The sequence below is a fragment of the Euprymna scolopes genome, chromosome 6, assembly GCF_053919585.1.
Source record: "Euprymna scolopes isolate OS-2025 chromosome 6, ASM5391958v1, whole genome shotgun sequence".
Taxonomy (NCBI): Eukaryota; Metazoa; Mollusca; class Cephalopoda; order Sepiida; family Sepiolidae; genus Euprymna; species Euprymna scolopes.
Window position 1 is genome coordinate 86,917,539 of NC_136487.1, and position 60,948 is coordinate 86,978,486.

At 34.1% G+C, this 60,948-nt stretch overlaps 1 long non-coding RNA gene across 1 annotated transcript; it reads left to right on the forward strand.

Moving 5' to 3' along the window:
* Positions 1-43,538: 43,538 nt before the first annotated feature.
* On the forward strand, positions 43,539-54,652 carry LOC145278321 (uncharacterized). The gene is made up of 2 exons (XR_013868358.1): positions 43,539-43,887; positions 54,232-54,652. It is a non-coding gene; the product is annotated as an uncharacterized LOC145278321 (long non-coding RNA).
* The last annotated feature ends 6,296 nt before the right edge of the window (positions 54,653-60,948 follow it).

Genomic DNA, 60,948 nt, shown 5'->3' on the forward strand with positions numbered 1-60,948 from the left:
GGTCTTATTTAATATTGTGAAAATGCTTGCGCAGTATAGGTCCGATTTGACAATTTTGAAAGTGCTTGTGCAGTATAGGTCTAATTTTACAATTGTGAAGGTGCTTTTTCAGTATGGGTCTGACTTGACAATTTTTAAGGTACTTCTGCACTACAGGTCCAATTTAACAATTTTGAAGAATGTTTAATACTTGGAAATACCAAATGCTTCATGTAGATCACCAAAGTTAAGCAACATTGTTTTGGTTAATATCAGATGGGTGACTACTTGGGAATATCAAATGTTTTATGTAGATCACTAAAGTTAAGCAACATTGTCTTGGTCATTAACAAATAGGTGACTACTTGGAAATACAAAATGCTTTATGTAGATCACCAAAGTAAAGAAACATTGTATTGGTCCTTATAAGATGGGTGACTATTTGGCAATAAAAAATGCTTTATGTAGATCACCAAAGTTAAGCAACGTTGTCTTGGTCATTATCAGATGGGTGACAACTTAGGAATACCAAATTCATTATGTATATCACCAAAGTTAAGCAACATTGTCTGTGTCATTATCAGATGGGTGACTACTTGGAAATACAAAATGCTTATTGTAGATCACCAAAATTAAGCAACAGGTCATTATCAGATGTGTGACTACTTGGGAGTACCAAATGCATTACGTATATCACTAAAGTTAAGCAACATGTAGCCTGGTCAATATCAGATAGGTTACTACTTGGAAATAAAAAATGCTTTATGTAGATCACCAAAGTTAAGCAACATGGAGTCTGGTCATTATCAGATAAGTTTCTACTTGGGAATACCAAATGCTTACGAAGATCATCAAAGTTAAGCAACATGTAACCTGGTCATTATCAGGTGGGTGACTACTTGGGAATACCAAATGCTTTATGTAGATCAGAAAAGTTAAGCAACATTGTCTTGGTCATTATCGGATGGGTGACTACTTGGGAATACCAAATGATTTATGTAGATCACCAAAGTTAAGCCACATTGTCTTGGTCATTATCAGATTGGTGACTACTGCTTTCGTAGCTCTTCGGTTAAAAATGGGTAGCTTTAGTTTTGGAACAGCCCTCATATAATGAACATTCGGAGTTGCATGCGACGATACGAAAAAGACGAGAACAAAGGAATTAGTGTGCGCGAAAGATGCATGAAAGGGAGTGAGAAGTGAATATTCACATTTGCCTAAAACAAAGTTAAAAGAATTTCTAACAACTAAAACGTTTCAAAATTAATATTAGTAAAACAAGAGTCGATTTGTTTTCTATTTTTTTTTTATTTAAACGCTAATAGATTTCACTAAAAGACCTAATACAATCCGTTTATATTTCGTAGCAGCATCGTAGATTCGTTGAAGATAAAATGATCACTAAATAATACTGAAATGCACGTATTCGCTTTTTTTATGTCTTTCTGCATGACAATGAAAACGACAAATGATGGGAGGAGGGGAATAGAGGAACGCAAAAGCCTCACAATCTGAAGGCTGCGAGTTCAATCCCTGTACATAGCAGTATATTTTCACTTTTCACCTCATATATCGGTAGCTGAATACTTGATGCTTCACCAGGGCTATCAAAGGTATTTTTATCGTGACACCATCACTAGACGGTGTGCCTATCACGACTTAAGAAAGTCCCATCTACCCTCAAGAGAAGGATAGACTGTGACAGTTGGTCAACCTGGTATTTTACCTTGCAGAACATACAGCACCTCGCCTTTCCAAATGAACAATCATCTGGTACAGGACAGGCTCAACGTTACTTAACTTCAGTAATCTAGCGAGAATCGGTGTGTCAACGTGATTGTGTCGTATCTTAAATTACTGGTAACATAACACTAAATTTAACAAGAAATAGAAATCATACACGAAGGATGGTTTATAACGATTAAAATCTTTGTTTGGATGGATGTATAACACATACAGAAATAGCAACTTGCCGACATATTTCTATTACTTTTGTGTATGCACATATTCATTCATAGTTCGAAGTGGTTTAATTTTAAATCTTTCTCATGTATCTGTCGGTAGTTGAAATGGTAGGAAACGCGGCTGGAACGCTAAATGTTTTTGTTTTAATTCTAGCTAATGGCACCAAAGTCATTTTTTTTATCGGTATTATATATTAATCCAACAATGATCTTTAAGCCACGTGTAGTGATAGGTGTATCAGAATCGGCCATTAAAAATGCGTATTATTCAAATAAATCAACTTAGTATCTTTCAAAGCTTATAACTACTTGAAAAATGTAATTCAAACCCTAATATTTTTTTCAATTAAAGAAGCAAAGGCCAAAATTTAAAAAAATAACAGGTTTAATAGCAAATGTTGCAATATTTGTTTTTTGAATCGGTTTTCTTTAAAAAAAAAAGATTTAAAAAAAATACTATTGAATGTTTAGTTCCATTCTTCATTGTTCAGAATTTATCCATATTTATATTTTAAATTTCATTTATTTTTTAAATAAAAGAAATTTTTAAACGACTATATGAAAAAAGCGTGATTACGCAAACATTAGCGAAAAACCGGAAGGCAGTAAAAACCACATGTTCGCGTTAGCCGTCTAGCCTTGTGCCTGGAGAAATATGTGTTCCCATTGTTTAAAAATAGTCAAATTTTACTTATAAGATTTTGCCTTTAAAAAAAAAAAACACTCGAGGACAAAAAATGACACATTGAAATTTAGACGAGCTTTCCCCCCCCCTGCAAGTAATGATTCAATAACGTAAAAACTCCACCTTCTGACCTTGTGTTACATCTTCTCTCGGTGGGATGATAGTACTTAGCTTCAGAGATACATTCTGCACGTGAGTATTTACCCTTGCTCCTAAACGAAATCCTTCTTCTTTCCTCATGTGATCTCATGATTCCATTTTTCAAACATTTCTATTTCTATTTTTTTTTACCTTTATTTTAGTTATTTTCTATCACCAAAGGCGAATTAAAGGCGAATTAAAATATTAGGGCTCACATGTCCCAACATTACATCGGCTTTTATGACTTTAAGCGATGTTGCTTCTGCTGTGATTACAATAAGAACTAAACTATAGCATCTTTGATGCCTATTACCATCATCATTGATGACAAGTGACAATTGTTAGTTATTTGATAATTGTAAAGTTTACTGCTCAAAGACATCTACTTTCCTTACAAGGTCCTGGATATTATCTTAAACTATATCCGATGGTGAGGCCCCAGCTTGCGGGCTTTGGGGAGTGTGGAGCCATCCTTTAATTGCCATTGCTCCCAGGTCCACTCTGACCCGGAGTGGTAGTACCTGTTAGGGTCCCAACCATGGGTTAAATAGAAACCGATTTAAAAAAACAAACAAAAAACAAATATATTCTATTAAAAAAATTTTCTTCAAAATCACTGGATTCGGCATTAAATAACCTGAAAAGGTTTGATATGCCGTAAAACTAAAAATGTCCTTACAATACCAGAATTTATCCAATATTTCCCCCTCGAACCTAATAATCGATCCAATTCCAATCTTTAGAACCAAACACTCTTACACTACTACTACTACTATTATTATTATTATTGTTGTTGTTGTTGTTGTTGTTGTTGTTGTTGTTGATAATGATGATGATGATGATGATGATGATAGAATCACAAATTAGTTGCAAACAAATTAGTTACAAACACCTGATGAACATTCAAATTAATTTTGCTGCTCTTTACCCCTCTAGTCTTTGAATATCCAAGTGAAATTATCAGGAATAATTCTCTGATTATTGTAAATGCATCAGTAATTCTTGGCTTCTCTGCCTGTGGGAACAGATATTCAATCGGATAATGGCAACACGGATTCCTCTTATCTGCCAAAGACAGCAAAATAACAATGATGGAACCTTCCACATCTTATTAGCTTATGCGAATTGGTCCAATCTGCAAATCTGGATGTTATGTGGAAATCCGTTGATGGAAATTACTGATGGCAATGTTAATAGAAAATCTCAAACAAGGGAACATAAATATCTATTTCTGTCTTACCGGATTATTTTCTTTATCTATAATATAAAGGAAAATAGTGTGTTTGGGGAGGGGGGATTCGGGGTATGTGTTCAGTTAAAAATCAAAAACTACACAAGACACACCCACAAAGCTGATATATCCTCAGACCAAATATGGACACATCTATTTTTAATATTCATACTTTTGAAACATCAACCCTCTGGGGTAGAATTAATACCAAAATCAGACCAGTAGAAACTATGCCATTTGTTGAAGGATGGCTTGCTCTCTGTCGGTCTGAAGTATGATCTTGGTCAGCTCTAGATAATTCATCTTTCAAGGCTTTAATTTTACACATTGAGAAGTGGCTAGTTTATTGTTAACTGCATAAATTTTTTTTTTTCTGTTTTTACATAGGCGTCACCACTTATCAAGGCCGATAGGCCACTCAAGGATAAGGGTTAAAGAGTGTGCAGTAGTCAAAAGGACAATAAAGTAATCGATAGTAATGGAAGTTCGGTAAATTTGTTAGCCATGACTATTAGTGGTTGAGGAGATTGTTTGTAATTATTAAACGAAAGCAGGTTAGTCTTGGCAGTATTGAATCTACGCATCCGTACATGTTTCAATAAAGCTCCCCTATTGGGGAATGCCGACAGGCCCCCACTCCAAGCAATTTTTGTTCGGTTGGAGTGCTCTTTCTCTAGGTTACTTGTTTCAAAATTCAACTCACTGACCTTTTATCACATCTTTCCGCTGTGAAAGGAAGATAAATAATGTACATATGACATGATGATGATGATGATCATCATCATCATCATCATCATTATCATCAGTTTAACGTCCGTTTTTCATGTTGACATACATTAAATGGCTTTAAGAAATTGACTTCCAAAATTATGTATCTCTGGTTTAATCTTTAATTATCCTTTCTTTGGATTAATTCGTATAACTTCCTTCCATGTTTTCCTTGGCCTTTCCCTGTGAACTAAACTCGCTACCTCAACTGGTCTACATCTCCTAATGCGAGGACTTCCATCCATCAGTTGGTTTTCCGTGTAAAAAAAAGGTGAAGTGCGACAATCAACATGACAATGCCATCAAAGTCTACGCTTCTATGCACTTCTATCTATACTGTCCAGATTTAACATTCCTCTGAGGTTATTTTCTTTAAAACAAAAAACGTCCCAGTCAATTATAAAATAGATTTGCATATAAATATATAATATGTATCAGGCCTGTTTCCTACTTTTGTTGATACTTAGGTATGTGTGGGTAAATGATTCATTTAGTTGACGGGGCTAGGAATAAACAAAGAAAACCACAAAGTAATAAATGAGATTTGTACAGGATTCATACCTTTGACTCCAAAAGAGGGTCCACCTAATGCAAGTGTCGCAATTGACTGCTTGACTAATGGACCATAGGTAGTAAAAATTCAGGTTTCTATAGTGGTGTAGTTTGGTAGTCAAGAGGTGGAACACAACATCCGCATTCGGTTGCCCCTGTTTTAGATGAACAGGTCCGAATTCTGTATGATTCTTTTTCTCATTTTTTTTATTTTTTTATATCTAGCCCCGTGAACTAAAATAATCGGTTATTTAATGAAATTACTTATGCAAACATGAATATGAAAAAAAGAAAGCAATATGACACAATATATTGCCAAAAATAAATTCCTTGTTCCTTTAAATTCCAGCTCGTTTTACATCCTGGTCTCGCGGTCTTCATCAATTCGCTGTTTAGATACGGTCCTATAATAGATCTTTCTCTTCAAATAACTTCCTTCTAAGATCTGCTTGTGCAACCCTTTCTGCTGACTGTTTTCCCCCTGCCTATATCATTGCTTTTTTTTCTCTTTTTTTCAAGATTAAGATCAATAGGCATCTCTTGTCTTTGCATTAATTATCTTTCGCCCCTTTTTTTTAGCTCCTTACATCAAGTGGCGTCATACTTTGTCTGGAGCGATTTCCATAAAAAAAAAACAATAAAAAGATAAGAATATATATAAAAAGAGATATATGGATACTCAGTGAAAACTTAGAAAATAACAAATAGATAATATGGTTGCATGCTTTTGCGTGTCATTATATAAAAATGTTTTTTTTACTACATAAATATCTATGTCTTAATCTGTTTTCAGTTTGTTTTTGTTGTATCGTTTTTTTCTGCTATCTGTGAGAAAACAAAGAAAAGAGTAGGAGTAGAGTTACAGAAAGGGTTGGAGGAGCTTCAAGAAGAAACTGAGAATGATGGTTGGAAAAATTCTGTGTTGTGTTTACTCATATTTGTTGAAGAACTAAACATGGATACTTTGCTGTTGATATATGCATTGTCAACAAACGTGACGCCCACTCTCCCACCCTCGGGCAGGTTCTTGTTCTTTCTACATATTTCAGTTATTATTTTTCCCCTCTTTTTTTTTTTTTTTTTTTTTTGCTCATCATCTTTTCTTTACTTTTTGTTTTGTTTTCTTTATTTTAACTTATTCCTTTCGATTCTTCGAGTCTTTTACTTCTTCTAGTTCTACCTTTCTTTTCTTGATGTCTGATTGCAGTAATGTTGGCCCGACACACATAATTTCATCCAAAAGATGACATGGTGATATGTGTAATATCTCAAACATGGTATTGTTTAAAGATCATAACATGTCTTTATTTATAAGTCCTTCTTTATTTCTATTCTTCCTTACTTTGTTTATTTTCACTTTTCGTATTTTTTTTTTTAGATATAAAAGCATAAAGAATTGCAACTTTCGGCTAAAAAAAATGTGCTTGGCAGATTCCAGCTGTATTACCTTCTCAGCCGGGGTTCTGTTAACTATTCTTCTTCTTTTTTTTTTTTTTTTTTTTTTGAAAAAAAAAACATATTTTCTTTCGTTTATGAAATTGTTAGGTTAAACCACAGGATGGTTAAGAATGCCCCTATGTTAAGAATGGGTTTCTAAATAAGACCCGAAAGCCACTCGAAGGTAAGCGTTAATTTTCAAGTCCAATGTAAACAAGTTCTTATGGAGCCCCCGCCTGAATAATCTATTTTACCCCATTTCCACCACTGACTATTAATACACTGTTATTTCAGTGACTATCATACATTCATTGAACCTTATCCTCGATTGGTATTCGAGCCTTGATAAGTGGTGACTCCCATGTAAAAAAAAGAAGTTTATTATTAAGAAAGCTATTCTTAATATGGGAGAAGGGCTTTGATAAAAACATTTTCTTTGGGTAATTGTAAACAAAACAACAACAAAAAACAGTTCAATTATAATAAATCTATATATCTATAAAAGTGAAATTTTCTGTCTGCCTGTCTGTCTGTCTGTGTACATTTCCCTACCAAATTACTCTGTCAATTTTCAGTCTACAGACCAGAGATTTGACATAAGATGTATTGAGATTTGGGAAAATCTTTTTAATCGGCTTTTGGTCAGAAATTTGGCTGTCAAGGGGTTTAAAGTTCAATGATTTGATCTTTTAAAACTCTACCAAACTCCTCCGCCAATTTTGGGTCTAAACACTTGAAATTTTAGATGTAGGTTACTTGGACATGAATCAAACATTTTAATTTGATTTGAGCCCAAAACAATAAATGTTAAGGGGTCAAAATTGGGGTCAAAGTTTTAAAAAATTTGACCTCTTCGGTATCTACCAAATTACCCAGCCAATTTTTTATCTAAACATTTGAAATTTTACATAAAGTGTATTCAGGCATGGGGCAAGCTTTTTAATCGGTTTTTTGGCTGACAATTTAGCTGCCAAAAGCTCAAAGTTCAAAAGAGTTTACGTTTGCGGTCCCTAGCAAACTATTAAGCCAATTTTTGGTCTAAAAATTTGAAATTTTACATAAACGGTATTCAGACATGCAGCAAGCTTTTTAATCTGTTTTGGGGCAAAAATTTGGCTGCTAAAAGGTCAAAGTTGAAAGAGTTTACCTTTGCAGACTCTACCAAACTTCTCCGCCAATTTGGGTCTAAACATTTGAAATTTTAGATGTAGGTTTCCTGGACATGAGTCAAACTTTTTAATATATGCACATAAAGTTATGAACAGTACATAGGGCCCGAGCAAAGCCGGGTTGAACTGCTAGTATCTATTAATAATAAAATCACTTATCTTATGAGTTGACCTAGATTTTCGTATAGGGAACTAACTTTCACACTTTCTCATTTTCTGCTGAACATATTGTTAGCCGGAAGTGGCGATTCTCGAACGCTATGGCGTTATGTTTTTTTGTTTTTTTTTTAATTTTTAGCTCCATCGTCTTTTTATTTTCTTTCTTGTCTTCTACCCCTTCATTTTTATCTTCCTACTTTTATTCATTTCCATTCTCCATTTTTTCTTACATTTCTTATGCTTCTTGTTTATTTTTATTTTTACTTCATTTTTTTTTTGTACTTCATTCTTCTTTTTATTTCTATTATTCTGTCTTCTTTCGTATTTCTATTCCCGCTTTCCTTTCCTTTTTTCTTTCTCTTCTTCTTCCTTTTTAATTTTTCCTTGCCTTATACCCATTCTTTCTTTCCTTTCATCATTTCTTTCTACCCTGTACTCATTCCTTCCTTTTGCTTTACACCCCCCTTGTCAATAACTGCAGATGCACACTCGTGCACAAACATTAACACGCGTTGAATCAACATGAAAAAACATGTTGCATAAACATGCACGAAGGTGCATCTACAAATGTTTATGCATGGCACAATAAATCCATACGTTACTCGATCAGAAATGAAAAAGAGCCAGGGAACAAATGCACGGCCGTGATTGGAGGAGAAGATTATGCGATAGCTTAGAGTAGTGGTTCTCAACGACTGCGCTGCAGCACATTAGCATACCGCAGAATGATTACTGGTGTGCCGCAAAGAGATAATAGCAAGAAGCTATTTAATTTCATTTTGTTTAATAACGACATTTAATTTCTTAATCATGGTGACACCGCTCAATTGAAAATCGACTAAAATTTCTGGATTCTAAACATTTTGTGCGCACCAATTGGCAAGCTTATTTTATTAGTGACCAATTTTACTGTTGCGAAATAGTAATGAAAGCGTCTGAAAGTCGTTTTTAAGAATTCTATGAATCTCATGGACAGAAAGAAAGACAAACGAAAAAGTCATGCGTAAGGTAGAGTACAGCAGATCACTAGTCAATATCGTCCATGTCAGACAATTAAAGTTTTTCGGCCATTTAATGCAGGCGGACCGCTTGGAAAAAAGGTTGATGTTAGGAAAAATTGTCGGAAAAATTGTCAGAGGAAAACAACGAAGGGTTACTGGAAACATGACTATATATCTCATCAGAAAGACCGAATGCAATGGAGACTGGAGAGCCATGATTATCGATGTCTGCAATAACAGACTTGATACCTGAAGAAGAAGAAGAAGAAGAAGAAGAAGAAGAAGAAGAAGAAGAAGAAGAAGAAGAAGAAGAAGAAGAAGAAGTGATTAAACGAATAATCTGAATACCAGAAGTTTTTCAAAATATCGAGAATCGGTGTCGGAGCTAAATACTTAAGACACGATTTCGATACCAAAACGATCCCAGATATTAGATACAAAATATATTGAGTTAAGTGAATAAAAATTCTCCTTATATAATCTTATTTGTTTATTATTATTATTATTATTATTATTATTATTATTATTATTATTATTATTATTATTATTTTATTTCAGAAAGGTCTTAAGAATAGAAAATATTTATTTTTTATGAGAGGTGTGTCGCAAAAATTTAAAACCTCAATAGTGTGCAACCATATAAAAAAAAAAGTTGGAAACCACTGGCAGTAAAGGGATTTTTAAGTAGTGAGTCAGTTTTACTAAAACAGCTGATTCATTTTGAAGCCAGGTTACAGGTGACCGCGTTGAACTCTGTTCTCCATAACCGCCAAGAAAGCAGCAATCATGACTATAATCAATACATTTTTCAAAGGGTACAAGAGTGTTGAAACTTGAGGAGGCTTCTCGTTATTCAAATGTTAGAGAAGACCAATCTTTGTTTCTAGCGAGAGAGCAACGGTAAATGGTTGTTGCAATAACACAAAATGATTTGCAAAGGCTATCGAAAGATGAGAATTGATTATTCGTATTATTTGGATTCGTAAGACTACTCTTCTCATTTTTAGTGTTATTTTCACAACGTTTCGGTTGATGTAATCATCAAGACTCCTAAAGGGTATTTTGTCGAACTCGGGAATCTTTTTGTCGAACTCGGAAATCTTTCTGTCGAACTCGGGAATCTGCATTAAATTGGAAATTTTTCTGTTGAACTCGGGAATTGCATGGAATTTCGTGACGTGGTGGATAAAGTACGTGGTACGATTCAGTTATAAATTTACATTCTTATGGATGTTGAAAGTTCATCCTCAGTGCATGCGATCCTCAAAACACAATTGCGAATTACTTAGAACTTCTACCCAATCATGGCTGATGGAACGAGAGCATGCTACCTTTGTTGATTAAGTAAAGGGTTTTGTTCGAAATTCCGAGCAGATTTCCGAGTTTAATAGAAAAATTCTCAAGTTCGACATAAAGATTCCCGAGTTCAACAGGATACACTTGAAGAAGGTCTTAGGTTACATTGACTGAAACGTTGTGAAAATAACACTAAAGATGAGAACAGTAGTCCGATGAATCCAAATGATACGAGTTATTGAAAGAGTTGGAGAATGGTTCGCACTCAGACTCTAGAACACCAACTGTTATTGTCATTGAGCAATGTCAATGACTTGTGTGAATAACTACTACTACTACTACTACTACTCGGGATGATGATGATGATGATGATGATGATGAGTAAAATAATAATCCAGTAAAAATTCAGAAATCCCCCAAATGTCATACATTTTTCCTTAAAAAGAGTACGCTTATGCTCTTAAAATACTATTTTCCTATTTATTTCTGCTATGCATTAAACAATTTATTTCTTAAAATTCACTGTATATACAGGGTGACCCCCCAAAAACGGGCCCCAACTCTAATTAGGCCCCGTTTCTTAGTGTTTTGTTTGAATGAAATGAAACTTTGGTCATAATTACTTTATTATATTCAAAACATCACATCAAAACACTAAGGTCTTAGGCCTTTTTTTTCTCCGTTCTACAGCATATGTTCTGGATGTCCTCCATTTAGCTTTTGTTTCTGTTTTTTTAGGGGGGGGGTCACCCTGTAATAATTGCAGGTAAATTATTCTTCTTTCTCGTTTTCACTTCACATGTTACAGAGAGTAGATTATTCTTAAAGCTACAAGGGCTTTATTGATTTTTGCCAATCTGATCGCTGCCGCCATCTTGGATTTTTACAAATACAAAACGACCATTTTAATTATTTTTTTCATAGATTTACAACCTTTCACGTTGTGTATTTGCTTTGACATTTCTTACTATTTTTCTTTCTGTTGTTGTTAATATTTTTCAAACACAGGAATATGAAAGGCAAGCGAAATATCCGACAGAAAACATGTAATAACAAACCATTTTCATTGACTAAAAATAAACTAAGAACGTTATTTAATAAAAATGGTTGCAATAGATTCGCACGCTCCATTATGCTTCCATGTCGATATACCTGAGTAAAATCATAAATACATTTTTTTTTTTCATTTCTGTTTTTACTTTCTTTGTACCATAGGTGAATATTATCCAGTGAAACTGTGGCATGGTTCCTGCAGAAAGTTGCGTGTTCAAATCATGTCGGATGGTCCGTGGCCTTGGTAGAAACTGTCTTTTGACGACGGTTGCGTTCAGGGTGCAGCCAAGAATCGCATCAACATTTAATACAAAATGGGTATAAAAGACATCTTTTAGCTAATGAAGGAAATGAAGAATATGTGTGTGTGTGTGGTGGGAGTGTTATATTTCTCTTGTTGCAATTATCCTTGGTAATCTCCAAAAATACCGTTAGGGCTTACAACATGGCCGCCAGAAGAGTCACGTGATCCGGTTGATCCAAAACATGAATCGTGCAAATGGAAAACGCAGCCTTGAAAGCAAACTTTGACAAACAATCACAATTTGTTTGTATTTAATTTTTTGTTGATATAATGTTGTTATAAAAATAGGCAAACTTTGAGAAACAATCTTAGGTTGTTTTTAGTTAAAACAGTGTTTATAAAAAGTATTTTATTCAGAACAAACAAGTGGTCGACTAGGTGTATCAGAATTTTAGGCGGAATTTTTGACACCCCCAACAAAAAACTGCGAATAAAATATATAAAACTCGTAATTTCTGTTTTTAAAGTGGGTTGTCAATTTTCTTTATGAAATATACTTCCAAAATAAACTATTACAGTCGTTTAAAACATAATAGAAGTATTATTTTTTATTTTTTAAAAACAATGTTTACAAAATGTCTACGCACGTTCGTTTAAATATAAACTGTTTTTTTTTTTACATCATATTTTTATAACATTACATCTTTAAAAAAATGAACACCTTGTTTTAAATACCATTTTTATGAAAAACTCTGAATAAAATATTTTTTATAAACACTGTTTTAAAAAACAAACGAACTGTGATTGTTTCTCAACAAAAAATTAAATGACCGTTCTAAATAAATTATTTATTATTATGATATTGAAAAACTGTTTTTGTACTTAATTATAATGCTTGTTTGTCAAAGTTTGCTTTAAATTTGCGTTTTTCGGTTTCGTAATACGGCGATCATGTTTTGGATCAACCGGATCACGTGACTCTTCTGGCGGCCATGTTGTAAGCCCTAACGGTATTTTTGGAGATTCCCTTATCCTTGTGGTCGCATTAACAAGAATAACAAAGCTGCCCTTTTAATAACTTTGTTTTACTGTAAACATTTTGTCTACAAACAACCTTTAACGAGAAGACTTTTCTTTTACTGACTACCAGCTAGCCAGTGTTGGGAAGAGAAAGAGAAAGAGAGATAGAGAAGGAGAGAGAGAGACAGAGACAGGGAGACAGAGAGAGAGACAGAGATAGAGAGAGAGAAAGCTAATCAAATGCAAAGCAGTTTTTAGTTTGCATACGAAAACATCTTTACTAGGCACGGCCAAAAATGGCCGAAAAATCAAGTTGTTGTTGTTTTTTAAAACGAAATTACATTTATTAAAATCCATTATTTCTGAGTAAGTTTTTTTCCAGAAAGATAAAACCCTGAATTTTATTATATAGAAAGCAGAATAATGTAAAACTTTTTCTACTATTTTTAATCAAATTTTAAATGTTAAATTTTCCCCAAAAGTTAACGATTGGCGTTTTTTGTTTTGCACAAAAAAACGTATAGAAATAGTTTTAAAAAAAAGTTTTTGAAAGAATTAATTTGTTTATTTCTTGTCTAACTAAGATTTAGGGTGATTTTCTATGAGAATATGCAAAAATATTATAATATAAGTACCTGGATTTCAAATAATTCCACTTATTCATATAGGCAACCAGTTACTTCGAGTCGATTTGATTACTGTTTACATTTGTGCTTGATAAAAAGCAAACTACGGAAGACCAAAAAGCCAAAAAAAAACTTATTTTTCAGTGACGAAAATTTCAATGTATTATTAACGCTGAGGCTGTCCAGTACCAGATGGGTGACCATTTGTATGAGTTTGGTTTTTAATGTGTATGTGTGTGGGGGCCAGGCTCTCCAAAATGGGGAGGGGGGCAATTTAAAGAAGAACAAAAAAAATTATTTCAGCGCGTTTGGTCCACCGTAGTCGAAAGGCGGCAAACGTTTCCAAACTTGATCGAAAAAATAATGATATTTTTGGCACAAAGGGCACAATATTTATCGATTTTTTTTTTGTATCGATTCTTCAAAGCATGCCCTGTTTAATAATGGTCATGCATTATTCAGCTCGCTAAAAAGAAATTGTTAATTTATTTATCAAAAATTTTAAAATGGCTTTTTTCGTATAAATATTAAAAAAAATTTTTTTTCTGTTTTGCTGAACTTAAATTAATTATTTTACTTAACATATTCACCGAATTTCACACTTCAAAACTCAAAAGCGGGATAATTAAACACAATCGAAGTTTTGATATTCAGACATCAAAATAAGGTATGCAAACAAGTTTTTTTTTGTTTTTTGTTTTTTTTTTATCTATAATCCCGTCCCTTACAACAACATAATATGTTTTGTTCAGTTCAGATGATTATTTTAAGCATATTTGGAACCCCCTTAAAACAAGGGGGGTTTTGTAAGTAATATATATATATATATAAATATTGTTTATGAAAAATAAGTACACTGTTATAAAGTTCATTCTTCTTTTAATAATCGCTAAAAATTTCGTATTGATTGGATAATTACCTGATTTTTGGTAGATTTTTAAAAAGACGGTCTGTCAGAAAGTACTTACCTGCCCCCCCCCCCAGTTTTGGCGGTGCCTAATCTTTACGTATAAATCATAAAATAGGTCTCATATTTGGACTTTTGTGACTGTTACACACACACACACACACACACACACACACTATTCTGTGTATAATATTTTGATTGCAGAAATTCCCCTCTGGACCAAATTATGGTAGGTTTGCAATAACAGATGTCATATACAAATTTATTAGATCTAAACTTTTATCCACCATCTTATGTAACTTTTTAACACCGTTACAGGCACATTATGATAAAATCCTATCTTATTTCCTACGAGCGACATCACCACGATCGCCAAGATCTATAGACGAAGTAGTTTGTATTTTCTCCTCTATCTGAAAAGTTCTCCCACTCCTCCAGGCAAGACCGGGTAAATACATGACCATTATAACTATATTGACCAGACTCCCTTATTAACAGGATTAAACACTCATACTCATACAACTACCATTATGCTTCACTATTCGAAAATAATGATTTCTTCCCAGTAACATTACGTCTATCCTCATTGGCTGTGACCATGACATTCTATTATTCCAGATTATACACAATCATACAAAAAAATGAATACGTCAGTCCTTATGGCTGCTCAATCGCCACGCATTGTTTTAAATCATTTACACTTTCTTATTGTCGCTTTTCCTCTACTTTACAAACTACTGTTTACGAAAATTAACCATAACATTTAGCTTACACAAACAAAATAGTCGAAACTTTCATATAAACAAGTTATTGCAGCTGGTTCAGGTGATGTTTACATCTACTGCAAATGCATGGTGTTGTAAATTATGCTAATTCGCATTATTTGGATTAATATTATTTACATATTTTTACACTAAAAAAAACTTATGTCGCAGCTTTCTTTTTATCATGTCCTGCTTCAGCGTCCTAAATTATGTGATGCTAAAATGAACTGATCTCTTAGTAAACGATTAGAAACTGTTCTGTGTAACCGAGTATTAACAGAAAAACAATGAACCACCGATACTTGCATTACATGAAAAACAGTTACCCAAAACGGGCGATTCTGCGGCAACTATTTAATTTTTTTTATTTTTTCTTTATAACATTACATGTTATGGTAACGTTCCTAAAACATTCGTCTTCTACATTAAAAAAATAAAACACAAAATCATCCCAGCTTTCTTCCTTTAATGATTTGATTTAATTAAAAAAATATCTTTCGATTGAGCGTCAAAACTTATGAGATGATAATATGAACGAATCTCTGGCGGACTTTAGGAAATTGATAAGCCCCCCCCCCCTCTAAATTCCATAATTTACACTTTATTCACGTTAATCACATCGATTACAAACTTATCTTTCAGATTAAAAAAATTTCTTATGACTTTTATCGTCAGGGATCAGTTTTCAATTATAATGTTCTACTAAATTGAGCACATACTTTGTGACCATCACCGAGCAATATATTGCAACAATATTTTACTCAACTTTATAATTGAAAAATGATTCTGACGATAAGTCATAATTTTTTGTTTTCAATTTCATTTTTTTAGTCTGAAACTGAAGTTTGTACTCGATGAGATTAACATGAAAAAAGAGGGGGGCAATTTCATATATGTCCGCCGATTCTCTTAACAAAAAAAAAGTTGCAGTAGTCCCCTAAATCAAAGTGGTATCGAGCCTACATTGGAATGATTAGGCAAAAAGTAGAAATTATTTTTCACTTTCGAAATCATAAAAACTATTTCTTTTTATATAAGTTATATAAGCACATTTTCACGCTCTAAGCCTGAATTACGTCCAAATAAATTATCATTCTCATTACTTTTCATTCAGTTTGTATTTGACTACATTTACATCAGTTTTTTTTTTCATTTATTTTTTTTACTTTCTTTATATGCCAAATAATTTACACCGCTAAAGTACAAATTTCTTCTTTATTACATTGCCTACGAATATACTTATTTGTCTTTTTTTTTGTCTTTTTAGGTACTTTTTTACCTTAGCACCAACTGCACCATTTCCTTTAAACTGACGACTTCTATAGGTTTTAGACTCTGCATACGTCCATGTAAAAATGGAGAATAAATAAAACATTACGAGCATAGAAGGGTTACCAGTTAACAACTGCCACCTAAAACATAAACAGAGCTTTTTAAATGAAAAAATTGAAAAAGAAATTTTATGACAAAACACAAGAGATAAGAATATAAAAGTTACTTCCAGTCATTTATGCAAACGCATGTTTGGTGAAGAAAGTTGAGTTAGCAGTCACAAGACTTAAAAATGTGTAAGTCAATATGTTCAGAGTGTGAATATGCATGTGTAAGTAATATATGCATGCGAGTGTTTGGTAGTGTGGCATTGGGTATGTGTGTGCGTTTATTTACCTTTTTGTTAGTGCATGTAAGTGGGTAGTAATTTTTTTCTGTTCACCTGACTCTTTCCAGGGTATAGGAATATGGAGATGGATACGCAAGTCATTGAGTCCTTTTCGCCTCCCTAGACCCAAAGGCACATGGGGTAGGTGTTGAGCAAACGTTCTTAGGTTCCTCTGTGCAGCTGCATATGGTGACGTCTCTGTCTCTCTAACTTTTGGCCGTTTGTTTTATTAGAGTTTCTCACTTCTCGTTGGCTTACTATTTTCACATAGATATATTATTTTTGGAGCTTGAATCGCTTTTCATTGGTTGGAAAAAATTTGAGTTAACACGTTCCTCTGAAACTCACTTGTTTAGGAAGTGAGAAAAAAAGCGAATCCAAACAAAGAGGAGAAAGAAAAGGGTGTAAGCAATTAGAACCATTTCCTTTTTAGCATTCGTAGAAAACAAGCACAACCAGTCCATGTTTACAGAATGAGCCGTGGATGGTGAAAGCACGTTATTAGAAACCAATAAATAGGTATTGTTAACGTAATGTCCTTTCAAAAAATTCGATTTTTTTTATACATTAACACTAGGGGGGGACTTTGCCTGGACGTAAAATATGCTTAAATATGATATTTTAATTTGTCCAGATTTCGTATATATTATTATAGAGTCGTAATTTCAAAAGTGAAAAAAAAAAAACGTATTTGGGTGGCATCAGCTAGAATCGAAACCGTAGCATTTAAAGCTGGTGATGTTACCACTGTACCAATGTAACACGCATATGAACTGATTAAAAATTTAAAATCAAAATAAACTAAGATGAATGTACAAAATGTATAACGATTTTTTCAATTTTGACCGATTTTTGACTCCTTAAAAACTATTTTAATCGGCCAAAGGACCATAAAAGAACTGTGCATAAAAAATTCAATCATTTGAGGCCCCTAGTGCCGCCCTGCGACTTTTAGTTTTGAAGGAGATAGAGTTTGAAAATATGGAGGCAGACAGACAGACATATAGCCTTTTATATATTAGATTTCTCTTTATTAAAAATTAGTGCGATTTTTTTTTTTTTTTTTTTTTTTTTAGGTGGCGTGAGAGTACGTTAGTGGAAAGTTAAATTTGCGACCCTTGAAGATAATTTGATTTTGAGCTCTACGACGTTTAAAATGTTTTCCGCTATTGTGCATTATTGTTCGCATATTTGTAACTGACCCCATTGCACAATACAATCACACATACATATACGATTTTTAATTTCACAAACAGTGATGAACTGGGTCTGAAAATATTAGGTACCAGCAGAGAAAAGGGGGCCTACCTGCACATATAATACCGTTACTTTATTTCGAAAACCAATTTTGAAAAATCTTACTTCTTAACTCCCCTGCACCTTTATATTTTGTGTATTGTTTATTTATGCCCTGTTCTTTCATATTTCTTTTTTTTTTTAACTAGCAGAGTGTTCCGACGTTGCCTGGGATTGAATGATGATAAACGAATGTTTCACACTCCCACATTTTTATTGTCATTGAAATCGATGAAATAGCCCATTTTTTTATTTAAATTGATTGATTGTCTGCTCTAATGTGATGTGATGCACCTGGAAGAAGAAGCTTCACATGCCTCTTGCATTGACAAAGTTCACAACACATTGTGGTCTACATTGCACTGTAGAGAACCTATTGTTGATTTTAAAAAAGCATTTCTTTTATATATAATGGCTTGCATTAAAGTTTATAATGCAACAATCAAGTATCATGTTTCAATTGTGCTCCAGACAGAAACATTCATTTCGAACGCGCCCTTGTCATATCAAAGAATCTACTATTGATTTTATATGACTGACATTACTGCTTGTGCAGTGATAATGGCTTGAATTAAAGTTTAAAACGAAAAAGTCAAGTATCATTGTGAAATTGTATGTTAAGCAGAAACATTCATTTCGCAAACGCTTCTGTCATATTAAAGAACCTACTGTTGATTTTATATGTTGGGTCTTTCGGCTTGTGTGGTAATAAAACTTCTCAAAGGCACTTGTGATGTTAGGCTGGACAAGATATTAATTTTATTGGATTATTTCGATTATTAATTCTCGATACTTATCAAAGACATTCTGGCACAAAACCTATATAAGAACACTGCCGAGCATATAAAGTACCTTTATGTGAGGTCCTGGATATGACCTTAAACTATATCCGATGGTGAGGGCCCCAGCTTGCAGGCTTTGGTGAGTGTGGAGCCACCCTTTAATTGCCATTGCTCCCAGGTCCACTCTGACCCGGAGTGGTAGCACCTGTTAGGGTCCCAACTATGGGTTAAATAGAATACGACTTAAAAAACAAATATACTATATTAAAAAATGGTTCTTCAAAATAGATTCGGCATTAAATAACCTGAAAAGGGCTGATATGCTGTAAAAGAAAACAACCAACCAACCTTTGTGTGAAATTTCCTAAAAATCGACCCAGCCATTTTCGAGTCGATAAGGAATGAACTCATAGACACACAGACAAAGTTTCTTTTATATAATAGTGGATAGATGGATAGATAGACAGAGATTATTAAAATAGTTGTCTTTGTTTTTGTTTTATGAAACTTTTATTTGCTATAAGAGCCCACTTGACATCAGACAAAGTTAACACCCTTGCCAGTACTTCACTAATCACAGGGTTAAACCACTTCCTGTCAGGCATGAGAATAATGACTGAAAGAATCAGTTGGCCTAAAGTCATCAGAATCAAGGCCATTTTTGAGGTGGCTTATTCTCTGTCGATTTAAGGTGTATGGCCCGATGCAGTTTCATTAGGTCTACTTTCCCAAGCTTTGCTTTTTCACTCTTTGAGAAAGGGGTCAGTTCGTTTTTAATTATCTGAGAATGCTGATGGGGCTTCCCAAGCATTTCTTTTGCAGACCAGAGTACTCTTCCTTGAGGACGCTTGTTCTTCAAGTCCCATTTTCCAACGCCTGTGTCACATCACCCCACCATGAGAGGCTTTTTTATGAAAATCGCTTGAAACAAGGTATACTTGGTGTAAGGAGCTAACAAGAACGAAAGATAACTATTGTAAAGACAAGAGATGCTTATTGACCTTAGTCTTGAAAATACTAAGGCTGTAGGTAGAAGGAAAACAGTGAGCAGGAAGAGAGTTCCACAACCTTGCAGTCCTTGGAAAGAAGCTACTGGAATAATAAACTGTATTACAATGAGGTATTAAAGCAGCGAATTGATGAATACCTAGAACGAGTCATAATATAAATTACAAATATTGAGTCTACAACAACTTCAGGTCAAATTGGACCTGGGAACTAATTGGTGATTCCACACTTACAGAACCTCCCAAATTGGGCCTTTACAATCCTATACAGTTTCAGGTCACATTCAAGATATGTCTCATAGATACCCCCAACCCACACACACACGTCACTTAGTTTAGGAGGAAGAATAAGACCCTGGCGCCATCACAGTCTTCATAGTGGCTTGAGTTGCCTTTGAGTACAATGGTTGACAAATTGATCTGAACAGCTTGTTATGGTGAATCCACAAAGCACAATCTCTTGTTGCAACTGTCTTGCAAGAGATAACGAACATATTGATTGAATAGAAGAATTTGATTCAGTTTGGACCATGTCAGTATGTGTTAAGTGCAAAAAAAGAACCAGATATTTTCTATGTGCTTCGTTCAAGGAAGATGTTACTCGTCATTACTGTTCATTTGATCAACGTTGAACTGGGTTTACTTTTTTTATTTTTATTCAAATGGATAAATATGACGCAATATTGAAAATCAATATGAGGCAGTATTAAAGATCAATCAATATGACACAATATTGAAAATCTATATGAGGCAGTATTAAAAATCAATCAATATGACACAATATTGAAAATTAATAAATATGAGTATTGAAAATCAATAAATTTGATACATTATTGAAAATCAATAAATATGAGAAAGTATTAAAAATCAATAAATATGAGACAATATTGAAAATCCATAAATATGAGAAATTATTGAAAACCAATAAATATGAGACAGTATTGAAAATCAATAAATATGACACAGTATTGAAAATCAATAAATATGAGACAGTATTGAAAATCAATAAATAGGAGACAGTATTGAAAACCAATAAATATGAGACAGTATTGAAAATCAATAAATATGACACAGTATTGAAAATCAATAAATATGAGACAGTATTGAAAATCAATAAATAGGAGACAGTATTGAAAACCAATAAATATGAGACAGTATTGAAAATCAATAAATATGACACAGTATTGAAAATCAATAAATATGAGACAGTATTGAAAATCAATAAATATGAGACAGTATTGAAAATCAATAAATATGAGACAGTATTGAAAATCAATAAATATGAGACAGTATTGAAAATCAATAAATATGACACAGTATTGAAAATCAATAAATATGAGACAGTATTGAAAATCAATAAATATGAGACAATATTGAAAATCAATAAATATGAGACAGTATTAAAAATCAATAAATATGAGACAATATTGAAAACCAATAAATATGAGACAGTATTGAAAACCAATAAATATGAGACAATATTGAAAATCAATAAATATGAGACAATATTGAAAATCAATAAATATGAGACAGTATTGAAAATCAATAAATATGAGACAATATTGAAAATCAATAAATATGAGACAGTATTGAAAACCAATAAATATGAGACAGTATTGAAAATCAATAAATATGAGACAGTATTGAAAATCAATAAATATGAGACAATATTGAAAACCAATAAATATGAGACAGTATTGAAAATCAATAAATATGAGACAGTATTGAAAATCAATAAATATGAGACAATATTGAAAATCAATAAATATGACACAGTATTGAAAATCAATAAATATAAGACAATATTGAAAATCCATAAATATGAGACAGTATTGAAAATCAATACCACTAATTGCTGCACTAATTACTGAGAACGGATTTTCAGCTAGTATCTTCTAGGCAACAGAAGCTGTTCTGAGTTCGCATCGTTTCCAGTCTTACTGAATCTCACTTTGCTTTATAAGATTGAACGGCATTCGCCTATTTTGCTTATATGAACACCAATTGCTGTGAAAGAGTTCAGTTTAACTGACCTGGATACATACGTCAATAAAGTGACAACTCAGTAGGCGGATGGGCACTTTGATTTCTATACAATTAATTGATATTGCTTATAAGTGATTCGTCATACACTATTTAGATTAAACGTCTTGCATCATCATCATCATCATCATCATCGGTTTTATGTTTGTTTTTCATGCTGGAATGCATTGGAAGACTTAAAGAAATTGATTTCCAAACAAACCTAATTCCAGCCATGTTTTTTTCTCCTTCTCAAGTTCATTTTTTTCTTCACTTTCTTCCATATTATCCTTGGCTTTCCCCTGTGAACTGGACCTACTAACTCAACTGTTCTACATCTACTTACCCAAGAATGCATCCATTCTTTTGATCTGGCCATATCACCGAAATCTCCTGTTCTTCACACATCTCCCCAAGTAGTTACTGATTTCGGAAAATGAATGCCCTATTTATTTTTCTTTTTTTTTTTTCTTTTTTGGAAACAAGAAAAGTTTTTTTTGGAAAAGAGTATCTATAATGAGAAAATTTGAAATAAAAAAATTGTTTGTTTTGAACAAGATATATATTGCCATTGAAGTGTAAAGAGTTACTGTGATAGAGGCCAATTTTATAGGGGTGGGGGTCAATCCCAGTAGATAGTTGGGCAACAAGAAATTTGTTTCTGTATGTTGGTACAGCTGGAAAAACAGGAAGCAAGATAGAAAAGGAACTCCAAAGGCAACAAGTCTGAGGGAAGAAGCTATCAGAGTAGAAAATCTTCCTAACCCGACGGACTTCTATAGTGGAGGGGGTGGGATTTTGTTGGGTGAGTCGGGAGTATTTTTTTGCTTAGAAGATACAAGTGCAGTAAGTTCATCAGTGCACATTCTGTGGAAGTACTTGTAAAACAAGAACAGGGGGGCAGCACTGTGTTGATGCGACAGGAGCTGAAGCTTGGCAGACAGTGCGAGGCTTATTAGGTTAGAAATTTGCTTTTGCCCTCTGCCTAAGGAGATAAGGCTAGCAGTTGGTGCACCAACACAGATGTGACAATGATATTCCATGCATGGGCGAATGGTGACTTCTATGATTTTCTAGCCAGGTAGAAGGCTATCTTCTTTGTGCCAAACTTTTTTTCTTATCCTTATTAATCCCAAAGAAGGTATATTGCTCTTTGGACATAAGGAGCTGTTATTTGGGACTATATTTACGGGGACACTATATAGGGAGTTGAGCAAAAAAATGTGTGTTCATGTTAAATTTAAATTTCTGCATTTTAGTACAGTCAGGAGGAAGCCAGGAGGAAATTCTAAAGTTTAGCAGTTTGAAGGAAGAAATATTAGAGCAAAGTGCTTTCTAACATCTAGGGATCTCTACAGTGAAAGTGTGGGATTTTGTTGTTTGTCAGGTTAGTGGGAGGGGGTATTTACATTATGGGGGCACAAGTTCTATGAGCTCATCAGAACACATTCTATTAAAAAACTTGTAAAACAGGCACAAGAATTTGGTTGATAGTGCGAAATCTATTAGATTGGAAACTTTTTTGAACCTTTCTAATAGGGAAAGACTAGTGATAGATACACCAGCCCAAATATAGCAACAATATTCCATGCATGGATGAATGGTGGCTTTGTAGACATCATAGATACTATCTGGTGTAAGTAATTTTCTAGCACAGTAGACCACTTTTTTGCAGCAGTCTTGGCAATGTTTTCAATGTATTTGTTCAAATTCATGTTGCCTATGAATGTTAAGCCGGGGGGTTATAACAAAGAGCTTTTAGGTACTGTATTATTAGTCATGGCAATCGGTGCTTGAGAAAGTTTGTTGTAATTGTTAAAGGAAAGAAGCTTAGTCTTAGTAGTATCAAATATTACCATCTATTTACGTCCCCAATTCCACTACAGATTAAAAAAAAAACTGATTAGATTATAAACTGATTGCATTTGACAAGACACTTTTACACAAGAGTTAACAAAAACAGCTCAAGAAATGGCTTCACAACCCGGTTTACTAGTTTTGTCTTTTTAAACATAAAAATAGATTTTAACTTTTTAATGAAAACCTGTCAGTGTATCTCTATTTTGTTTTCATAAGTTGCAACCTAGTTCTGCAAACAACTTCATGTGTTCATTTGACGTTTCCAGCCTATTAACCAATGTCCCACTATAAGAGACCATTGGTATTTGTGCCGACTCACTTTATAATAGCAATCTAACTCCCCCACCTTTCCCTAGGAATATATTTGTTGAACTTATGTTGATCTGTACTAAATCAGTAGAATTCATCTTTGATAACGTTATGTACAGTCAGATCGACTGCTTTCAGGTGAGAAGCCACCTAAGTCCTGCATTAGCGGATATTTTTGTAGGATTCTATGAGTCAACATTGTTTAGTAATAAATTTAAGCCCTCAATATATTTTAGATACATCGATGACACTTTTGCAGGATTTGCTTCTGAGAGTGAAGCAACAATTTTCTTCGATAATCTCACTTCTCTTCACACAGCATTAACATTTACTATGGAGAAAAAAAATGAGGGTTGCTTATCTTTCCTAGATGTCTTGATTGAACTGACTTCTTTTCCTACTACAGTTTCTCACAAACCGACTTTCACCGGTCTTTATATGGATTCATGCTCATTTCTGCCTACATCTAGAAAAATAGGGCTTATTAAGACATTAGTATATAGAGCCCTTAGAGTTTGTTCTTCCAACAAACTCGAACACGAATCGAACACTGTCAAAGACAGTTTCATGCATATATGGGCACTGTCTATTGCCTAGCTTCCATACTCCTTCTTTGCCGATTAGCTAGGCATAGAGGTCGAATCACAGGGAAAAGACAGACCTTCAGTGGTCAATCTTGTTTCCTGACTAGGGCAATGAACGCCGTTTTCCCCACTCCCGACACATCCCATCCCTTAAACTGGGCACTTGGGAGTGCTTGAATGCCATAATGCCAGTACAAGTAGATTGGGTTGACCATCGTCTGATGGGTTGAGGGTATCAGATAGACAGTTCCTGGCTGCTGTTCCCGACTGATAATACAGGTGCCCTAACTCTTTGGTAGCGCTTAGAGCAGCTGCTCCATCAACGGTTGTATAATAATTGTTTGTAGTGCCATGTCGCACATGGAAAGGGACCCTGCACTCATCCCCGGTGGGCTATCCCGAGGCCGCAATCCTAGTAGATGGCAGGATAACTGATGGTCTGCTTGTGTTGCATGTCTGGTATTCTGTATAACCACTTGTTCAGCATCCCTTACCTAAACTGAAACTCTTAAAAAAAAATGACAGTACAATAAAATATTACGCTAAAACCAGGCCCAAACTCAAACAAAACCAATCTGCCTTCTCCCTTAAGGCTTGCATTTATGAACATCCGTAGGCTTAGAATTAATTTAAATGATATCGAAGCATTTCTCCTAACAAACACCCCAGATATCTTAGCACTAAGTGAGACTAACCCCTCTAACTACTTTAACATGCCTGGATATCTCCCACTCTGCCGTAAGGACTCTGACAGACATATGCACGGGCTTGGAGTATATATTTGGAACACCCTCCCCTTGACTAGAGAAACTAAATCAGAATCAGACGATCAAGCCTTTATGTGCTTTAGACTTAACATGCAACATAACATTAGCTGCTTTTATTTTCTCTACCGCTCTCCCTCGACCCTGGACTGTACCCTAATAAACAAAGTCTCTGACAGCATAGATACAGCACTTTCCCTCAACACTAGTGCACAAGTGCATGTGTTTGGTGACTTCAATGTCCACCAAAGCAACTGGCTTGGTTTTTCTACTCACACAGACGCAGCTAGTATGACTACATATAACTTCTCTATATCTCATTCCCTATCACAGATGGTTACGTTTCCAACCTGTTTCCCAGACCTGCAAGAACAACACGCATCACTTCTAGATCTGTTTCTGACCACAGTTCCCGATGACTGTGTAACTAATGCCCACAGCCCACTTGGGAACGCTGATCATGCAGTGGTAATAGTTGAAATAGCCCTAAACTTTAGAACCAAAGCTGAAAAGCCACTACTCAAAACAATGAGATATTATAAAAAGGCTGACTGAGAAGCTATCAGGGATCTCATCAGGGACGCCCCATGGCAAAATATCTTTTCACTTTCTGCTGAACAGTACGCAAATGAGACCACTGAATGGTTCAAAACAGCAATTGAAGCACATGTTCCCACACGTAAATTTATAGCAAGCCCCACTCTCCCCAATGGTTTACTTCTACTTGTGCAGCCGCCATCGCACAAAGGCAGCATCCGTACCACAGATTTAACCAACATAAGTCCAGTTCGAACAGGCAGAAGTATATAGAAGCCAGAAGTAACTGTAAGAAAGAAATAGCGACAGCTAAGAGAGAATTTACTGAAACCACCCAAAAACGCATCGAAGCACAGAAATTAGGAACCCGCAACTTCTGGAAAATCTACAACAGTGTAGTAAATAATGGGCAATCAACAATCCCCCCACTATCCAACAATCATGAGGTTGTTTGCTCTGCAACTGAGAAGGCTAACATGCTTGCCAGTCGGTTTGCCTCCAACTCCACACTGGACCCTGCCAACCACCCCCTCCCTGACTTTCCTTTGCGGCCAGACGCCACACTAGATGATCTGAAAATCACCCCTTCTCAGGTGCATGCTATCATAAGAAATCTTGACACTGCAAAAGCATGTGGACTTGATCTCATCCCGGTTGTGCTATTAAAAAAGTGCTCTGCCGAAGTAGCTCCAGTTCTCTCCAAACTTTACAACAAATGCCTTAATGAATCTTGCTTTCCTGCCTGCTGGAAAACTGCTTCTGTAGTACCAGTTTTCAAGAATTCTGGCGAAAGAACTGATCCAGTAAATTATCACCCCATTAGCCTCCTCCCACTTTTCGCCAAAATATTTGAGACAATGATTAACCAAGCTCTAGTCCATCACCTTGCAGATGCTAAACTTCTGACTGACCAACCATATGGATTTAGACAAGCCCGTTCAACAGCAGACATCCTAACTGTAATCTCAGAACGTATATACCAGTAACTGGGCAAAGCGGGGGGGGGGGGTAGAGCGGTAGCTCTAGATATATCTAAGGCTTTTGACAGGGTATGGCATGAAGGTCTTCTCAGGAAAATCAGATCATATGGTATCACTGGAAGAATACTTAACATAATTAAATCCTCCTTAGATAAGAGTAAAATCCAGGTTGTCCTTGACGGTCGTAAATCTAAACAATACGATATAAATGCGGGAGTGCCTCAGGGGTCTATCTTGGGACCTCTGTTATTCCTAATATTCATAAATAACCTCCCTGACAAAATTGCCTGTGAGATAGGTATATATGCTGATGACACCACACTCTATAACAGATACGACAGGAAAACAAATAAACACATGTCTAAAGAAATGGAAGAAACAAGAGAGGATGTCCTCCAATCTGTAGTGGAATGGGAACATAAATGGATGATTACATTCAATGCTGCCAAGACTAAACTCGTTTCCTTCAATAATTACAAGAAACCTTCCCTACCACCAATAGCAATGGCTAATGACTCTTTATCTGAAAGTACATCCTTTAAACTTCTCCGCCTAACTCTCTCAGGAAACATGAGTTGGAACAATTACATTGAGAGTATCGCCAGGACCGCTGCAAAGCAGATAGGTTCTCTCTACCATGCTAGAAAGATACTAACACCCGAAAGTATCCTATACCTCTATAAGGCCACCATTCGCCCATGTATGGAGTATTGTTGTCATATTTGGGCTGGTGCATCTACCACTAGTCTCTCGCTTCTAGACAAGGTTCAAAAGAGAGTCGCCAATCTGATAGGTCCTGAACTGTCATCTAAACTTCAGCCCCTGTCCCATTGACGAAATGCTGCATCCCTCTGCCTTTTCTACAAGTACTTTAACGGTGAATGCTTTGACGAACGGCAAGCACTTGTGCCCTCTCAACATAAATACCCCCCGACAAACCCGACAAACGGTTAAATCCCACCCCTTCACAGTAGAGATCCCTAGATGTAAGAGGGCCTTCTACTCCAGTAGTTTCTTCCACGGGACAGCTAGACTTTGGAATTCCCTGCCGGGTCCCTGCTTCCCCAACTGTACTGACATGCAGAAGTTCAAGTGCAACGTGAACCAACATCTTGCTGCCCAACTTCCTACACAGTACCCCTGATGCCCATACCCCTGATAGTAGCCCCCTACAACAAAGTGGCAATGTGCCTTGTTTGGGGTGAAAATGTAATAAAAAAAAAAAAAAATTTTTTTTAAATGGTTATCCGGAGAATTTGATTCATTATATTATTAATAATCAAGTAGAAAAATGCAATTCTCTTATACCGTTGGGTCCGTCCAAGTGTCCTGTTTATTTAAAACTACCTTAGATTGGAGTCTCTGGTCAGTGTTTGGGCAGATATATTATTAAATCTGTAACAAATTGTTCCCTGTCTGTCATATTACGGTTGGTTTTTGGTGTAAGATCTGTATTTCCCCTGTCATAAAGCACAGTTTGCTCCACATCACACAAAGTAATGTTATTTATGAAATTAATTGCCAGCGCGCTGCCGGCTATGTGGGTCGAACCTTCTTAAACTTGCAGACATGCATCAACCAACATATACTGAAATTAAACTAGGCAAGCCATGTAATTTTCGCTCTTCTTTTGCTTTGGAATTTGCCATTAACCAACATCTAATTGAAAATCCATCTTGCGCCAATGTCTATAAAATGGATTGTTTCAGAATATTGTACCGGGCTGATTTTCAAAATTAAAATTTTGGAGTCAGTCTCAATTCTTTCATGCAAGCCGTCACTTTGGCAACAGAAAGAATTCATTTAATCATTAAACTTGCTCGGAAATATATTTTAATTGCTCTCATACCCCCTCCATCTCAGTTGTACATATATATTATTGTATATATATTTCACACGAATTCCCATTCGCTTTTTTTTTCTTTTTTTTTTTTTTTACTCGTATATCTCTGAGTATTTGCTCTTGTGAGACAATTTAATTTGTTTTTGTTTTTTTTGCATCTTTTGATAACCAACGATCAACTTCTAATGAGTTTGTTAGTGAAATGGGGCCTCTAGGGTTTGTTTGTATATTATTTTCAAAGTGCTGTATAGGTTTTGCAACGTTAAAAAAGATATATATATGATTTGTTCGCCTAACAGATTAGACGCTGAACTCGATAAGATCAGGGAAATATTCATCAATAATGGTTATCCTGTTGACCTTATTGATGACTGTATTTTCAAAAAGGTTGCGGATTTTAAATCCCCTAAAAAGTTTGGACCCTTGAAATGCCCGGTTTATTTAAAATTATCGTGGATTGGGGAAAAGAGTAATAGACTTTCCAAACAGATTCGCAGAAGTATTTACGACTGCTTTAATTCTGTGTCCTTGCGTTTGGTATATACTACGAGACTTGCTTTTCCGTCTTTTCGCAAGGATAGTTTGCCTTACATCCAAAATAGCAATATTGCATATCAATTTAAATGCCAGTGCGATGCTGGTTATGTTGGGCGAACATCCTTGCACCTTTTGACTCGTATAAACCACATCGTCGTGCCAATATTTTAATCGTTTTTAAACGTTAACAAATTTATTTGAGTGGCCCCGTACTTTTGGCACATTTAATAAGTTCCCCATTAGAACTCTTTATTTTCGACACAATATTATTTTGTACGCTATCGATTTTCTCCTGATGAGATGATAGCTGAAAGAGCTCTCGAGAAACTTCCGCTTATTATTCTCAAAACTATATATAAATTCTGTACCTCTAAACATTTTTATATATATATATATATATATATATATATATATATATATATATATATATATTAGTGATAGGACAATTCCAATATTTTTCCCGATTCCGATACAATTACTGATTCTTACTAAATTCCTGATTCCAATACAAGTACCGATTCCAATTCTTCATAAATCTCTAAATATTTAACTATAAAGTTGTTATTTTTCCCAAGCACCGTAAAATACTTGATTAATGTGCATATATTTTCTCAAATGTAAAAATATACAATCTATATATTTTAGTCTTAGTGGTAGCTTAAAATCAATCAATATTTATTGCTTTATTATTAATATCAGTAGTGGAAGATTTTGTTTGAAACAAAATCAAATGAAATAAGGTAATTAAAGGAATCGTTTTTGACATATATATATATATATATATATGTATGTATGTATGTATGTATGTATGTATTTGCATATAAGATCCTGCTCTATTTCTGGCATTAGGGCAAATCAAATGCTTACAAGCAAAGGAATGGCTGAATCCTTAGAAAATGACCTTTAGTCTGTAGTAGAATTCGACCAAAAATAGATGGTCACATGTAAGTTACTAAAACAAAACTCTTATCAAAGTGTGGTATCTGTTCTTCAGATACTACTCTTCAATTTCTTGTTCTCTCTCAGTGGAGGAGAAGTCCTTCACGACTGAGACATTTTTTATTTTTGTTCCTTTTCTCCACGTTAAAAAATGACCCTGGTGTCTAACTCTGTCCCGTGGGGAGGCATTATAAATAGGAACAACTATAAGAAACTTTTCCAATCATTGATTGTCATGACCGATAACATACTTCTCATGTACACAGAAAAAAAACATTTGGTCCAATATCAAATAAGTGGTGGGGAAATATTGAAAAAAAAAAGCATCCATTTCTCTCGATACAACGAATCCTTAACTGGTCAGGTTTCACTTCCGTACACCAGTACCCTGCAGATTTATAGACAATAGACTTTTCTCTTGGCTAACAGTGGTTAGTAATGGTAGAAGTTCCATAAACAGCCACTCTTGTAATCACACTAGCTCCTACTCCTCCCTGTGCTCCAATAGTATCATAAATATAACTGAACTTCTGAACAACCTCAATAGCTTCACCATCGAAATATATTTAATTTACATATTATATATTGTTTGTGTTTATTCACTGCTGTCAAGTCCCTGTACATTTATACAAAGAAACTTTGACAAGCAACTTACTTATTTGTGCATATAAAAGTCGTGGAGCTATAAAATGGAAACATCGACATGATGATGGATGTTTGTCATGAAAACCTTCAACCGCACTTCTTTGAACATCAAAAAGCCATTGGCATAAATTAGCAGAATGAAAAGGAAAGTTACAGTTACTTTGTCAGCATAAAATAACTTTGATTAACTTGTCCACATTTTTTTTTTTTTTACTTCATATTTCGACCGATGTTTTGAACAAATCCCTGAAGGCATGGATGGAGAATATCCAGCCAATCAGTCCCGTGTTGTTATTTATTATTGGAGAAATAAAGAGATTCTTTTCTAACAGTATATTGTTCTCTTTCTACACAGTAATATTAAAAGTGTATTTCATAGACGATTTTTTTTATTATCTTCTATATTTTTCTTGGTGGCTTTATTTGAATTTCCATGTGTTTGTGCCGCCATTTTGAATTTCGATTTTCATGCTGGAATGAATAACCACGATGTTCAGAATGTTAATTTACGCTAACCAGTATGCAATGAAGTCGTTTAGTTTTTTTTTTTTGTTTTTTTTTTGCACATTTTTTTAAAATGAATATAAAAAAAAAGAAATAATGGGTGTGACGGTGGCTAAGTGGCGAACCGAAAACCTGTATGCGCCAAGTTCGAATCTAGTTTGTTCCACATAAATAATTCTATCAAACTCACACTTAACCTGTGTCTAACCTCCTGGAACGGAAGTAAATAAAATAAAGAAAAAATAAAATAGTAAGACAATTCCTTTTATATTCTTCAAATAAAACTACGCATTATTCTCCATTATTTTTTTAAACTAATACAGAAAAAAAAATTTATAGTCGTCGAATAAAAATATGAATGATTCTTCTTGATGATTTTGAATTTTCATTCATAATTGGAAAATGTGTCAATAATGCAAATTGTTCAAACGAGCTTAATCTTTTAAATAAACAGTAGCAAAGAACGTTATTATGATGCCAATAACATGATACAACAATAACAAATGAGAGTTGACTAGTTAGAATAAAAATTTGATATCTCAGATTATATGCTATTTAGGTATAAGTTCTAAAATTTCAGAAGATAACTTTATATGTTAGATTAACCAAATTAACAACCACTGGCCAGATTGTGGATCACTTCATATGTTTCTAAAAAGTTTCATTGCCAATTCTCTTTTCTAAGTATTCATATTGAAAACAAAATGAACCAATTCTTGCAAGGCTGTGATGTGACACATTCAAGACAAAGTTGTTGGACTATCTGCTCAAATTTTATTTGAAAGACACGTTTCCTTTTTTGGATAGGTATTTGCAAGCATTTGCATTTGCACAAGCAGAGGATTGAACTTCCTATCGGTATCAAAAGTTGCATCACTGGACATCTCGAAATTTCTCTCAAATCTTATTTCAGCAAAGCACCACTGGATATTCCATGGCACGGAGACCCTTTTAACATTAAAATTGAATCTACTGAGATGAAGCAGAAGAGCTGTCAGAGTTCAAGGTTTTAAAAGCAATGACGCTGGCTTTCAGTAACAAAGGAAACCTGTCAAGCTGTCTGTTCAGGATGCATATCCCATACTCGGCAAGAAGGCTATCTCATCCTACATGGTTATCTATAAGCTCGCTACTGACTTACTATTTCTATATCTAGTTATATAAAGTAGTTTATGTGTGTCTGTGCATACAACTCTCTTACAGCCCACACCACTGAACCAATCATGACCAAACCTGGCATGATGATGGTCACCCACCTAGGGATGGTGCACACCATTTTCCAAGGTAAAGGTCAAAGGTCATGGTCATAGCATATGTATATATACATTTTCAACATCAAAGTCAAAGATTAAGGTCGGGACTTTGGTATAAGCTCGAATACCCGCAAAGTGGGTACCCAAATGTACAGCAAAGTCCCGTGTGAAGCGTGGGTATCTTTTCTAGTATATACATATATTTTTTAAGAACAAGAAAGTTATCTCTTGTCTTTGGAAAAAGTTGGTTTGGGATCCAGAGTCATGCCGCATGTTAAAGAGGGTCAAGGGTCCCTTTCCAAATTTTGTGACTACACTCATGAGATTGTGTGGTGAGGAATTGAAACCCTAATGCCTGTTCTATTATTCATCATTATATTTCTCGTTTATGGTTTGTTATAGTTTATTAAGGCGTCAAGATCATCACTTGTTGCAAGGAGCCAATGCTAGTAATCGTTCTTAACAATTAAGACACAAGACAAAATAAGATAATAGATAAGAAAGAATGACAAACGCAAGCAAACAACGTAAAAATAAAAAGTAACGTTTCTTGCACCAATAACATACAAAATATATCTCTGAAATATGCATAAAAATATGAAAACAACGCCTGCTGGTCATTGAGAGCGTTTTGGTTAGAATAAAGAACATCTCTAGAAGCTAGAACGTTAGGAGGATGCCACTGATAATGGGAAGGACTGATAGCATTGCCAGATCAGTGTGGACGTCATTGAGGTTAGAGAGGTGCCTCAAACTATTAATAATAAATGTGTATCTTGTCAACCAGGCTTTTTCACCATTTTTTTATACAGATATGCACATGAATTTCAACTATGCAAAAAATACTTTTTGACACCCAGCATGTTTAGAGGATTCATCTGGATCCCCTAACCTGCTTATCTTGACCAAATAACAATATCAAATATTTATATCCTTCAACTCGATTTTTATACTAGTTCCTACATCATTCTGCCGCATGACTTTATTTTTAGCTTATTCGTGTTGAGCATGTGTGTTTGTGCTTACTACAACTAAAACTGGTCCATTTGGTACAATGTTCGCTAATGAGACCAGTATTATATGCATACTATTCAGAATGTACCTTTTCAAGGAGACACTCTTGGAAAGGGATGGCGACCAAACTTGAAGTGTGATCTTTGCCTTTATAGACAAACACCATACGGAACTGTTACGTTTTTCTTGTGTGCTTAGCACAACTCTCTTACCTTTTGTATTAATAACATGTGCATTCCATTGTATTTAGAACTTATGTATTTATGATCTACGCTTAATTTTCTTTAATATCCCAAATGTTTTCATCAATGCCATCTGTTGTACGGTTTCAGTTCTCTCTCTAACTCCAATTTCTTGTACTCTAATTCTTTTAGGTTTTTCAGAACTGTTATAGTGATCCTGGAATTATTGGTAGTAATGGTAACATTTTTCATATTCAAAAATTAGGACCCTAATTCATCGTCTTTTGTTTGCTAACTGGAAGATCTACTCGCCTAATAGGGCTCTAGTGACAATTCAGATGCAAACATCAGGATCCGTTATTCTCTGGTCACCTCTGACATGGTTGTGTCTATTTCTTCCTACTACATTTACACTCCCCTAAACCTTCCTCACCGTGGTATGGAGCATGGCGACTTGGTAGTTTTAGAGCTATCCTGCTAACAGGGCTCTGGTGAAAATCCAGATGTCAACATCAGGATCAGTCATACTCTAGTCATCTCTGGCAAATTAATGGAGTAAGGATAACAATATTGCTTCTGTGCGTGTGCAACTGACATTTCTTTATGTGTACTGAGGCAAACCTTCCACGACTTCGTATGCAAGCTTTTGATATTCTCAGTGTAGGGGGTAAAGCTGTAATTTTGCACATCAAATAATTAGTTATGATTAATGAAGAGAACTTCATGCAGATCAGACAATTCTGGAGCCTGATCCTTATTGGCTCTATGCAGAAGTCTGATTCATTCAACACCAACAAAAACAACTATAACTGACCCATCTGACATAATGATTTTAGAGTGTTTGTTACTGAGCCAGGAGGGTCATACCCCAACTCAAAAAATGGTACTTGATGACCCTTACTAAGCATCATAAAGCCAGGATCAAGAGTAAGTGGAGAAATCCTCGGAAAGGGAGACATTGTTTTGGCGTAGTAACCAATGAAAAGAGAACGTTTGGGTTGTCTTTGACTATGATCGACCACTTTCCTTTTTACTTTACAACAATGAAACCATAACATACATCCATATCTCTATACGGTGCATTAATAAAAGAGTATTTCATATTTCTCCAGAAATAAAAAGAAAACTGGGAGAGTTTCTTGATCGCATGGACTATGTGAGTTGTTCAAGAAAAGTTTGTTTTTTTTAATTGTTTTTAAGAGACCAATATTATATGCATATTATCATAAAATAGTAAGACAATTCCTTTTATATTTTTCAAATAAAACTATGCATTATTCTCTATTTTTTTTTTTTTAACTAATACAGAAAAAAAAATTTATAGTCGTCGAATAAGAATATGAAAAGTGACGGAAAATACAGCAAAGGCATAATTTTGCTGACGTGTCAATCGCAAACGAAACAATATTGTAATACATTCTCTGTGAAAACAATAAATTATCAACAGAGAAAACTTGATCTTTGGAATTTTTGCGAACTATTCTATTATACTAGATATGCTCTGAAATCACAAACGGTATTCATTGAGCTTGGATTTTTACCGTCATAAAATAATTTTTCTTTAATTTTAAATAAAAAATTTGTTGAAAATTTGAAAACATTTCAAAACATTTTTTAATCTATTGCGATTTGTATATACTAATTTATTAATATTTCAAATAAATTATTAATATATATGTATATATATATATATATATATATATATATATATATATATATGACCACAAAAGTACATTCAACAATATATATATATATATATATATATATATATATATATATATATATATATATATGACCACAAAAGTACATTCAACAATAAAAAACACAGTATAAAAACAACACTAGCGAATAAATACTGGGAACTCAAAGAAAGCGGACATTCGCCGGTAGTCGAATGGAAAATAATAAGACAAGCTACCACGTGTAGGCATCTAGACGACCCATGTAGATTATGCCTTCATGAAAAGTTTGCTATCCTGTACTTTAAAGAACCCCAATATCTATTAAACTGTAGAAGAGAAATAGCAAATAACTGTGTTCACAAAATAAAATTTACTCTAGGATAGCAATACAAAATAGTTTTAAAACTAACAAAAACAATAGAAAATAAACAAATAAATAAATTAAATAAACATGAATATACATAAACGATCACACATATATGTATGCATATATATGTATACATATGTGCATATATGTATGTACACATATATATATTTATATATAAACTAACAATAAAAAAAACAAAAAAAGAACACTAACCTAGTTTTAAAACAGATCCTTTGTCCGATAAAATGCATGCCCATTGGCTGATAGGAAGGGGCGCGGTGGATACTAGAAAGCTGATTGGCTAACTAAATCCTCAATAGAAGAGGACCATATAAAAACGATAAACAACCACAGAATTCGCACATAAGCCTGAGGAATCCTAGAGTGGATGAAACGCCGAATATTCAGTGTAGCTTAATCGCCATATATATTTTATAAATTACTAACTAGCTCTACCTACGTATTGAGCACTTTTGAAGTAAATACTTAAAGTTTATGCATAAATCTATACTCTCGTATATTAATTTTATGTGAGTAAATGTATTAGTTATATATATATATATATATATATTAATAATTTCCTTGAAGTGTTAATAATATAAATATGATATATATATATATATATATATAATATATATATATATATTCTTTACCATATTCCCTCTGTTTCACTTTTTGTTATCAAGTAAGATCTTTGACTTACTTGCAGTTTCATCAAATACTTTTGTATACAAAATCCGATCCCACATTTTGCTAATTCCTACCCTCCGAGAAGGAAAGTATTTCTTCGAAACTCCGCGGGTTAAGGACTATCCACTTATCAAGTGTTTCCTTTTCAGATTAAATATGTTTTTAAGTCTTTTTCAAAGTGTTTTTCAACATGTTTTATTAACTGTTTGCTCTTATACATATATATATATATATATATATATATATATATATATATATAATTCTTGGTTCGTTCAAAGTCTATAGAACCATATTTTTACATTACCAATTTAATTGAAATTTGAAATTTTCAGAAATTTTATATTTAAAGTCAAGGAATGTTTGCATGTTATTAAAATAATTTAACATTGCAAATTATAAAAATATTAAATTAAATAAAAATATTTTCGTAACTGCGAGATTATACGCCATTTTATTTCCGGTAGAAATTAGCCTTTCACTTATTGAGATAAATATTATTTGTATTAATTTTTATGATACTCATGCAGAGAGTGATCCGTGCTGAAATAAGGCTTTTATTTAAAAAGCCATTCTTAACATGGGGAGGGGAGGGTGTTTTGTACCTATTCTGTACTTTAACCTTACAATTGAATAAAAAAAAACATCGTAAAACTTTAATTAAACGTGGAAATACGATTTAAAAAATAGCGCGGATCACTCTCTGCATTAGCACCAATTTTATTTATTGCGGACTATTATTCTCATCTTTATTAGTTGTTGTTTCACGACTTTTCGGCCAACTATTCCTCTGGCCTTCATGAAAAGAAGTAAGTGTGTGAGAAATTATTTTTTCGTTTTATAAATGTTTAGTAACTTTTTCCTTTTATTATTCTTAAAGAGTAAAACTTTTCTTATTCATGAAAAGAGTTAAGCCTACGTAAATAAATAAATAAATGTTTGTACACGTGACAAATCATCAATAAATGGTTTAGTTACTTTTTTTAAAAATTATTTATGAAAAGAGTTAACGTAAATAATGTTTGTAAATGTGCGAAAGGCGACGTAAGTGGCGTAGTAGTACAACCATCACTCCCATGATTAATTTCTATACTTATAGGTTTTTGGAATTTTTTTTCACTGGATTATTATTGATTGGACACTAATTAAACAGATTATTTAAAAAAAAAAAAAATTTTTTAAATCATTATTTCTACATTTGAAAGTGGTGCTCACTTTTTAGTTACAACGTTCTGATAAATCAGTCACCCATTTTGTAACCAATAAAAACGCGGTATATCAAAACCATAGAAAGTAAAAATAATATGAGCCTCTATCGCATTTGTAAGTCAGAAATATATTTGTTTCTCAAAGAAAAAAAAATAGATTGAACATGACTTTTTTATTGTTTTTATGAAAATAAAGTTTCGAGTTTTTAATTTTTTTTTTTACTTATTTAGTTAAAAGTCAGTGTGTGGGTGTTTTTTTTTTAATTGTTTTTATAAAAGGTGAGTTGGTGTTTATTTACAATAATTTATCTGTTTTTATGAAAGGTGAGGTTTTTGGGGTTTTTTTTCAAAACTTTTGTTGTTTTTTAAAATTTTTTTTAAGTATTATAAATTTCACTAACATGCTGGAGAAATGTTTAATAATTTGGTATTTTTTTAGATTAGGTCCACCTGCACAATTTTTCTTTAAATGACGACATTTATAGATTTCCAAGTATGCTGAACACGGAAATCGCATTGAAATTTTGCGGAAATAAGTAGTTATCAAGCTATAAAAAGTTGTATTATGCATTGTATTCTTTGGCGGCCATCTTTTTATGTGCGCACGCGCCATAAACAAATACATGTGCGTAAAAAAGATGGCCGCCAAAGATTACAATGCATAATACAACTTTTTATATCTTGATAACTACTTATTTCTGCAAAATTTCAATGCGATTTTTGTATTCAGCATAGTCGAAAACCATTACAAGTCGTCATTTAAAAGAAAATTGAGGAGGTGGACCTAATCTAAAAATTTACCAATAATTTTTCATCCCGTACGCATCCCGATACATTGCTATTTATTTGTTATATATTTATTTTTTGACAACTTCTTTGTATCTGTGTTTAGTAATATAAACCCTTTTCATTTAATATAACGTTTAGTCGGCTTGAAAAACAGTGTTTATCGGTGTATTTGAAAGCTACAAATGGTTGATTACTTAGTTAGAGAAAGTGAGTTAAAACTAAAAACTATACAAAATACTGTCAGAAACACACCGATTATGCCAGCCTATGTCATGGTAACATATATTCAGTGAGTTTCAAACACTGTTTTGTATAGTTTTTAGTTTTCAACTTACTTTCCCAAACTTAACGTATTCAACAGAGTCCGCGACCATTTCTGTTTTTCGAGCCAATTAAACATTTTACATTACATAAAAAACACTAAACAATTATCCAATTAGGTAGAAACGTAACTTACCTTACCTTTGCTTTCATTTATTTGTTTTTGGACAACTTTTTCGAATCTGTGTATAGTAACCCCCCCCCGCCATCAACCAAATATTAATTACTAACTCACATTTTTGTAAAACAACAACAAAAAAAAACATTTAGCGTTTCAACATTTTTGCTACGTTCAGCTTCATCCACTAATTGTTGGTCGAGTCCAAACCATGAATGATTGACAGAAACTCCCGAGGGTCCAGATCAAATTCTGCAAGAGTACCATTTTTTTTCATTTTCGCCTTCTTTTTCACTTTTTGGAGTGGAGTGCTGTACTAAGAATATAAGAAACATGCATTTTCTCTTTTTATTAAATTTTTCCATTACACCAAATTGAGCCACTGCAACGCGTGGCAGGGTACAGCTAGTATATATATGTATATATATATATGTATATATATATATATATATATATTAATAATTTACTTAAAATGTTAATAATATAATATATATATATATATATATATATATATATATATATATATAATAGAACAACAAGAGTACAAAATGAAGTCACAAAACTATATATATAGGAAAAAAGACTAAGTGGAATTATAGAATGCTGAGGAAAGCTTTCCCCAACATTCTATAATTCCACAGTCTTTTTAGCTCCTAATGAACCCTACGCTAGACGCCACATCTCCACCATACTACCTAGCGCCCTCTCTATTCTTCTGATGAGAAGCATTAGGCTTCGAAATGCCTTGGCATAAAGAGTCCCTTCTATCCCTCAAATTTTGTTTGTATTCCATTATTCAATAAATGAACCGATCTATATCCACCAATATATAGTTTTGTGACTTCATTTCATACTCCTGTTGTTCTATTGTATAAGCTCCAATGATAATTGTTGAGCTTGGCATTATCCAGATAAGTCTCCTCCTGTGGCATTGAACACTCTCTTTTCCTCTTACGCATTAAGCTATATATTGTGACGTCAGAGCAAAGCGAACATTCAATCTCTCTACTTACTCTCTATATATATCTCGCTATCTCTCTGTCTTCCTAAGACCTAATCAACCAGATAACCCCCTCTCTCTGTAAATGATGTGGCGTGGCAGTCACTTGGCTGAGGGAAGTGGGACAGAGGTTGGGTGTGAATATCGCCGTAACGAGCGGAAATACGTCGTCATGGCAACCAGACAGCGAACATTTGTGGCGGGAAAAGCGGACCACGAGAGATTTGAAAATAAGAAATAAACAGTTGGCGAAAAGAAGCGATACAGCCCGGTGTACAAACATTATCTCCAAGAATCGAACCTCATCAAAGATTGAGATTTGAATCAATTGAATTGCGGATTATTATTCAAATACAATCGTATTGTCGATTGAACTCAACATTTAATCTGATTGAGATTTGAATTAATTAAATTGTGGATTATTATTCAAATACAATCGTATTGTCGATTGAACTCACATATATTCTTCTTTGGAACTAAGATTCGAGGAAGAGATAGACTTTCGCCATCTCAACTTTTTTCTTGGATATTGTGTCTGCGAACTGATGATCCGTGTTTACCCTAACGGACAAAACAGCTAAGTTTGGCCTATCTCATGCCAATATCTTTTCTTATCCACAAACTTTTATACATATTGTATTGTAATTGCATGTCGCATACATCTGGCAAACATCCCCAAAAATACGTTTATCCCACTCATTCTTTTTATCGGAGCTTTTTCTTCTTCCTTTTTGTATATAAAAGTCTTCCTTGAATTTTAAACTTTGATTGAGTGTTTGTTTCGTCATTCATTGCTCTGTTGTTCCATTCCCCTTAATGATATGTTTTGCTGGTTGATCCGACATCCGACGATTAACCGAAGATAATTATGAGACATTGGATATAAAATAAAATAAATTTTTGTGTCTCGATCTGATTGCCAATCAATTCCGTTATCCATTAACCGGGTCGTGACAATATATATATATATATGCTGTTTCGTTTGTTTATTATAAAATAATTAAAATGCTTGTCAAGAATCCTCCCCACTATGAAAAAATAAAAATAAAGTAAAAGCTGTATGAAATACGAACACATGATGGAAACTCATTTTTCAGTGAATTTGAGTTTTTTCTAATACCTTCCACTCCCCATGTTAAGAATGGCTTTCTAAAGTCTCGATTTGGAGGTATCTCCTTGTTTTCTTCAGACTGCTTCCAAGATGGTGTCACTTCACTGGATCGTCACTCAGAGTTTGGCCATAAAATTTTGATTTTCTTTATTAAAAATGAAATAATTGATCAATTTACGTGATTTTTGATATAGGATATTTTCTTTCTATCACGAATACGTACATCATAGAGAGTTTTCTTGATTTTTGTTTTTTTTCATTCATGAGGGGAGATTCTGAACAAGCACGAAATTTTGTAAGTAAAACTACGAGGTGCCTTCAATAAGTTTCCAGACTTTTTTTTCGTATGGAAACTTTTATTGATAGTACACACCTGAAATTCTGGTTCCCTTTGAAGTAATCTCCTCCGGCTGCAATGCACTTGTTGTACCATTCCAACAAATTTTGGAAACCTCATGGAAGTCCTCTTGTGTGATCGTGTCAATGATCCTCATCACAACCTTTTTCATCTCCTCAATTGTCTGATAACGACAGCCTCTAAGGTTTTCCTTGAGCTTAGGGAATAACCAGAATTCACAGGGAGCAAGGTCTGGATTATAAAGAGGGTGTGGAACTGTCTTGACGCCCATCTTGGCCAAACAGTCTTGATCAAATAGTCTGAATATCTCTAAGCACTCTTGGGACAAACTTTGCATAAACCTTCCGCATCTTCAGTTCCTCTGGAATAATTGTGTGTACAGTTCCCGCATTGACATCAAACTGCGTCTCTATAGACACACGACGGTCCTTATCCATGAAATTCTTTATTTGACCGATCAACTCTGGTGTTCTGACTTCAATTACTCCTCTCACACCTCCCTCACAGACTCTCTGCCTTCTTTGAATCTATTATGCTATTCAAAAACTGATGCTCAATTCCTGCAAAATGGTCCTGAAGCAGTCTGAAGCATTTCATATGTTTCTGTGACATTTTTTTCCAAGTTTAGAACATAATTTTATTGCATATCGTTCTTTGAAAGTGTCATCATGCCCACATTGCATTTTTGAAATTTACCAGCTGTAATAATCAGGCTTTAGTAGGATGTATTCCAATACCTGCAGTAGCTGTTCATTTGAACCTGAAATTATAAAAATTGGTCAGTCATCTCATAAGATGTATAGCATTAACATACTGAATTTTCAAAAGTCTATGACAATTTTAAATGCTTGTAGAAAAAAGTTTGGAAACTTATTGAAGGAACCTCGTGCATATCTTTTAAATGTTATTTTTTTTTTTTTTGCACAGCATCTGCTTATTTTAATACTAGCAGGGAAACGTGATGTTGGCCAGGATTGAATGAGGATCAACGAATGTTCTATACTTCCAATACTTTTATTGTCCCTATTTACAATGCCTCCCCACGGGACAGAGTTAGACACCAGGGTCGTTTTTTAACATGGAGAAAAGGTACAAAAATAAAAATTGTCTCAGTCGTGAAGGATTTCTCCTCCACTGAAAGAGAACGAGAAATGGAAGTACCGCATCTGAAGAACAGATACTACACTTTGATCTTTTATCATCGAGATTGTTGAAATCGACCATTTTTCCATCAAACTGATTGAATGCCTGCTCAAGTCTCACTGCAGTGCATCGAGAGGAAGCTTCACATGCCTTCTTGCAGTGTTAGCCCACAATATATTGAAGTCTACATTGCACTGTAGAGAACCTACTGTTGATTTTATAAAATTATTTTTATATAATGGCTTGAATTAAAGTTTAAAATACAAAAGTCAAGTATTATGGTTCAGTTGTGCTCTAAACAGAAACATTCATTTCGAACGCACCCTTGTCTTATTAAAGAACCTACTGTTGACTTTATATGCTGCATACTTTTGCTTGTGCAGTGATAAAACTTCTCAAATGTGCTGGTGATGTTAGGCTGTATAAGGGTGTGAACATTGGTCAAAATCGAACTGTTCTTTCTTTAATGGTTTTTTTTTCCATTATCGATTTTCAATACTCATTGGAGGCATTCTGATACAAACCTACCTAAGAAGACTCGCAGACACATAAAGTACACTTGTGTGAAATTTCAAAAAAATCGATCCAGATGTTTCGGAGTCCATACGAAATGAACTCATACAGACACAGACACAGACACACAAAGTGCCTTTTATATATATAATTGGAAATTGTTTATGTAAGTTTATTTCGCCCGTTTATACATTTTGGTTCATAAAAGTTTCTGACTTTTTTTATTAAACATTTATTTTTATTAATCTCTAAAATTTGTACAATTAAATGGTTTGTAAAAGAATCTGCCAAGTCAAAAGCAAATGCTTATTATTTTGTTTACATAATTCAATTAAATGTAAAAGAAACAGAAACTGATGCTAAGCCAAAATGTGTCCTTTTGGTTGTTTCTAATTCTGGGGTGCTTCAAGTACAATTGATCCAAAAGAACTTCGAGCGAAAAAAAAAAAAGAGCCTTTTGTGATACTTCATTAAAAGAGTAGTATAGAATAATCCAAACTACATCTTGAGGAATATAATGTGGCGGTAGAGAGAGTCACGCATTTACTGCTTCAACTCTATTCATTTCGTTATATAATTTTTACATAAGCTGTTCCTATTTACAATGCCTCCCCACGGGACAGAGTTAGACACCGGGGTCGTTTTTTAACGTGGAGAAAAGGAACAAAATAAAAATCGTCTCAGTCGTGACAGAGAACAAGAAATTGAAGTGCAGCGAGCAGCACTGCAGCAGTGCTGCACTGCAGCAGTGCAGCATATAAGCTGTTGATCGTCAATTCTCCCAGGCAGATTGCTTTTTGGTTACAGTTGGTGTTAACGAAAAATTGACGAATTTCGAAACATGCCTCTGGCTAATGAGAGTCTTTGTCTAAAGTAAGTTCAATATATGTTTGGCTTCGTGTGTGTTTGTGTGTGTGTGTGTGTGTGTGTGTGTGTGTGTGTGTGTGTGTGTGTGATGTACGTATATAGTGATAAGAAATTGTCCCTGAGCGTTTGGATCGAGAATATTAACGAGAAGGAATACATTTTCGAAATCGTAGTATAATAAATAAGTTATTGTCGCGTTGTTTAAAACCAATTCCTAACGGTCAAATTGTACCAAGGATTATAGCGTTCACCTCAATCCAACAGATAAAACATTGATTGACACACAATCGTTTAGCGTTCAATTATTGCTTCCGGTAATTTCCCCCCATTTTTTTTTTTTTTTTAATTGTTATGATTTTTAAACGCTAATTATTTGCAGGTTATTAAAACGAAATTTGTAAAATATAACTTTTTTTGGTACTTGTTAAAATAGAATAGACAGATCGATTTTTAAATGTGTGGGTTTAAGCTAAAACAACAGTACTTACTTAATTGTCATGTCGAAAATAGTAATATATCCAAAAATTACGAAAATTCATCGAGTAGAACTGCTATTGCGTTTTTAGTAAAAAAAAAAAAAAGAAGCCTCGCTATGTTCTAAAACAAAATCTTAGCCATTAAAATCGCGAAAAGGGAGATAAGTATATCCTCTGTATTCGCAATATTCCAGGTGGTCACATCTAGGGAAAATGCCATTTTGCCCAATTTTTCGTAAAATTACTTTTAACTATAAATAACCTCTCTTCTTCTTCAGTTGTATTTTGTTGAACTCGATAATCTTTCTGTCAAACTCGGGGATCTTTCTGTCGAACTCGTGAATCTGCATGGAATTTTGAACGGAACCCTTTATTTAATCTATGTATATTGGATAAAGTACTTGGTAAAATTCAGTTGTAAGTGACACTCTCCTGGGGTTAAAAGTTCGATCCTCAATGCGGATGACACTCAAAACGCAATAGTGAATTACTTAGGACATGTGCCACCAAGATGGAACAAGAGCATGCTACTCCAATGGATTGAATAAAGGGTTTCGTTTGAAATTCCGGGTTCGACAGAAAGATTACCGAGTTCGACAAAATACACCTGAAGAAGGCCAGAGGTTACATCAACCAAAAAGGTTTTGTGAATAACACTCAAAATGAGAACAGTAGTCCGAAGAATCCAAATAATCCTCCTTTCAAAAATTCAGAAACATAATATAAATGATGTCATCGCATATTTATCAAGGCAAGCCACTTCCTCTTTTGAAAGTCATCTGCATTAATATTACCCTTGGAAAAAGTTCAATTCTCACACGTGAGAATGTGATAACAAATCGAGGATAAGCTCTAAAACAGAATATGGCGATAGTTTATTTTCGAGAAGTAATATGACAAGTGTGTACAATATTTAAAGCCATTTTACACGGTGAACAACAAACGGACGAGGAAAAAGTCAGCTGTACAGAAAAGGAGATTTGTGAAAAACGTGCTACGCGAAAACTTATCTGGGGTGGAAAGTTCAAATAACAGGTGGCATGTGTGCATCTGCATCTCTCAATTTTGGCAGCTTGAAAATCCCGTCTCGGATTTATGACAAATAGTCTTCAGTTCAGATCAGTAATGGAAGGCAGGGAACTGGGTTTCAGTGACTGCCGTCTCGGGCATGTATCACCGAGCCTCAGCCGCATCCTGCTGCAGGATCCAAAAGGGCGAAAAAGAAAGACAGAGCACACCACACTCATGTGAGGGTTTTTATATAAACCATCTCACGCAACCCCTAAAGCAGCAGGAACCGGAAATCTTGCCAGCCAAAAAGGTCAAGGAAATGAATCATCAATGAGGAAGAAGTGGGGGGGGGGGCATAAATTCTAATACTAAACAGTGTACCATAATCTGAATAATTTTTGCGGTAATATCATCGATTGGATCCGTGTTTATTACGTAATTTAGTAACCTTTTTTTTATCGACAAATGCACTTTTTTTCCATTACCTTAAATTTCGTTCAATTTATTATATGTGGAAATCCATATTTTTTATAACAATGTTAAGTAAACATTCATTTATTTCATTTTCAATGTATTTAATTTATTTTAATTTTTTATATTAAAGAATTAAAACAAAGCTTTTACTGTCAGTATTAATTATTTATGTAAATAAACATATTTAATTTATTTTAAAATATTACATTTATAGCAAAAAAACTATAAATAAACATTTTTAATTTCTTTTAAAAATATTACATTCATAGCAAAAAAACTATAAATAAACATATTTAATTTATTTTAAAAATATTATATTTATAACCAAAAAAAATCTGTAAATAAACATATTTAACTTGAAAAATATATTTGTAACAAAAACTGTAAAAAAAAAATGTAATTTATTTTAAAATATTGTATTTATAACAAAAAAAATTAATTAAATATATTTCAATGAAATTAATCAGTTTTCAGATATTCTTATGTATCAACTTATATTTTCGTCGCGGTCTTCAGATTAGGCTACACACCATTTAATGCGGATGAGTTTCCAAAAAGGAAGTTGCATGTCTAAGTAAACATACGATAACACCATGTCGATGAATTACTTGTTCCTTACCCTCTAAAATTTAATTACGCAGGGTTGAAAGTGTTGGAGCATTTCGTTCTCCACACAAAATTCATTTTATTACTGAACAAGAGTGTTATGGCGGCCATTTTGTTTTCTCAGCTTTTCTGCTGACACGTCGTATTACTTAAAACAAACACCTGCTCTCCGACAATTGTATAGATTATTTCATATTTGTAACTTTATCGCAGACTGAATCAATAATGTACAACGTTTTAAGCATTTCTACATTCAAAATAGACGTTTAGATTGCATTTCTTCACAATTACGCTGCAATAACAATAATCTAAGGGAACAAATTTATTATTCACTTCATAATCGTGGACTGCTGCTTCCCGACGAAAAGAAAGAATGTCAAAAAGGGAAAAAGGAACACATGACCTATCATAGATAGACCAAAGGATCTCGAAGGAGGTAAAACGTAGAAAAAAAAACTTGGATCGACTACAAGAAAGCGCATGGCAGAATCCCGCAAGCATGGATAATAGAATGTCTGAGAATGTACAAAATACCAAGCAAGGTGATTAACTTAATAGAAAATGCAATGAAAATATGGAGACTTGAACTGACAGCTGATGTACAATACATAACTGAAATTAAAATACAAAGAGCTATCTTCCAAAGTGATTGCCTATCACCACTATTGTTTATCATAATCATGATGCTCCTTATCAATATACAAAGAAAATGCCAAACCGGATACAAGTTCACTAATTCAGATGAAAGAATGAACCACCTAATGTACATGGATGATCTGAAGCTGTTTACAAAAAACAAAAAAGGAATTAGACACTAATAAACACACCCAGAATCTTTAGCCAGGATATATATATATATATATATATATATATATATATATATATATATATATATATATATATATATATATATATATATATATATACACACAAATGGAATTCGGTATGGAAAAGTGCGCATTGCTGATCATGAGAAGGGGAGAATTAGAAGCAACGGAAGGTATGATACTACCCAACCAAATGGAGATGAGGGCACTAGGTGAACATGATAGCTACAAATATTTGGGCGTTCTGGAAGCAAACACCATCGAAGCAACAGAAATGAAAGAGAAGATTGAAAAGGAATACCTCAGAAGAACAAGAAAACTCTTTGAAACTAAACTATATAGTAGAAACCTAATTAAAGACATAAACATATGGGCTATGTTTTTAGGACAAATTTTGCGAATTTAACCTTTTTAAAGCAGTTTAACCTTTTTTTTTAATTTCGCTTTCTCTAATTATTTTGTATACATATTTATGGTTATCTGCAAGTTTCATCACCCGACATTTACAAAGGGTTTGCCTCGACGATTTTCTTCTTTTTTTTAAATACCCATTCTTCAAGTTGTGTCACCCGACATTTAAAATCTAAGGGCAATGAATATGCGCTAGAGTACCAACTAAAGACTTACCTTTAAAAAGTTGATGTTTAGGGGTATTCGAGTCTGTATTTCATATTGTTTTCACTGGTCACCATGTTTACTTTCGCATGCACGCATGAAAACAAACATGGCGACCAATGAAAATAATACGGAATACAGACTTGAATACCTCAAAAATCAGCTTTTTAAATTTTAGTCTTTTCTTTTTTAATTTACTACATCTCCAGCAAAGTTTATCAATATTTGCTCTGGAATACTTTTGTATGGACATGGCATACCCACATAAACACAACTTGTTCTGTGCAATTAATCTTTTAGATTGAGCATATTGTAAAGTTGTATGCATGAGGCAAATCTGAAGCCAATTTCTAAAAAAAAAGACCAAAAAGAATTTTTGAAGGCCAAACTGCTTTTAAAAAGGCTAAAATTTGGCCTAAAAATATTGAGTGGTTCTAAAATGGCTGATCAATAAAACATTAGATTAGAAACTGAGCTTCCGGTCAAATATTCAGATATTAACTTATAAAAAAGTTTTTTTAATAATCTCGTAGACTAGTGTCCATTCGATAATAATCCACTGAAAAAAATTGAGAAAAAAAAGACGAAAATACAGAGGGAGGTACCATTTCCATATGTGTACCTTTAGTTACATTACTGGTAGTTTGAAATCAATAAATATTCATTATTTAATCATTAATACGAGCCATGGAAAATTAAGTTTGGAACAAAACAAAAAATAAAAACAATAAAAAAGATTTGCTTGGGGCATCAGAAAATGGATACAAATTTATCCGATTCTGATAGCTTAAGAGTTCTGATTTTTATTCCCAATTCTAATTAATCACTCCAGCACTACTTATTACATAACATTTTTGAAACTACATGATGTAGGATAAGCTGATGTACCTATTTCTAGAATAATGGACTTACCCATAGACTATTTATATAGTTACAGTTAACACGTTATTGGGCAGCGATTAGTTAAAGCTATGGCCCCAGAATCATGATACCTACTTCTGTAACATACTTATGTTAATGCAGAATTTTTTTTTTTTTTTTTTTAATTATACCATTGTGTTTGTATTGATTATTGCCGTACTTGATTATTACAACATTAATGACGAGGATTTTGAAACTTACACTACAACAACGTTACGCTCTACAATTTCTTGGCCTTCGGGACAAGATCAAAGTGTAGTGTCTGTTCTTCAGATGCTGCACTTCTGTTTCTTGTTCTCTTTCGGTGGAGGAGGAATCCTTCACGTCTGAGACAATTTTTATTTTTGTACCTTTTCTCCACGTTAAAAAACGACCCTGGTGTCTAACTCTGTCCCGTGGGGAGGCATAGTAAATAGGTACAACAACGTTACAATAGCACAAAATGTTCAATACGTTGATGTTTAAGGCACTTCACAAACCTTATTTCTGGAGCTTTGTGCACGTAAATCTCAAATATAATAAAACGTTTTATGCTGCCATAGTTTTAATACAAGCATGACGACACTCTCAATATACAACTCAAATAAGTGAAACAGAATAAAAAGTTTTTGTTTTTTTTATTATTAAAATGTGCATAGAATATGAGTCTTTAATACGATGGGAATAATCATATCGTAAATTGGACTACTTAAACAATAATAAGGCGCTTTTTTTTATTCATAGCAGTGTTACTGTTGCATAGACCTACTTACAAATGAACTCTTCCACACTTTATGAAACTGCTACCAATTCGGAGTGAGAGTGAGTGACCATATGTGAGTGACTGAGTTAATCAGAGCAAAATGCAACAGGAAATACTCCCAGCTACCCGATTATCTAAGTACTATATTTTACCAGAAATATAATATTCAACTTGATATCTACGTCCGTGTTATTTTGCCTTAGCCATGGGTCATAACAACTGGCGAACAAGGATTCGATAACTTACGATAAAAACCTGAATATAAAATACCCTATGGTTACTCATAGTATTATCAAAAGGAATTGCAAAAAAAAGAAAGAAAAAAAAAACAGATTCAGATGTCTGATTATTAGAAAAGAAGGAAAATCTTCAAACCTGTATCTCGAAAATACTTACTAAAAAATTGTATGTAAAACCTTTTGCCGTGTTGCAATAATCAAAACACTTTATTGTTTGTTGTTTTTTCCACATGCAGTTATTGTCCAAATGATGAAGACACAATTTGATCATCAACAAAAAACTGGAGACCGCATGCTACAGCAATAACAAATGTTGGAAGAAAAACTGCTTCTTCAATAAAATAAACACGAAGGAAAACAACAATAGCAGAAAGAACAGCAACAACTTTTCTTTCAATTTCAAAAACAGCAAGAATAATTACTTCTTAAAACATTAAGTAAAAATGAAACTAGTGAAAATGACACTGCACTGTCCCACTTTGGTATTACATTGAGACATTTACTTATTTTCCGGATGAAAATAAAATGTTTGAAGCTTTCTAGAGAGGATATACTATAGCAGTAGACTGTGAGGATTGGTCGCACACTAAAAAGGTTTGCCTACTTTTAAGAAAGTTGCAAACATCAAAACATAGTTTGTCAATTATCTACAACCAAAAAAAAAAAAAAAAAAACAAGTGACTTAGAATTCTCTGAAGCAATTAAACTTTTGTCCGAGTTATTTAATCCAACATTATTTCACAAAATATGGAAGTGTTTCTACTTGTCAAAACGAGATGACAAAGATTATCTTACATTCGCATCAATTGTAAATAAACATTGTGATGATTTTCGATTGGAAAGAATTGTCTCTGCAAAAAACTTGGAAATAAATCACAGAGTTTTATCAAGACTAGAAAATGAACTAGATCTCATGCTGCAAAAACTAGCCGAAAATTGCCAGCGGGTAATCAATGTTAAAAGCGATTCTAAAAATATCGAGGAATCTGGTGTATGATATGTTAAAAGAATTAAGTACAAGCCAAAAGATTACTCCCCTGAGAAAGGTAGAAAAAGTAGAGTATGTCTATTCACAAGCAAAAATAGTCGACCCTTTCAAAAACAAAAATCAAATTTATAAGACCAGAGAGAAAAATTCTATTAAATTGTACAAAAGGTGTATGAAAAGTGTATGAAAACATTGAAAAATCAAACTTAATAATGAGTTCTACCTCCACTGATTTTGATGACTTCAAAAATTCTTTGAGCCATGCTAGAAGTAAGGGGTTCCATTAAGGTACGGGGGATCTTGCTCCAGTTCCTGAAGATGGCTTCATAAAGTTCATTTTTTGTCGAATATTGTTTGCCATTTCGATAGACTTCTCTTGTCATCCATCCCCAAATATTTTCAATTGGGTTTAAGTCCAGTGAGCATGTAGGATGTCTGAAGAGATGGACTCCATTTTCTTGTAGAAAGCTCAAGGTCCATGTTGCAGAGTGGATTGCAGCAGTATCCTGTTGGAATAACCGTCCACCCTCACACAAACAATGACCTTCCATCATCAAAGATGCTTTTTGTAGCAGCTGCTGTCTAACGACTCTGCACCACCTGGAGCTCTATCGTCCCTCTGTAAGAAAAGGCACACCATACGATTATGGATCCTCCACCACTATGATGTGTGGAAAAAATTTCAAGGGGCATGTTTTTGTCATGCTAATATTGCTGGAAGTCATCAGGACCATCTAAATTCAATTTTTTTCTCATCAGAAAACAGGACTTTCTTCCACTTCTGAACGTCCCAGATTTGGTATTCATGACCAAATCTTAAGCAGTCCACTTTGTGACGTGGAAGCAATCGAGGAATTTGTTTACGCTTTTTATTTACCATGCCTTTTTGTCGTAAGTGTCGTCTGATGGTTATTGGACTGCAATCAGCATCTGTAACCGCCTTAATTTGACTAGAAGAAAGCCCTCTGTCATTCATAACAACCCGTCTGATTCTCCTACTCAATGCAGGAAAAATTTTGGAGGGCCTACTAAAGGATTTTGCTTTTCCATAATTCTCAGTGTTCTTTAGAAAGTTACAAATAACAGTTTTACTGCGATTTACCTTAGCTGCTATTGCTCATTGTGACAAACCTTGCTCATGGAATCCTAGAATTCGTGAACGCTCAACTTCGATTAGTATTTTTGCTTTAGGCATGGCAACACCTTTACACAGTGATTGCTAATCTCTAACAGAAGTAAAAACATAAAGAATTACCATAAATCTAACAATTTATACCCTTGGTCTTATAATTTTGATCATCTGTAAAAAGCCTAATTTAATAAAAATGCAAATTTATAAAGAAAATTTTTGGAATGTACCTTTTTGTTTCCATAACCTTTTAGATTGTAGTAAAGTAACCTTCAGTCGGAATCTATCCTTAAAAACAGGTTTCCTTTTTAAAATTTTTAAGTGGTCTTAAGTTTTTGATCAGCAGTGTATTATAGAAACAAAAAGAACAATAAAAATAGACTCAGGAAACTTAGATCCAATGAAAAAGCAGATAAGAATCAAAATATGTTGTAGCTAACATCCTAAATAAAACAGTTAAACTCAACTAGATTCTGGTTCAAACCTCTCAATTATTAATTCTCACATGGAGAAAATTAAAAAAAACAATGATGAAAAAGACAGACAAAACTGTCCGTGCAGTAACAGGAGACAAAATCAAATTTGAAGTTAACAATAAATGGCATCACAAAGAAATTAAGTTTTCGTCCATAAAAATTCTGAAAACTTATTTGGAACTGATTGGATGGAGCGGTTTAATTTGTGGGATCAATGAATCAATAATTTTTGTCAAAAGGTGGAAAATATAATGAAACACAATGAATAAAGTGCCTCCCAATTCATCACTGCCGACGGTAAAGTCAAGTAAAACTCCAGATTTTGTTTGTGAATTGTCTGTGAAAAAGATCCGGTGATCTGAAAGCTAAAGAGGTGTTGAACTCATTAGCAGAGCCTTGTCTTTTATGTTTAATGGTAGAAATTTTACAGATTCTAAAAACGACTCGGGAAGTTCACAACTGGATTACATATGCCAAGTGCTAAACGTAAAAAAGTATCTTTTGGACTACAACTTAGTCCAGAGCAATTTAATTGAACTTTACCAATGGCAACACCTGTTAGTAAAAGTGCTATATCTGTCAAAAAAGGTGTTACATCTTTCAGAGGTAGCACTGCTAGTCAAAGGTTATTGCTAAAGAAAAAAGCTCGGCCTTTCGTTTGGGCGATCGGGTTTCAATCCTGGCTGAGGTAGTTGCTTGTCTAGCTGCACTGACAAGCTGTGAAATAGCGAAACAGTACTGTATGTGTATGACTACATTTCATTGAGGAAAATATGAACTCCAACATGTACTGTCAAATACTATAGCAGAACATGATCCCCTCCCTCCAGAAACTGGATCGCAGAGCAGTGTTCCAGCATTATAATGACCCGAAATACACATCCAAGACAACCACTGCTTTACTGAAGAGGCTGAGAGTAAAGGTGATGGACTGGCCAAGCATGTCTCCATACTTGAACCCAATAGAACATCTTTGGGGCACCTCAAGCAGAAGGTGGAAGTGCGCAAAGTCTTAAATATCTGCCAGCTTTGCGAGGTCGTAATTAAAGAGTGGAAGAGCATTCCAGTGGCTAAATGTGAAGTTCTTATAAACTCCATGCCCAGGAGATTAACGGCAGTTTTGGATAAAGATGGTGGACACACAAAATAGTGAAAGTTGACATGTTGTATGTTAATATTGACAACTTTTCTTAGGGGGTGTGCTCACTTTTGTTGCCAGAGATTTAGCTTTTAATGGCTGCATATTGAGTTATTTTGAGGGGAAAATAAATTAATTCTGTTATTTATGCTGCAGACAAATTACTTTTCATTGTGTCAAAAATCATCGTCCCATGAAGAGATATACTTAAATATTTGAAGAAATGTAAGGGTACTCACTTTTGTGATACACTGTATATATATATATATATATATATATATATATATATATATATATATATATATATATATATAGGATTCGTCAAGCTTATGCCTGATGAATCCTAGCGTGGAGGAAATGCGGAATATTCTATGTAGCTTATATATATATATATATATATATATATATATATATATATATATATATATATATATATATATATATGGTCATGGCTGACAGAATAGAAGCACGCTATCCCCATTGATTAAATAAAGGGTTCAGTACAAAATTACATGTTTACATAATGATTTCTGAATTCGACAGAAAAATTCTCGAGTTCGACAAGATACACCTGAAGAAGGCAGAGGTTAGACTAAGAATAACACTACGGATGAGAACAGTAGTTTGAATAATCTAAATTGTACAAATTATCAATCGTCATCTTAAAAATTCAGAAAAATAACAGCATTTTTTTTCTCTTTGTTTCAGTATTTTCTTGTCATACTCTATGCACGTGGATAAATCCTTAAAATCTTATCTCATCCTCCTGACCAAAGCGCCTCACCAGATGCAATAAGACACTTTTAAGAATTACTAAGCATGGTGCCAGAAATATACGTACTGTTAACCAAACACTCTTATACACAAGTTCATACATAGACTCTTGCGCTGGCAAAACAGAAACGCTAATATACACACACGCACACATACATGTACATGCTTATTCCCTCCACACACACACGTAAATATATGTGGCACCAGCCAAAACGAACATGGGTACTCAACTGCTTACATGAAAAACATCTTTCACCCAGAAATGTTCCTTGGACACTCTTTACTCTCATTTTTCACGAATTGTTTATCTTTCATTGTTTTAAAAAGTTGACAATAAAGTTTAATTCATTTTGTATGGATCGACTTTGTTATTCTTTCTATATTGCTTTTCCTCTACATCATCATCATCATCATCATCATCATCACCACCATAACTATCATCAAGGAGGTGACAGTGGCAAAGTGGTTAATGATATGGACTGGCAACCTGGGTATTCCAACTTTGAGTCTAGTTCGTTCCATGGAAACATTTTCACTTAGCGATGTTGGAAACCCTCATGTTGTCCTATTTGTAAGTACCCAATGTCTTTTTAGAAAGAATTCTAACAGGAAAGATATTGGAGAAACGAATGCCAAAAAAAAAATCATCTAACTCATACAAAATGAATGAATGATGTTCAGTAGCAGCAATCATCATCACTACCATCAGCAGCAATCTAACGTCCGTTTTACATGCTGGTATGCATTGAACCACATTTAGAAATCAGCTTCCAATGTAACCTATCTCTGGCCAGGTCTTTATTTATCCTTCTTTCTCTCAAGTCCATTTTCATCATTTCATCTTATGTTTCCTTGCTCTGTGAACTGAACCTACTACCTCAACTGTCCTACATCTATTAACCCAATAACTTTTATCCATTCTTTCAATGTGGTTGTACCATCAAAGTCTCCTGCTCTGCCTGCATATCCTCATACTATCCAGATTTAATTTTCCTCTGAAGTCATCAGAACTAAGCCCGTCTTTAACACTTGCATTACACATCCATCGCATCATCCTCATGTCATTTTCTTCCATGCAATGCATGTCTCTCACTGGCCAAACTCATACTGCTATGACTGAATAAAATATCTCCAGACTGGTGAGTTTTAATTTTTAATATACAAAAAATATCAAACAAAGAAACAACGGGCTGAAAGTTATTAATGAAAAGGATAAATGAATAAACACATCTGCAACCAGACATGCTTAAAAGTCGGTGTCAGAAGGAAGGTGTAAAAATTAATTAGTCAATGAACAATGATAGCATTTTTTTTTTTCATACAAAATGTTGATTATTTCACTTCATGGAAGAGTAACAAAGAGGACGGTTGCTGCTGCTGCTGCTGCTGCTGCTGCTGCTGCTGCTTGAAACGTTGGAAATGGCAACTAAAAGAAAAATAGAGAAATGTTCAGCTCTTTGTGGTTAGCTGAGCATTTTTTTTTATTATGGAAACTGTTTCAGACAAGACAGGAACAGTTCACTTCTTGTAAGTAAAAAAAAATATTCAAGCTGAGATCGAAACCAAAACCTAGACAGTGAGTCAAGTATGATAATCATTACGCCAGCTTGACACGAGCTTTAAAAAGTGTTTTCAAACCTACTTATTCTTAACGTAACATTTGATCTTTACCATTTATTGTGGAGGAGCGGGGAATAAATATTAACAATGAAAATTTTTTGTTTAATTTAGTAAAAAATAATAAAGTTTTTAAATTCAATTACCCACAATAACTAAAATTTCATTTACTGATTTAAAAAACAAGAACAAAACAATGAAACTTCTTTCCCAGTATTAGAACATACAAAAGCAAAACTAACCCTACGCATGTTTGTTTTAAACAAAAACTTGCTTAGTTGCTCATGGGTGTGATTTGGTTTCCAGAATAATTATTGCTGTGTTCATAGTTTACAAATAAAGGCAAGCTTAGTTCTGATGACGTTCTGATGATTCAGGGAAAGATTAAACATAGCCTGTATCGGGAGATGTGTGCAGAACAGGAGACATCAAAGATATGGTCACACTGAAAAAAAATGGATGAGAGTTCTTGAGTCAGTGGATGTAGAACAGTTAAGGTAGCAGGTACCGTTCACAGGGAAGGCCAAGTAAGACATGAGAGGAAGTGATTGGAATGGACAAGAGAAATATGAATAAACAAGTGAAGCACGCATGGTCCCCCATGAGTGCAGAGTTAACGAGGCAGTTGCCCACCCCCCTTATTTAGCCCCAAAGTCCCCAGGGGACATCAAATTCTGGTGAAAATGAACAAACGGTGCAATTTTAGGCCTTAACATATGTAAATTTGAGTTCTATACCATGCACAAAAAAAGAAATGACTAAGTCCATCATTTGCTCCCCCGCCATTTAGCCCCAAATTGTCCCTAAGGCCTTAACATATTTAAATTTGAGTTCAGCACCATGCAAAACTGCTAAATAGACATACACAGAAAATTTTTGACAAATATGGTAAAACAGTCTAAAAAATGAAGTGTTTTTATTAGCCCTAAAAGAGCCCCTGGGACACACCCAAGAGTTATCGTGAAGTATAGACAAACAAAATTATATAGAAATCAGTTAGTTACAACTTTTCAGAAAGTTTTATAAAAATCCAAGGCATCAAATTTTTTTTTAATAAGCGCAAAAGTGTCAATTTTAGCGATTTTAACCCAAAAGGCCCTCCTGGGGGGGGGGCAACCGGAGTTTTCCCGGAAATCCGTTCTGTTACTTTTTTACTCATAATATATTTGATTTTTGTGCAAAATTTCAAAATATTCCAATTATTGAGAAAAGTGCGGACAGACGAACGGACGAATGGACAAGGGTGAATTTACAGGTCCACCCTCCTTTTGTCAGGGGACCAATAAAGACTAAACCAGATATAGCTTAAATTGGAAGCCAATTTCTAAAAGCTGCTCCATTCATGTCAGTATGTAAAATGCCAAACCAAATACTATGATGCAATCAACTCGTGTCAATGAAAGACAGTAATCAATCAGTAATTTTGAAATAATTTAAGTAGCCTTGTGCTACATGTTTTTGAGTTAGTAAAAATCTGAGTGTAGGGATGAAATTTGATTTTTAGATTACGTAACACACCATGACTGCCTAAGGAATGAAAAAATGCAAGAGGAAACACTAGAAAAGATATTAAGAACATTCTTTTTTTTTTTACTCGCTTTAAGTTGAAGGCATCAGACAACCAAGACGTTAATGGGACACAAAATAACTATATTTTGTTTTTCAAGATTAATAACTGATTTGTTTTTATTATTTCATGAGAAAACATTGTCTTTGTTAAGGAGAATAATTTCACCTAATGTTATGGTATACTAGTAATTTCAAGAAACAAGTAACCCCGTTGCAGCCAGATGGCTGCATATTGTGAAAGAAAAGCGAGTAAGTACAGTGCCTTTACACAACCAGTATTCACGAAACTAAAGTTAGCAATTACTTATTTTTCGTCGGTTCTCCTGTAAGAGATGTCTCCTCGAACTACTTTAACAAAAAAATATTGTATTTTCAACCAATATTAACGAAAAAAAAAAAAAATGAGATACACGGGTAAAAGTATTATTTTATTTAATGACTGGTGATCTAAACTGACCACCCTGGTCAAATCAGAGAAAGTCCCTTTTTTGGGGTTTTTTTTTTAATCAGACGGAGAAAATGTAAGTAATTTTTGTTTAAAAAGTAAACAAACCAATCTTATATTTTTCAACCAATATTAATCGAAACCTTTTTACTTACTTTCTTTTCTTTTGGCTGCGAATCAGAGAAACTCCTTTTTTTTTGTTTTGTTAATCAGACGGAGAAAATGGAAGTAATTCTTTTTTAAATAAAAAAAATCTTGTATTTTTCAACCAATATTAATCGTTGACTGCTGCTGTTACTCTCACCGATTTAATGCCTCTCACCACCACTTTGCCTAACGGCTGCTGATGCTACTACCACCAATTTAACTTCTACCACCACTACTATTTTTGTCTTTGCTGCTACTCCTACCGATTTAACTCCTATCACCACTATTACTTTGCATTTCCCTACACCAAACATGGATATAAATATGACTAAAACATCCGCTGAGTCATAAGCTTCATTTTGGTACCTAAATTGCCTGGATGGGTTGCTTGTAGGCTGACTTAAACCGTGTCACACGCGCACACACACACACACACACAGTACAGAAATTTATAAGATAAACAGCTTAATATTTATTTTAAACATGTAATGATTTTTTCTGATAACTGAAATGGATAGAGCAACATCAAAACAGTTTTTAGTAATGCTAGAAGCTGACGATACCATTTAGATCATTATTGAAAAGGTGTCTCCATTTTAATAATTTTCCTAGCTAGAATAACCACTTTTTTAAAGAAATACTAACAAAATACATTATTTTGTTGTAAAGAACATGGTAGAGAGAAAAAAAAATGGTAACGCAGCATCAAATATAAAAAAGAACTCAATAATAATTAAGTGGATATCACATAAAACATGATTAACAAAAAGAGTAGTACGTTAAACTGTTAGTCAAGTGGAATAGTGAATGAGACACTATCAATTAATTAAGCAATAAAATAAGTGATGCACATAAAACATGATTACTCTTTCTTCTTCAACCTTTCAGTCAAGAGGGGATCACTTTTTTTAAAAATGTTTTTTAATTTCATTTTCACCCAAAACAAGGCACAGTGCCACTTTAATGTAGGGAGCTACTATTGGGGACATAAGTTGCAGGAATACTATGTAGGGAGTTGAGCAGCAAGATATTCGTTCACATTACACTTGAACATCTGTATGCCAGTAGAGTTGGGAAAGTAGGAGCCCAAAAGGGAGTTCCAAAGTCTAGCAGTTATTGGGAAAAAGCAATTAGAGTAGAAGGCTTTCTTACATTTAGGGATTTCTACTGTGTAGGGGTGGGATTTTGCTGCTTGTCAGGTTTTCTGGAGTATTTACATCGAAGGAGTACAAGAGATTGTAGTTTGTCAGAGCATTCACGATTAAAATACTTGTAAAACAGGCAGAGGGATACAACATTTCATCGATGGGACAGACGTTGAAGCTTTGATGACAGTTTAGGACTTATCAGGTTGGTGACTCTCTTTTGAACTCTGTCCAGGAGCGAGAGAATAGTAGCAGATCCACCAGCCCAAATGTGACAACAGTACTCCATACATGGGCGAATGGCGGCCTTGCAGAGATACCGGATACTTTCAGGCATAAGCAGCTTTCTAGCATGGTAGAGAGAGATCACCTTCTTCGTAGAAGCCTTGGCAATGCTCTCAATGTATCTGTTCCAGCTCATGTTCCCTATGAGCACTAAGCTGAGATGTTTGAAAAAAGTACTTTCAAGTAATATATCTTTAGCCATAGCTATTGGAGATTGAGAAGGTTTCTTGTGATTATTGAAGGAAACTAGCTTAGTCTTGGCAGCATTGAATGTGATCATCCATTTTTGTCCCCATTCCACTATAGATTGGAAATCTTCCTCTAGTGTTTCTGCCATTTCTTTAGATATGTGTTCATTTGTGTTCCTCATGTGCCTGTTATAGAGTGTGGTGTCATCAGCAAATATACCTATCTCAGAAACAATTTTATCAAGGAGGTCGTTTATGACTATTAGGAATAATAAAGATCCAAGGATAGACCCCTGACGTACACCCGCATTTATATCATATTGTTTAGTGTATGACCATCGAGGACATCCTGGTTCCTTGTCTTATTTAAGAATGATTTAATTATGTTAAGTATTTGTCCAGTGATACCGTAAGATCTGATTTTCCTGAGAAGACCATCGTGCCATACCCTGTCAAAAGCCTTAGATATATATAGGGCTACCACTCTACCCTCTCTTTGTCATGGTATATCTGTCCAGAGATTGTAGTTAGGATATCTGCTGTAGAACTGGCTTGTCTAAATCCATATTTTTGGTCAGTCAGAAGTTTAGCAGCTGCAAAGTGATAAAGTAGAGCTTGGTTAATTATGGACTCAAATATTTTGGAGAAAAGTGGGAGGAGGCTAATGGGGCAATAATTTAATGGGTCAGAATTCTTGTAAACTTGTACCACAGAAGCAGTTTTCCAGCATTCAGAAAAGCAAGATTCTAAGGCATTTGTTGTATAGTTTGGAAAGGACTGAAGCAACCTGAGCGGAGCAATTTTTTAGAGCTCAGCTGGGATGAGATCGAATCCACATGCTTTTGAAGTGTCCAGGTTTTTATGATATCATGCACTTGAGAAGAGGTGATTTTCAGATCATCTAGTGTGGCGTCTATTCACAAAGGAAAGCCAGGGAGGGAGTGGTTTGCTGGGTTCAATGTGGAGTTTAAAGCAAACTGACTGGCAAGTATGTTAGCCTTCTCGGTTGCTGTGCAAACAACCTCATGATTATTGGATAGTAGGAGAATTATTGATTGCCCATTATTTACTACACTGTTGTAGAAATCACGGGTTCCTAATTTCTGTGCTTCGATGAGTTTTCAGGTGGTTTCGGTATATTCTCTCTTAGCTGTCACTATTTCTTTTTTACAATTATTTTTAGCTTCTATAAACTATTGTCTGTTTGTACTGGACTTATGTCAGTTAAATCTGTGATATGCATCCTGTATTTGAG